This window comes from Pectinophora gossypiella, unplaced genomic scaffold, assembly GCF_024362695.1.
Source record: "Pectinophora gossypiella unplaced genomic scaffold, ilPecGoss1.1 Pgos_45, whole genome shotgun sequence".
Lineage (NCBI taxonomy): Eukaryota > Metazoa > Arthropoda > Insecta > Lepidoptera > Gelechiidae > Pectinophora > Pectinophora gossypiella.
In genome coordinates, this window is record NW_026063255.1 from 138,319 (window position 1) to 210,407 (window position 72,089).

The 72,089-nt window shown below is 40.8% G+C and overlaps 1 protein-coding gene across 1 annotated transcript; it reads right to left on the minus strand.

Annotated features, from left to right (window-relative positions):
- Positions 1-21,004: 21,004 nt before the first annotated feature.
- LOC126381322 (uncharacterized) lies at positions 21,005-22,441 on the minus strand. The gene is made up of 2 exons (XM_050030821.1): positions 22,199-22,441; positions 21,005-21,396 (listed from the first exon to the last, which is right to left on the minus strand). Exons 1-2 carry the CDS (start codon positions 22,356-22,358, stop codon positions 21,227-21,229), a joined length of 330 nt encoding a protein of 109 aa, XP_049886778.1. The 5' UTR covers positions 22,359-22,441; the 3' UTR covers positions 21,005-21,226.
- Positions 22,442-72,089: the final 49,648 nt, after the last annotated feature.

Sequence of the window (72,089 nt, forward strand, 5' to 3'; positions counted from 1 at the left end):
CAAAAGACCACAAAATAAAACGCTATATTAAAAGTATACTTGAAGACCACAACGTCTTTAATTGGCTCTACTAAGGGATTTTATAAGACTGTGTATACCTCTACTTCAGAAGACGAAGATGACCAGCCTCTTCTTAATTTGAGAAAATCTGTAGATACAAAACCAGGTACATCACACGATCTACTAGTGGATAAGATCCATCCATCTATACTTATAATAAATCTGTAGAGAGGTCAATTCTGTACATTAAATATTTTTTCAAAATAACTATCAGGGGGTGATAAGTGGTCGATACTGATGCCAAAAATGCAATCAGTAAAATTTTTGTCTGTCTGTCTGTCTGTCTGTCTGTATGTTCCTTATAGAAACAAAAACTACTGGACGGATTTTAATGAAACTTGGTACAATTATTCTTCACACTCCTGGACAGGTTATAGTATACTTTTCATCACGCTACAATCCTTTTGTATGAAATTCTTTTGTATGAAAAATCTAAACCACTCAAGTTAGACGTTTGAAATTTGGCATGCAGGTACCTTAGATACCGTAGAGGTGCACTAAGAAAGGAATTCCCGAAAATCTTACGGGAACGGGAATTAGCGGGAAAATCCTTTTGTATGAAAAATCTAAACCACTCAAGTTAGACGTTTGAAATTTGGCATGCAGGTACCTTAGATACCGTAGAGGTGTACTAAGAAAGGAATTCCCGAAATTCTTACGGGAACGGGAATTAGCGGGAAAATCCTTTTGTATGAAAAATCTAAACCACTCAAGTTAGACGTTTGAAATTTGGCATGCAGGTACCTTAGATACCGTAGAGGTGTACTAAGAAAGGAATTTCCGAAATTCTTACGAGAACGGGAATTAGCGGGAAAATCCTTTTGTATGAAAAATCTAAACCACTCAAGTTAGACGTTTGAAATTTGGCATGCAGATACCTTAAGTACCGTAGAGGTGCATTAAGAAAGGAATTCCCGAAATTCCCACGAGAACGGGAATTAGCAAGAAAATCCTTTTGTATGAAAAATCTAAACCACTCAAGTTAGACGTTTGAAATTTGTCATGCAGGTACCTTAGGTACCGTAGAGGTGCATTAAGAAAGGAATTCCCGAAATTCCCACGAGAACGGGAATTAGCGGGAAAATCCTTTTGTATGAAAAATCTAAACCATTCAAGTTAGATGTTTGAAATTTGTCATGCAGGTACCTTAGATACCGTAGAGGTGTACTAAGAAAGGAATTCCCGAAAATCCTACGGGAACGGGAATTAGCGGGAAAATCCTTTTGTATGAAAAATCTAAACCACTCAAGTTAGACGTTTGAAATTTGGCATGCAGGTACCTTAGATACCGTAGAGGTGTACTAAGAAAGGAATTTCCGAAATTCCTACGGGAACGGGAATTAGCGGGAAAATCCTTTTGTATGAAAAATCTAAACCACTCAAATTAGACGTTTGAAATTTGGCATGCAGATACCTTAAGTACCGTAGAGGTGCACTAAGAAAGGAATTCCCGAAATTCCTACGAGAACGGGAATTAGCAAGAAAATCCTTTTGTATGAAAAATCAAAACCACTCAAGTTAGACGTTTGAAATTTGGCATGCAGGTACCATAGGTACCGTAGAGGTGCACTAAGAAAGGAATTCCCAAAATTCTCACGGGAACGGGAATTAGCGGGAAAATCCTTTTGTATGAAAAATCTAAACCATTCAAGTTAGTTGTTTGAAATTTATCATGCAGGTACCTTAGATACTGTAGAGGTGTACTAAGAAAGGAATTCCCGAAATTCCCACGGGAACGGGAATTAGCGGGAAAATCCTTTTGTATGAAAAATCTAAACCACTCAAGTTAGACAATTGAAATTTGGCATGCAGGTACCTTAGATACCGTAGAGGTGCACTAAGAAAGGAATTCCCGAAAATCCTTTTGTATGAAAAATCTAAACCACTCAAGTTAGACGTTTGAAATTTGGCATGCAGGTACTTTAGTAAACTTAAAGCTTAGTTGCAACAGGATATTACAAAATTCCCACGGGAACGGTAGTTAGCGGGAAAAAACATTTGTATGAAAAAATCAAATCTAAATAAAAGGAGAAACTGACTGACTCAGTGACTGACATATCAACGCATAGCCTGAACGGCTAAACGTCGGCATTTGAAATTTGGAAGGGACATAGCTTAGGTACCGTAGAGGTGCACTAAGAAAGGAATTCCCGGAATTCCCACGGGAACGGAAATTAGCGGGAAAATCTTTTTGTATGAAAAATCTTAACCGCTTAAGTTAGACGCTTGAAATTTGGCATGCAGGTACCTTAGTTAACTTAAAGCTTAGTTGCAACAGGATATTGCAAAATTCCCACGGAAACGGGAGTTAGTGGGAAAAAAACATTTGTATGAAAAAATCGAAACCGCGTAAGATAGATATTTTCAATTCAATTCAATTAAATTATTTATTGCATTCCATGTAGTACAATGGGGTGTTACATAGGCATAGGAACTAAAACATGGACCCTGTAGGGCACAGCAACGTTGAAGGGAAGAGAGGAAGTGTGTATTAAAATTAAAACTCAATGAACAATCAATTAAAAAAATCAATTCAATCAATTGATTCAATCTAGCATGCATGCATACCTTAGTAAATATAAAGTTTATTTTTGGCTGTATTTTGAAAAATGGGAGTTATTGGGAAAAAAAAAATGTACTTATGAAAAAATCTAAACTGCATAAGTATGCACTCCCACACACACAAACATCTCTCTCTTATATAACACGCCACGCGGACGAAGTCGCGGGCAAAAGCTAGTTATTAATAAAAAATGGAACACATCTTTTAGTCAAAGTACTAAGTGAAAGAAAAATTGAGTACACTTACTTAGGAGTAGCAAAAAGTGGAGTGGATGAAGATGGTGATGTTCGAGTGATGTTTTATAAATCTGTTGATGATACTGGGAAATTGTTTAAATTGGTAGAGACTGATGTGTCAGACGTGATGTATGAAAATTTGTTACAAATTATTCCACCTCCTAAGATAATTAAAAGAGGAAAACGCGTGTTTCACGAATATGATCAACCAATAGAAGTTTTTGAAAAGTAGAGTTAGTGAAAAGATATTGTAAGACTAAATTAATATCTACCAAAGAATGGACACCAATCATAAGTATATACTTTGTTTGTTATTGTTTTCTAAAATTAAAAAAAAATATAAGGTTAGTATTGTTCGGCGGACGTAAACATTGTTTACCACTCCGTCACTTCGTTAACCACTCTGTCACAATTTTGTCCCCCTTAAAATTTTAGTACAAAGTAAGTTATGAACCACTTTATTGTTAGTATTTACAAAAATAACGTTTTTTAGTATTATATGCTAAATAATAAAGGTGTTCACTAGATTTTTAAGCGACTTTATTGGGCGACTTCCATAATATTAAAAAAAATTATGTCTTATGAAGCAAAAATGTGACAGAGTGGTATTGGATAATTAATAAAAATGATTATTTAAAAAATTCCGTCCAATGGAGCTAGATAATAATAAATGTTTATATTCTTGATAAGAAAGTAATAAGAAACTGAAGTTTTGATTTAAAATGAGACATAAAAAAAATAATTATTTTTGTGACTGAGGTGTTATTTTTTTCATACCATTCCTACGAAATATGAAATAAAACGAAAATTACATGTAATACTTCGCTGCATTATATGTTTTTGTAATCTACAATAATGAGGCAATAATTTAAATCACATTTCACTAAGTAAATCACAAGTTTCTTTTTTTATCAAATGTAAAAAGGAGATGTTTCAAATCCGGCCTGCACTGTGTACACTTTATGAAAAATAGAAAAAAAAAACCAAGGATTACATAAAAAATACTAAAATAAGAATTATTATAGTATTTTTTTTGTACATGAGCAAAATCTTATTTGAATAAAAGACACAATTGGCAACACGGCAACACAAATCAACACTACAAGTTCGTTCAGAAGTATGTAACTGAACGTCAAGTTCAGTTTTGTAATAAATATATTGTAATATCAAAATAAACAAATAACCATAAAATCAAAAGTGTTAAACCCTTCTACCAACTGCTTTTACTATTATTATTGAACTTTTATTATTCCGTTATCTAAAACTGTTAAAATCATCCTTGGAAAATGGTGTGGAGTTATAGTTTCTAATAAACGTACCTACTTTGTGTCATGTCATTGTCAATCAACAGCGCGCGCCGCGCTTTAAGTTTGTTTTCGCCGTTTTGAACTTAAACCTAATATAATAAATACTTTTAACTAACAATACAAATACTTAGAATTGCAGCTGTATTTGTAACCGGTCAAAGATAACGGTCTTTCATTAACAAAGAAAGTGCATCACACACACTTACTAACAGGTCCAGAGAGGGATGAAGTGGCTGCAAGGATTTATCCCAGTGAGGTAAATAATATATGTATTAACTTTTTTTAGTATGACAGTTCCTCTATTAGGTACAGATTGCCACAATAGGCACTGTTAGCCAGTGGAAAATATTGTCCGCCTCGAGATCGCAGTACATTGCTTACTCCTTCATAGAGAGGTCATTAAAGACATTTAGGGAGCACTCACTTTGAATTTATCTCTCTTTCATAATACAATACAAATATACTTTTAAAAAAGAATCAAATATTTCATAGGTAGCTATATAATAATGGATGTAACATAAAAAAATTAACAAAAAATTGACATTTGTTACAGTTGCCACAGCGAGCCCTGGTCTGCACAAACTGTTTGGCTCAAGCACGAGAAGATCTTCAAATAGAACAAGGCCATAGTAACATAGGTCAAGTGACATCATATTATGCAACAATGACCTGGACAACTTCCAGCATACTACAAATTCCAGTGGCCGTTGTTTTGTACCGGGGTGTCAAAATCCAGAATGTTTTATAGTTCCTGACTATTTAAACGCAAGAATATTAAAAAGCCAAAAAAAATACTTGTTATGGAAAATTCAAGAATTTGTGCGGAGCATAAATCTGTATATAATTGGGAATTTCTGGACCAGTACTAATTTTCAAAAACATTCACTAATCCATACTAATATTATAAATGCGAAAGTAACTCTGTCTGTCTGTCTGTCTGTCTGTCTGTTACTCTTTCACGCCTAAACGGCTCAACGGATTTTGATGAAATTTGGTATGGTGATAGATGATAACCTAGAAATGGTCATAGGCTATAAATAATCACGCCATCGTTCTTAGGGGGTAGGCAGTTGGCAGATAACTAAATTGATTTAGTGATTTGTAGTCGTTTTTGTTGGGACTTTTGCTCTTTCACGTCTAAACGGCTGAACGGATTTTAATGAAATTTATTAAGGTAATAGTTGGTTATCTACAAACGGTTGTACGATCAAATTGATCACGTCATCGTACTTAGGGGGTAGGAAGTAGGCAGAAAACTGAATTGAGTTAGTGATTTTTTTATGGTTTTTGCTGGGAGTTTTGTCTATCATGCCTAAACGGCTCAACGGATTTTGATGAAATTTAGTTAGCTGATAGATAGTAATCTAGAAAAGGATATGGCCTATTAATATTTATGCTATCGTACTTAAGGCGTAGGCAGTAGACAGAAAACTAGGTTAGTGATTTTTAATTGTTTGTTTTAAAAGTTTGCCTCATTCACGCCTTAACGTCTGAACGGAATTTTATAAGACTTGGTTAATTTAAAGATAGGATCTTAGACACGGACACAGGCTACTTTTTATGGCGGGAAAATACCTCATTCCCGCGGAAATCTAGATTTCGTGATCGTGTCAAGAAGCGCATGACGCCATAGCTACTGGAATGATTTCGATGTTTTTTTTTAAACTGAGTGACTTCAAGTTAGTATTTGATCACTTTTCTAACTTAGAGGGTAGGTAGGCGCCATAATTTAGGGAATTTATGATAAAATTTTGATGCAACTGTCTTTATTAAACAGTTATATCTCATTCCTACAGGAACCTACACATAGCTATAGCTAGCTATCTATTAACATTAAAACTCTTTCTAGAATCACATTACGCCAATTAATTGATCTGATTTGTATAAGTTTTTTTATTCAACTGACTGTTACATTACATACAGATAAAATCTAATTACTTACACCACATAATTAATATAGTACTACATGACTAGCTACGCTTTAAACTTGAGGAGGTAATTCGATAGACATTTATACGAACTTTAAGCCCAGTAATCAATCATAGTAATAAGGTAATACTCATTTTAGACAAAGAAACGGATAGGTAATCAGTTCGTCCACGAAATTATAACACCTACACTTAGTTTGTTTACTATTTAACGAGGGAAAATAATCCTTACTAATATTATAAATGCGAAAGTAACTCTGTCTGTCTGTCTGTCTGTTACGCTTTCCCGCTTAAACCTCTCAACCGATTTTGATTAAATTTGGCACAGACAATCTTTAGACCCTGAGAAAGAAAATAGGATACCTTTTATTGCGAAAAGAAGGGACGAAGAGATTGAAATAGGGGTTGAAAGTTTGTATGGGATATTTTAATTTTAAAATATAAATCCATGAAACTTTATATTTAAGCACTTGATAAAAAAAAATTAAACATTTGTTCTAGCGTTGCTGAAATTTCGACCAGTGAGGGGGTGAAATGAGGGTTGAAAGTTTGTATGGGAGTTCGTCATTTTTGGGGATAAAACCACGAAACTTTATATTTAGGAACTTGATAAGAAATAAAAAAACAATTTGTTAAAGCGTTTTTGAAAATTCGATCTTTGAGGGGATGAAATAGGTGTTGAAATTTTTTATGAGGTTCGTCATTTTTCAAGATAAAAATATTAAATTTTGTGTTTAGGCACTAAATAACAAACAAAAAATCGTTTGTTCAAGCATTTTGAAATTTTTACCAGTATGGGGGTGAAATACGGGTTGAATGTTTGTATGGGTATTCGTCATTTTTGAAGATAAAACCATGAAACTTGGTACGTAGGTCTCTTAGGATGTGCAGAGTTTTTCAACAAACGGATTTTCCGAAATTCGAACGGAATGGAACGGATTCGGAACGGGAACTACAAAGCCAAACTTTTTGTATACAAAATATTAACCACTCAAATTCAAATTCAAATTCAAAAATATCTTTATTCAGTAGGTAACATAGTTACACTTTGAATCGTCAATTTTACATAACGAACGTCTCATCCGCCTAAAACTACTGCAGCTTCTCACAACCTGTATAGCCGGGGAAAAGAAGCTGCAAGAAAAACCTCGGCACAGGGCCCTAGACGTTCTTTAAAAAAATAAAAATAAACATAAAACATAAAATATTGGTATACAATTGAGTAATTTAGCTGCCTAATATCAGTTCTCAGACAGTTAATCCCATGCATTCATATCTTCTAAATAATCACTAACTTTATAATAACCTTTTTTGTAAAGTTTTTGTTTAACTACTGTCTTAAAACAGTTGAAAGGCAAATTCTGAATGTCAATGGGAATCTTATTGTAAAAACGTATACATTGCCCCTTAAAAGATTTAGTAATCTTATGTAATCGACTGACTTGTAAAGCAAGTTTATTTTTATTCCTGGTATTAACAATGTGCCGATCGCTATTTTTTGCAAATAATCCTATATGCACTGAACCTAGGAACATGATATTTAGTAGTTTTGGGTGTATCAAGTTAAAAAAATTTGGCTTTTGTAGATAAAGTTCCTTTTAACGAATACTCTGCATCGCCGCCACTGCCGTCGGTCGTCGTTCGTCGTCGCGCACATTCGCCGAAGTGTGGCGGCAGTCAACGGCGCTGTCTTGTGGTGGGGGAGCGCACGTGGTGTATACGTGGCCTGCTCGCGAGTGTCGAGTCCAAACAATTTCTACATTTTAACAAATAATAACAAAATAGCAAACGTTGTGTACAAAAAAGTTTTAAATTAGGTCATTTTAAAATATTTTTGTACACAACGTGACGCTGACCCCTATAAGTGTCTTGGACATAAGGGACCGATAAATATTCCTAGGTAATTTCTGCCACTCAATGGAATACATAGGTACTTTATAACGACTGTAAACAGATATTTTTTATTTTTTTTAAATATACCTACTTACTCTCTTTTAATCACATGCTATACCGTTCCTTTTATATAATCCTTAATATTCAAATTAAAAGTACGCAGACGAAGTCGCGGGTACCAGCTAGTTTAGAAATATATTGTTGATGAGACAAGGTGTGACCTGGAATGAAATTTTAATTATAGTAGGATACTACTGTAATTGTGTTTGTAGTCTCCGCGCTGTTGGTTGCTGTGCTCATGTGATGGCATTGTACGGTATTTAAGTTGGGCTCGGCACCAAGAAAGTATAGAAGCACCGGCCCTTTGTTGGATGGTATTTTAATAAGAGAGGATGTGGAAAACTAATAAATAATTAAATAAAGAGTATTATTGTTTTATTTTTACAAGTCAGAATCCCATATTATCATTAATATTGAACGAGAGGTGTAAGTAGTTCTAGCAATCACAATCATCTTGCATCTTAGATGTTGGTTAGATGTACCTACAAGAGCACCTGCTAGGTATCTTCACAGATGTTTGTCCTGACTGCAACATCTTGGACTGTAGCGGCGTCTAGCTACAGTTTAAAAAGCAGTTGGAAATTGATCTGTTTCCAATTAGTCACTGATTTAACTAATCACAAATTCCCCGTTATACACACGTCCAATACGAGGCATCCAGCAGTCCAATGAGGCCGGGCACGCTGTGTGGCCGACAGCCGTGTTAGTACGTCGCCAAGTCCACGTTGCGTCGGGAGTCGTGGAGACTGGTGATGACCAGGAAGCGCAGCATCCATTACGTGGTAACTGCGATGTTTAGGCCGCCGATGACGTAGTTGCGCGTTGTCATCCTTTCTAGATTTTAGCGCAAAACTAGGTACTCCGCGAACTTCCAAGCATTGGTTTATTCTATTGGTAAGTTTTTTGCATCGAAATAGAAAATGCTGTATTTATTGTTATTTTTGTACTAACAAAAACATATGAAATGTCACTGTCACAAATGACAGCTGACTGACGCTAGAGTTATTTTTTTTTTAGTTATGACTGTCATTACTTGTATTTTATAATTTGGTACAAAAAAACTAGGCCAAAATATGGCAAAATAACAATTAAAACACTTATAGATAATAATGACGTATTTAAATTATAAGTGTACACAGTCCAGGCCTGGGCGCCATACATTCTTGAAACGTCTCCTTTCTTATCCATACTAATATTATAAATGCGAAAGAAACTCTGTCTGTCTGTCTGTTACTCTTTCACGCCTAAACGGCTCAACGCATTTTGATGAAATTTGGTATGGTGATAGATGATAACCTAGAAATGGTCATAGGCTATAAATAATCACGCCATCGTTCTTAGGGGGTAGGCAGTTGGCAGATAACTAAATTGATTTAGTGATTTGTAGTCGTTTTTGTTGGGACTTTTGCTCTTTCACGTCTAAACGGCTGAACGGATTTTAATGAAATTTAGTAAGGTAATAGTTGGTTATTTAAAAACGGTTGTACGATCAAATTGATCACGTCATCGTACTTAGGGGGTAGGAAGTAGGCAGAAAACTGAATTGAGTTAGTGATTTTTTTATGGTTTTTGCTGGGAGTTTTGTCTATCATGCCTAAACGGCTCAACGGATTTTGATGAAATTTAGTAAGCTGATAGATAGTAATCTAGAAAAGGATATGGCCTATTAATATTTATGCTATCGTACTTAAGGCGTAGGCAGTAGACAGAAAACTAATTAGGTTAGTGATTTTTATTGTTTGTTTTAAAAGTTTGCCTCATTCACGCCTTAACGTCTGAACGGAATTTTATAAGACTTGGTTAATTTAAAGATAGGATCTTAGGCACGGACACATGCTACTTTTTATGGCGGGAAAATACCTCATTCCCGCGGAAATCTAGATTTCGTGATCGTGTCAAGAAGCGCATGACGCCATAGCTACTGGAATGATTTCGATGTTTTTTTTAAACTGAGTGACTTCAAGTTAGTATTTGATCACTTTTCTAACTTAGAGGGTAGGTAGGCGCCATAATTTAGGGAATTTATGATAAAATTTTTATGCAACTGTCTTTATTAAACAGTTATATCTCATTCCTACAGGAACCTACACATAGCTATAGCTAGCTATCTATTAACATTAAAACTCTTTCTAGAATCACATTACGCCAATTAATTGATCTGATTTGTATACGTTTTTTTATTCAACTGACTGTTACATTACATACAGATAAAATCTAATTACTTACACCACATAATTAATATAGTACTACATGACTAGCTACGCTTTAAACTTGAGGAGGTAATTCGATAGACATTTATACGAACTTTAAGCCCAGTAATCAATCATAGTAATAAGGTAATACTCATTTTAGACAAAGAAACGGATAGGTAATCAGTTCGTCAACGAAATTATAACACCTACACTTAGTTTGTTTACTATTTAACGAGGGAAAATAATCCTTACTAATATTATAAATGCGAAAGTAACTCTGTCTGTCTGTCTGTCTGTTACGCTTTCCCGCTTAAACCTCTCAACCGATTTTGATTAAATTTGGCACAGACAATCTTTAGACCCTGAGAAAGAAAATAGGATACCTTTTATTGCGAAAAGAAGGGACGAAGAGATTGAAATAGGGGTTGAAAGTTTGTATGGGATATTTTAATTTTAAAATATAAATCCATGAAACTTTATATTTAAGCACTTGATAAAAAATAATTAAACATTTGTTCTAGCGTTGCTGAAATTTCGACCAGTGAGGGGGTGAAATGAGGGTTGAAAGTTTGTATGGGAGTTCGTCATTTTTGGGGATAAAACCACGAAACTTTATATTTAGGAACTTGATAAGAAATAAAAAAAACAATTTGTTAAACCGTTTTTGAAAATTCGATCTTTGAGGGGATGAAATAGGTGTTGAAATTTTTTATGAGGTTCGTCATTTTTCAAGATAAAAATATTAAATTTTGTGTTTAGGCACTAAATAACAAACAAAAAATCGTTTGTTCAAGCATTTTGAAATTTTTACCAGTATGGGGGTGAAATACGGGTTGAAAGTTTGTATGGGTATTCATCATTTTTGAAGATAAAACCATGAAACTTGGTACGTAGGTCTCTTAGGATGTGCAGAGTTTTTCAACAAACGGATTTTCCGAAATTCGAACGGAACGGAACGGATTCGGAACGGGAACTACGAAGCCAAACTTTTTGTATACAAAATATTAACCACTGAACCTAGGAACATGATATTTAGTAGTTTTGGGTGTATCAAGTTAAAAAAATTTGGCTTTTGTAGATAAAGTTCCTTTTAACGAATACTCTGCATCGCCGCCACTGCCGTCGGTCGTCGTTCGTCGTCGCGCACATTCGCCGAAGTGTGGCGGCAGTCAACGGCGCTGTCTTGTGGTGGGGGAGCGCACGTGGTGTATACGTGGCCTGCTCGCGAGTGTCGAGTCCAAACAATTTCTACATTTTAACAAATAATAACAAAATAGCAAACGTTGTGTACAAAAAAGTTTTAAATTAGGTCATTTTAAAATATTTTTGTACACAACGTGACGCTGACCCCTATAAGTGTCTTGGACATAAGGGACCGATAAATATTCCTAGGTAATTTCTGCCACTCAATGGAATACATAGGTACTTTATAACGACTGTAAACAGATATTTTTTATTTTTTTTAAATATACCTACTTACTTTCTTTTAATCACATGCTATACCGTTCCTTTTATACAGGGTGTTAGTGACATCGTAACGAATACTCAGGGGGAAGATTCAGACCATGATTCTGAGTTAATATCAAGTGGAACTTTTCGTCGCAAAATTCATAACTTTTTTTTTAGTTTTTTTAAATTATTGTCAGTTCTATACTTTTGCGATGGAAAATTCCACTTGATATTAACTCAGAATAATCAGCTGAATCATCCCCTTCAGTATTCGTTACGATGTCACTTACACCCCGCACAAGTACATACGGTAGCCACACAAGTAGGTATGGGTGTTAGTGACACCGTAACGAATACTGAGGGGGATGGATCAGACCATGATTCTGAGTTGATATCAAGTGGAATTTTCAGTCTGAATATTCATGAAAATTTTTGTGTTTTTTTTTAATTATTTTCAGTTCCATATTTTTGCGACGGAAAATTCCACTTGATATCAACTCAGAATCATGGCCTCCATCACCCCTCAAAGTTTTCGTTACGATGTCACTAACACCCTGTATAATCCTTAATATTCAAATTAAAAGTACGCAGACGCAGTCGCGGGTACCAGCTAGTGATAAAATAAAAAAAACATTCATATTGAATATAATATTTTATTGTATAAAAAAAATAATCACAGAAATTATAAAACATTAAATAAGTATAGTAAATTTTGTTAGTAAACTTAAACTATGTTAGGAAATAAGTACAATTTACAATTATTCGTAACCAATTTTATACAAATTTAAGTTAATATTAAGTAATTTATTATATTACTACTTATGATTATTTGAGATGGTCTTTAGGTTTTACTCATTATCTAGGTTTTTAAAAGTTAAAGCGTTTCCCCAAGCTCGGGTGCTGATTTTATCGGAACATATCGATCGTTTGTCATCGCTGTTAGATAATGCAACTTTATTTACGCTTTGTGTGAATATTTGATGTTTTATCGACTTGAACAAAATATTTTTTCTTTTAATTATTTCATTATCAAAGAGAACTTTTTCATAGTCCGTAATGGTTAAGTCACGTACTACTGAGGACTTTACGCCTTTAGCCTTTTTGATAACTTGATCACAATTTTTCACGCAATAAATTTTTGAGCGTAAACCGACAAAGTCAGTAATGATCTTTCCTCCCATCTCATCTTTAAAAAGACCAGGAACTTTTTTGTTTTTAATAGGAAGGCACCATTGGTTTTGCTCGTCGTAATTACTTGTATCGAAATAACTATGAAAAGTACTTTTTATGTCCAGATAAAAATCTTTTGTATGTATTAAATACAAAAACGAGTCGGTATCCATATAGCACAATTGTACTCTATCTTTGTAAAAGGGCTTGATGACATTAAAGTGAAAGTGAAACATATGGGATTTTGATAACTCTAACACTGTAAACCCTATGTATATTGGTTTATCTAAAACAATCTGGTCGGGCTTCATTTGTATAGCAACTAAGTTCTCCGTGAACACTGAAACACTATGAAAATAAGGACTAGCTATCAATCGCTCCGCTTGGGTAGACTTTTTTGTTATATTGTTTTCATCCTTCCACCTATTAACTAATTGGACATTCATTTTCGGTATTTTCTAACGTTTTTCCAAATGTACTATTATTAAATAATTTAAATAGGTCCTGCTCAAATACGCTTGTTGCTTTTTTGCGTAACTCGGTATTTAAATCAATATATTGTTTTAAGTATGCGCTCTGTCTAAAGGTACCTCGATGGATTTTACGTAATATTAAACCATGCTCTATACACTTTTTTAGGTTTACGTAATGAATCACATATTTGTATTTATTATATAAGTTTGGGACGAGTTTTTTAGTTTTACCACCAGGAGGAATGCACTTTTCTGCACAAAATGGAAGATCGTTGTGGTATTGATATAAATGGTCAGGATATAACAGATCTACTTCAAGTATGTAACCCCGGGCATTGTTGTCGGGTATACTTGAAACGTTAAAATCATTTAATTTGCTTTCAAGCAAAAAATCTGAAATTCGCGTATGGTAAATAAATATTGTCACATACTGAAACCATAAAGATTATTACAATCCACATAAACGATATAAGACTCGGGTTGTGATTCATCGTATTCATTAATATATTTATTGTTAGCTTTAGCATAGCGATGCGAACACATACATAATCCACCTCGAATTCCGTCTTGAATCATTCGGGTAATTTCTATGTCAGATATAAGTTCAATTTTGATTCCTGTTATTAATAACATGGCGTCAAACGATAGGCTTGGCGCTGAGATGTAAAAGGCAGGGTCGAGAGTGTAATGTCGCTTACAGGTCTTACGGAAATTCTGAAATATATCAGTTTACAGAAGAACATCCGATTTGAGATACAAGTCAGTTTACTCTCCTAAACTAGTCAAACTAAATCGCGACCATACAGACATCACCTGATTGTAATCATCATCGGAAATTGGATCATTTATTTAATGAATTAAAAAAACAAGACTTCGATGGCAGTGCGGTTTCTTCGTAATTATCCCAACTTGACATATAATCATACGGATACACTCCCTTACTAGTCAATAATTTGAATTTTTCCGCTTCAGGAAAATGACGCCGAAGATAAACAAAATCCTCAGTTTTCATTGTTTTTGTTAGTTTGTCTAAACTCGTTCCTAAGAAATTAAAAGAATTTACGAAACGTAAATGTATGTACTCTTTTTCGTTGATAGGAACAAATTTAGAAAACGAGGTGTACTTTTCCGTCGTTTTAGGTATTATTGATATTTTTCCAGGAACATCTCCTAACTCCTTAATAAATAAATGGCAATCGTAGCCAGATAAATTATGGAAAAAGATCGGGATACATTTAAGAACTTTAAATTGTAAATTACAATGACGATGGGCTGCTCCGCGATACTTTCCAGTAATATGACAATGATCTCTAACTTTTTTCCCCCATAAAAAAATATTAAAAATGTGACAATATAAAGATTTTTCGAAATCACGAGCATCACTTTCAGTAAATTTCATTCCTCGATTCGTATTCAATAAAGTATTAATTTCCTTAGCATCATCCAAAAGCATATTTATGAATTTATTAACACAATCTCTACCACGATAAATTCTAAATTGGTTAAAATTAGGATCAATGGAAGACACAATATTATACGCAAACGCCGCGGGCACGTGACATTGCAATTTTGTTGTGTTAGCAGTATCACAGTCATTGTCTTGAATAGGTCGCAGAATTGTTTCGAAATCGGCATAGATAACAAACGGAATGTCTTGTTTTCTGTTGTAGTTTTTAAATGTAATAAATGAACCCTCTTCTGGTAAAACAGTAACAGTTCCTTCGCATAAATGACTATTGATGCGTTCAACTGAGTGGAAAAACAACAAACAGTTTTCACAGTAATAAACTTTTTCGTGATGTTTAGTTATTTGGTTTCTAACAAGACGAGTCAAGTCTTTGATTAGAAAAAAATGAGATGATGTATCGTTTTCTAGGAACAATAGATGTACAACTTTACGTTTATAGCTCTTTATGGTCGACTCTGATTTGTATAACGGACTTGTTATTTCTTTACCATTTTTTAATCCATAAACAAAAATACTCAAACTAGGGTTATTTTTTTCAAATATAGAAATATCTGAGAAATTGATCGGAAAATTTAAGTCTTTAATGTTTAGTACTTGTTGAAAATGGGGATACGATGATACCCGCTCTGGGTGCTTTTTTGAAGGATACAGAGCAGCGGATACACACCATAAGAAACAAAAGTCATCCTTGTTTTGTATATTGAGGCATGCTTTTTTGTTTCTTATATATTTAGGCAATGAGATAAAACTGGAACCGCTTAAAGGCTGATATTTATTTATATTTATTTCAAGGTGTGAATTGCTTAAAAATGTCCAACCACTGTCTCTTTTTTCAAATTCCCCTACTTTATTCAACAGAAAAGAAACAACTTCGTTATAAAGATTATCAAAGTCAAAATTTAAATGAATTGTAAAGTTCTTTGTAGCAAACGACTTTACTTCTTGTACGTCAGTTTTAGGCAAAAGAAAAGATAAAAAAAATCGAAGTTAATTTTAACAGAAGTGTGGACTTGTAAGGCGTGATTTACAAGAGATCTAATTTGTTTACGAATGTTGTTTAAAAATAAAGAAGGTAAGTTTTTTGCTTCTTCATTAGATGCAATAATTCGATAACTTACTATACGTCCTTTAAAAGCGGATGTTATGATCTCTACGTTATCATAAAGCGGAGCAGTACAATTATTTTTGTGCTTACTGCTACGGAAATGTCCAGTCCACTGTCTTCCATTAACATTAACATTACACACAGAGCAGTAACTCATTTTAAATCAGTTTAAAGGCCCCTGCTGTTCCTGCTGTTTATGGCCTCCGTGGTCCAGTGGTTGAGCGTTGGGCTCACGATCCGGAGGCCCCGGGTTCGAATCCCGGTGGGGACGTATCACAAGAATAACTTTGTTTTTATTTATGTTATCGTTATCTCTCGAACAAGTATACATTCCATACATTCACCAATTTTTAACTATTTATATTTATTATCGAACTAGCTGGTACCCGCGACTTCGTCTGCGTACTTTTAATTTGAATATTAAGGATTATATAAAAGGAACGATATAGCATTTGATTAAAAGAGAATAAGTAGGTATATTTAAAAAAAAAAAAAAAATATCTGTTTACAGTAGGTATAAAGTACCTATGTATTCCATTGAGTGGCAGAAATTACCTAGGAACATTTATCGGTCCCTTATGTCCAAGAGACACTTACAGGGGTCAGCGTCACGTTGTGTACAAAAATATTTTAAAATGACCCAATTTAAAACTTTTTTGTACACAACGTTGACAAGTATTATTGATTGATTGATTGAACGTTTGCTATTTTGTTATTATTTGTTAAAATGTGGAGATTGTTTGGACGCGACACTCGCGAGCAGGCCACGTATACACCACGTGCGCTCCCCCACCACACGACAGCGCCGTTGACTGCCGCCACACTTCGGCGAATGTGCGCGACGACGAACGACGACCGACGGCAGTGGCGGCGATGCAGAGTATTCGTTAAAAGGAACTTTATCTACAAAAGCCAAATTTTTTTTAACTGTATTTCAGGAGCCAGTGTCTTCCCAAATTGACATACTTCATTAATATTTTGAGGTACGCGTGCGTGCGTGCGTGCGTGCGTGCGTGCGTGCGTGCGTGTGTGTGTGTGTGTGTGTGTGTGTGTGTGTGTGTGTGTGTGTGTGTGTGTGTTTGTGTGTGCGTGTGTGTGTGTGTATTATAGGAACCAAAATTGTGGGAGAAAATCCTTTAGAACTAGAAATAAAATGAGTTTGAAATACCATCTAACATACTGGTAGAAGAAAGTTCTCCACCTTTTCAGTATTGTTTTCCAAGAGATAATAATAGTTCCGCAAAATATTTTAGAGGTTACAATGAAGAATGGAATGAAGAATAAGCCCTTGGTCTTGGTTCCATACAAGACCATTAACCCGGCCCCAAGGGGGACAGAGTCATCTTCTCTGCCCTCCACTGGGGCAATTCCTGTTCGGCGCGTCCTTGCCGCGGGGGTGGGCGCCTCTTACTTCAGTAGGCCGGAGTGAGATGGTGGCTGAGTTCGAATAGGGACCCAGACCTACGGGGTATAACGTAGAACCCTTGCCCAGGGATACGGGTGAAGACCTCAACGGCTGCAGAGGCGGAGATGGGAGCCATCGGTACGGCAATGCAGGACGGAAGGGGCATGTCACAGGGACTGTAACCTGGAACCTGACAGAGGGCAGCAGTAACTGTCAGTACTATTCAGAGGCAGAGGACAGGGGTCCTAGTATGGCTTTGTAATAGACTACTCTGGGCGCCATCCCACTCGCGTCAGACAGAGTACTGCGGGGCGGAAGGCAAGAGGGAAACCACTGCCCTATTTTTCCCTAAAAAAGTAGCATGGAGAGTATTTTACAGAAAAGAAACGTTCTTGACAACGGGCTTCCACGATGTCACATCCCGTGGCGGTCTGAGTCCGGCAGGGGTAGTAATAGCAAGGCTACCTCGGTCGTCAGCATGCGAAACCCTTGCTCTATTGGCACATGGAATGTGCGAACAATGTTAGAAGATGAAAAGATGGAGGAAGTGAAGTTGGAAATGGAAAGAATGAGAATTGATATTTTGGGACTTAGTGAAATGAGGTGGGAAGGTAGCGGTGACTACTGGAGTGATAACTTTAGAATAATTTACACAGGTGATATAAAACAGGGAAGTAATGGAACAGCAATAATCCTGAACAAAAAATGGGGAAATAAAGTGGAAAATACTATTCATCACAGTGATAGAATTACAGCGATTAAAATCAAAGCAGAACCTAAAGATCTTGTTATAATTCAAGTGTACATGCCAACAGGAGATCGTAAATATGACGAAGAAGTTGAAATTATGTATGAACAGCTCGACTCAATAATAGATGCTGTAAAGAAAAATGATAATTTAATTATAATAGGCGATTTTAATGCTGTAGTGGGGGAAGGAAAGGATGAAAATATTGTGGGTAGGTTTGGCCTAGGAAAAAGAAATGACAGAGGAGATAGATTGGTACAGTTCTGCAAAGAAAATAACATGACTATTTGCAATTCGCAATTTCAGCTGCCAAAAAGAAGGCTCTATACCTGGAAAATGCCAGGAGACATTGGACGATACCAATTAGACTACATAATAGTTAGAATGGAAAATAGGAACCTAGTCACTTCATGCAAAGCCTACCCAGGAGCTGATCTAAATACGGATCACAATCTTCTCCTGAGCAAGTTTAATTTAGGATTAAAAAGGACCAAAAAGACACACAAATATAAGAATATTGATCTCAATAAATTAAAGTATACCAAATATCAAGTGCAATATAGTAATAAATTGAAAGATAAATATTTAGAATATAAGAAAAATTGTGATTTAGAGGTAAATAGTATAGAAGAGAAGTATAATAAGGTTAGAGATATAATTAAAAGTACCGCAGAAGAATGCTTAGAAAGCGAAAAGTTAGTCCCAAGGAAGAAATGGCTAAGCCAAGATATTATTGATATTATGATAAAAAGGAGAACGTTAAGAAATAAGTCGGATGACGCCAGTATTGTAGAATATAGAAAACTCACTAACAGAATAACAACACAATGTAGGAACCGTAAAGAAAAAGACTTAGAAAAGGATTGTGATCTCGTTGAGCATTATATGAAAGCAGGGAAAATGGATCTAGCATATAACATAAGAAAAAGTTTAAATAGGAAGAAAAAGACAAGAAGTACAGCAATACTAGATGAAGATGGAAAGATTCTGATTGATAATGAGGATATAGCTAACAGATGGAAGAGATACATAGAAGGATTATATCAGGGAGATGGTCTAACCGAGGACGATATAGAGGATGAACAAGAGGTGGAAGAGGATGATCGTGGCCCGGACATCTTGAGAGAGGAATTTGATAAAGCTTTAAACAGTTTAAAAAATAAAAAAGCTGCCGGAGACGACGGGTTGTTTATAGAATTGCTAAAATCTGCAAACCCCTTAGTTTTGAACGAAATTTACGAATTAATCAATCTAATGTATACAATTGAAAAAATACCAACAGACTTTCGAGTTAGTAAAACTTTGGCATTACCAAAAAAACCAAATACTTTGAAATGCGAAGAACACCGGACACTGAGCATAATATCACAGGCTTCAAAAATTTTACTTAAAATCATTCAAAACCGACTGAGACCTAAAGCTGAAGGATGTCTGGGAGATGACTAGTATGGGTTCAGGGAAAAGAAAGGTACAAGAGAAGCAATATTAGCTTTAAGACTGATAATTGACAGGAGATTGGATTTAAGCATGGATACCAGCGTGGCTTTTATAGACCTTGAAAAGGCTTTTGACAAGGTAAACTGGAGGAAAATGATGAGGGGGTTGAAGGAAGTAGGAATGGATTATAGAGACCGAAGGATAATATACGAACTATATAAACACCAGGAAACTGTCGTAGAAATAGGAGAAGTGAAGAGAAAAGCTAGAGTACGGCAAGGTGTAAGACAGGGCTGTTCCTTATCTCCACTAATATTTAACATTTTCATAGAGGGTGCCATGAAGGAAATAGCTAAAATCAGTAACGGAATAACAATAAATGGACAGAATATAATTAGTATCAGATTTGCAGACGATATTGCTGCACTGGCCAGTAATAAAGAAGACCTAGAAACCCTACTTAATACAATGAATACAGTTTTTGAAAAATACGACCTTAAAATTAATATATGTAAAACCAAAATTCTAACAATTTCCAAAACTCCAAAAATAGACAGCCAAATAAATAAGTTAAATAATATCCCGATTGAAAATGTACAGAACTTTAAGTATCTGGGCAGCATAATAACGAATGACTCAAGATGTACTTTAGACGTTAAAACCAGAATAGCAATGGCAAAACAAGCTTTCCATAACAAAGGGTGCATATTCAAGGCTAAGATAGCCAAAATTATCAGAAAAAGATGTGTCAAAACCTTCGTATGGAGTATAGCCCTCTATGGATGTGAAACTTGGACACTGACACAGAAGGACAGAGAGAGACTCGAGGCCTTTGAAATGTGGTGTTGGAGGAGGATGGAAAGAATAAGTTGGACAGAAAAGGTTACAAATGAGGAAGTGCTAGTAAGAGTAAGGGAAAAGAGACAAATACTGAGAATTATTGAGGACAGAAGAGGCAAGATGATAGGACACCTAATAAGACACGACGAATTCATTAAAAACATCATAGAAGGAAAGCTAGAAGGAAAGAGAGGAAGGGGAAGACCAAGAAGAGCTTACATGGAACAGATTAAAGAAAAGGTTAACGTCGTGTCTTATAGGGAAGTCAAGGAATTGGCCTTTGATAGACTGGAATGGAAAATGCTACACCGACAAGAGCGTGGCTCTTAAATTGATGATGAATGAAGAATGAAGAATGAATGAATGAAGTTACAATGTTAAGTTTTTTATTAATAATGTTGTACAGCCTGGGTGCCATAGATTTATAGAACCTACGTGCGAATGCGGACTTAAAGGTAGGTATCGGGCAAAGAAAGACTCTTTTGTTGGAAGGCAGCAGGGGTGGTACATCTATGCGATGGTACCTTCGAACACACTGGTAGACAAATAGCTTCCTCACTGTAAGCACCTTATAATAATAATAATATAATTTTAGGGTCAGAAGTGGTAATAATTTAAAAAAAACAAAACTAACAATCACACTTTTTATTTGAATTTAAATTTTAACAATCACTTAAATACAGAAAAAAAGAAACAAAAACAAAATAACCTCGCTTGAAAATGCAACAGAAAAACAGGAAAATATCGAACAAAAATGGCTCACGTGACCTGGAACGTAGTCCTCTACCGATCCGTAGGCTTCGACGTCTCTCGAGCAAATGTCCGCCAAACTGGCGCGCGATGCTTTTTATAGAAGTCGGAGGTGCTACGATCGATCAGTGGGGGGTTACGCTTATACGGCCTCTCCTGATGATAGGTCGTCCTCGACCTGGTCATTAACTAGGGGAGTTCTGGATGAGGGTCCGGCAATCGCAGCTTGTTCAGTCTCCCTATCGCAGTCCAGTAGTGGCATCGATGGTAGTGCGTTGGGTAGCGCTATTTCGGTGTCCACAACTCCGTCGTCTGAAACGAGTCGAACATTAGAGATTGTTTCCTGAAATATCACACTCCTTTCGCGCTCCTTTCACATATCATTCACTTAATTCAGACAGTCTTTCATTCTTCACATCTTAAGCTCCTTGCATAATACTCGCATACGCACACACATTTTGGAATTAGAACATGTACGCCTTGACAGGTGACTGCCAATGCCCAGGGACGACTTGGTCAATCAATATCTGTCAACCGTAGAACGACTTGACAGACATTGCCAACGTCCGAGCCTGCCTAGTAACAAGGCTACAGGCAACAAGCGACAACATGACTGACACGTCCGCTTAAAAGCGACTTGACGATTAACGTCAACGCCAAGGACGACTTGGTCACTCAATATTTGCCAATGACCATGATGACTTGACGAGATGACGTCAACGCCAAGACGGCTTAACAAATATTGCCAACGTCCACGGACGACTTGGTCACTCAATGTTTATCAGCGTCAATAGTGGCATGACGATCAAACGCCATCACTTAGACAGCTTGAAAAACATTGCCAACGTCCACGCCCGACTAGCAACAAGGCTACAGGCAACAAGATCTACTTTATTCTAAGCCCACAGAACATTGCTCACCACTACTCAGAAAGGGGCCTAAGTTCAGGGTTATGAGAGGATTTGGATATATTCGCGTGCCGGCTTTTAAGTAAAATTTGGAAGTCGTCAGTTAGTCAGGTCAAAGAGAAAGAACACAGGGGTTTCAAGAGGGGTATATGTGGTAAACAATGTAACGCTAGCCCCGAACAAAGCTGTCTCTTATTTCAACTCACTCTCGAAGAAAGCAGCGCACGACTCCGGACACCATTCGCCGCGCCAAGCAACCATATGCTGCGCAGCTGCCTGCGTGAGCTTCCCACGGCCTCCGCTCAGAAGTTTCAATTCGTAGCGGCCGCCCGGTAAGGTCTTCACCACTTTGTACGGCCCACGCATACCAGGGTCAAGTTTCCCGGTTACCTGTGAGAACTTAATCACAAATACCAAATCGTTAACATGAAACAAACGCGGTGGGCGTCTGTGGCGATTCACATGCTCGTCTTGTTTAAACTGGTTGTTCAGAAGTCGTTGTCGAACATTGGCCCTGGTTATCTCGCGTACAGCCTCTCGGTTAGGTGATGTTCCCTCGAGAGCCACGTCCCTCACCAAGTTACGGATGACGGGTGTCGTCCCTTCCGTTCCAATCAGAATGTTCAGTGGCGATGCCTGTGTGGTCTTCTGCTTCGTGATGTTCAAAACGAGCTGCATCTTCCACAAGACATCCGACCATGATGCATTTTTGTGATTGACTTCGATGCGTATCATGTTTAAGACAGTGCGTACGTACCGCTCGACTTGGCCATTAGAGTGGTGCATGTCCGGAGTGATGAAATGCAACTCGCACCCTAAGCCGTCCATCCAGGTCTTGAACTCGTTAGACTCGAACATCCGCCCTTTGTCTGTGACCATTAGTTTGGGGACACCGAATAAAGAGATAGCCTGCGATATGACACGTTTGAGTTCACCTACATCTTGGCGATATATCGGCTGTAACATGGAGTACTTCGAAAATGAGTCGACTAAGATAAGTACGAACCTATATACCCTTCGGACTCTGGGAGAGGACCTAAGGCATCTACGTGCACAACGTGGAAAGGCTCAGCAGGTTTTTCCCATGATGTAATGTGCTGCAGTGGTGCCCGAGGTACTCGTTTCTTTGAAATGCACACTAAGCAATGAGAAATATATTTCCTGACGAACTGCCTTAGACCAGGGAACCAGAAGTGTCGCAGAATCAGGTCTTGAGTCTTCTCGTGTCCAATATGTTCGTGCTCGTCATGAAATATCCGTAAAAGGCTTAGACGGTAACCTTTCGGGATGTAGCAGAGCAGTCGTGGCTCCTCGCCTACAGTGGAGTACTTGTAATAAAGGAGTTCATTTTGTACTACATACCTGTTGGTGTCAAGAGTACCGTCTTGAAGTTTCTGGATGAGGTCTTGACTCTCCTGGTCGGCTGACTGTGCTATTTGGGCCCAGCTGCGGGGTCTGGAAATCTGGTTAACTCTAGCTGGGTTCCGGCTCAAGTAGTCGGCATGTTGCATTAGAACTCCTTTGCGATACTCGATATTGAAGTGGAAGTCCTGGAGGTAGATCCACCACCGAGCGACACGAGGTAGCAGGTCTTTTTTCCTTTCAGTTGATTTCAGAGCATTGCAGTCTGTGACCACAACGAATTGCATCCCCACGAGGTAGTGTCGAAAATGCTGGAGTGCCTTGACTACGGCCAGAGTCTCGAGCTCGTAGGAGTGGTATTTGTTTTCGGCTCCTTGGGTAACTTTACTAAAATAGGATACCACGTGCTTCTTACCATCTGGATGAGTCTGTAGTAGCACCGCTCCATAGCCCGCACTGCTCGCATCCGTGTGGACCTCAGTAGGTAGCTCGGGATCAAAAATGGCGAGTACCGGTTCGCTAGTAAGATGTTTTATTAGGTCTTGTCGTATGGCTTCACATTCAGGACTCCAGTTGAACGCGACACCCTTTCTAGTTAGAAGCGTGATGGGCGCGGTTTTAGTCGCATATCCTTTGATATACCGGCGAAAATACCCGGCCAGGCCAAGTAACTGTCGCACCTGTTTAACATTTTCAGGTGGCGTCGTGTTAACAAGTGCCTCTACTTTCCTTGGGCTCGGTCGAACCTGACCTTTACTTATAACTCGCCCAAGGTATTCAATTTCGGTCGTAAGGAAGGAACACTTTTGGAGATTAATTGAAAATCCTGCCTGAGTGAGCGTCGACAACACCCTTCGCAGCAATTCAATGCCTTCGGTTATAGTGTTACTCATAAGGAGCACATCGTCTACGTAGACCAAGACACTACCCTCGTCGATGAAACTTCGTAACGCGTCATTAATTATGCGCTGATATACAATAGGGGAATTAGCAAGACCGAAGGGCATTTTGACATACTCGAAATGGTCCTCTGGTGTCACAAACCCCGTCAGAGGGATGCATTCCTCTTTAATCGGGATCTGGTGAAAACCAGTGGCCATGTCGAGGCTTGAGAAGTACTTGTAGCCTCCAAGTCTATCGATGTGGTCGTCGATGAGGGGGAGTGGGTATCGGTCTTTGACAGTGATGCGGTTCAACGCCCTGACGTCAACGCAAAGTCTATCCGTGCCGTCACGTTTCTTAACTAAAATGATTGGACTGGCATATTCGGACTTTGACCGCCTAATAATGCCTTTATCTAGAAGATCTTTTATGATTTCTCGTACTTTAATTTTCTCTTGATACGACAACTTATAGGGGCGATATACTATCGGCGAGGAACTCGTCAGTTTTATGTCCATCTACCCTGTCTTTACCGTCGTCGTGGCAGTGCCGGAAATAAGGAAATCAGAGAACTGATTGATGACGGAAAATAGAGTCTTACGATCTTCGCCCATTAGAGGTGTGTTCACCTCGAAAGATTCGATGGGAACGGCTGAGTGCGGATGAAAGTGTAAGCAGTCGTCTGATCGTGTTAAATATTGCCTATCCTTTGTCCTAACATACGTTACTCCTTCCCGATTCAGGACGTCCGTTCCGATTATGATGGGTGCGTTCATACACTCAGACGGTACAACAACTAAGTCCGCTTCAAGGCTAATTTCACTAATTTCTAGCGTGACTGTAACGTAAGATGTGGCGTTGATTTCCTTCTCGGATATTCCCTTAAGAACGCATTTCCTAGGTTTGGGCTGACATGGGAGATATTTAAGTACGTCTGATGAAATGAGAGACACGTTCAGAGCACCGCTGTCTATCAAAACGTCAACTGGGATACCTTCGATTACCGCTGCAGTGATATCACTGTTTCGTGGGGCGCTAGCATCTCCATCCGATGAAACACTCGATTTTGACTACCTTATAGGAAGGTAGGTGAAATGGAAAATGGTGTTATGATAATACTGATATGTTTCAGAAAATTTATAAAGTGGTGTTTACCTGAAGGGCACAGCTAGATGTTATAGACCGGTGAGCATGAGACAAAGAAAACTCCCTTTGAATTTGTACAATGTATAATTTTGAATATACAAATTTATTTAGTTAACCATAGGTAGGTCAAAAACCCTATGGAGGGAGACAGGTCGCGCTTTGGTCCGTCAGGTTAATTGTCACTCCGTAACAACCATGGGATATCACTATGTTTAAAACACTGTCCGTACACCTGTAGGCACCTCACTTACTCGAGGACCTCCGACTATCAGGCCTACCTGAGGCGTTCCGGAATACCGTACAGGTGATGAGTTGAGGCCGGCTCAGGCCAGGGCGTGCTGGACGATGGCGGCGCAGCGGGCCAACTGTTACGCAGCTGGCGGGCTGCACGTCCACCGGTCAACCTCGCAGACCTTCACCGGGCCTTATCCGGTGTGTTGACAAAAGGAGAGGCGCGGCACATCCACATGCGCGCCGCACAAAGGAAAGCTTTGAAATGCAAACAACCAAGGCAAGCTCCGCCGTAATGAAGCTTGAAATAACTTGCAAACGCAGAAGAAAACAGTAGGAATCTTCATTCACAAAACCATTGTTGAAATCATCTGATCCAACCATAAACTTCTTCTTAGATTAAAACTTGCAAAAACGTTAAAACTTTAAAACGTTAAAACAATTAGAAACTCAAAACTTTAAAACTCTAAAAAAAACTTTAAAACCCCATCTGCAACAAGGAATGGCAATGATTAGCATGTGGTTCAGCTGACAGCGTGGCAAGGCAACTCACGAGTGTAAAACAAAGAAAATAACTTACAGGTTCATCCGGGATAGTTGGGCATCGCTCGGATGAAACCTAATCCCACCCACTGGACCTTCGGCGATGGGATTTCAGTGATGTTGCTGAAAACAAGGACCTCGAGGTTATCACAAAGTTGGTGCAAAAATATGCACGAAGAATTGCGAGGACTCACCATCTCGGTTAAGTTGTTTATTTAAATCGAGACATCGGCTCTTGATGTCGCCGATAAATCGTGGCTTTTAATTTGCCCACATTATAGTTACGGCAGTGGAGTCTCCGGCGCTCTCGCGACGTCCCCACTTTCCATAACCTGTCTCTCAGCTCAGCCAGCTGTCAGTCTGACACAAGAACCACGAACAAAGTTGCCAAACTAGAAAAAATCTACCAAACCATAAATTCGCCGAATCAACGACAACAATCGATCGACTTGTTTGATCCCAAGATTTAAACAATATAATTATAATATATCAAAATAAATGTTGCAGATAATTTAATATACCAAATTTTGAAGAAAATAAAATAATTAAAAATATTCGGGCCCATCGATAACCCTGCAGCGCCATCTGTGATTTCCTGCGGGTAACATATAAAAACGACGTTATATCGCAAGAAACCACTAGATGTCGCTACAAGGCTCGTTGGTCCGAAATGCTTCGTTACAATACCCCCCTACCCACGAGAGGTTTCGAACTGGGTGAGAAACACGGCTGCCCTCAGCCATAGAGCCTGGAGCGCACAACCAGTCTAAATTTAAAAAAAAAAAAACTGTCTCTAAAGACGAGACGACAAAACAAATCATAAAAAAAAACGTAACGAAGCACAAACACCAACATCTAAACAGCACAACCCTAAGCACAACAATTACCCCGACCTGTTATTCATCACCATTCATTGATCACCTTTCACTTCTTTCATATAGTAGCACCCAGTATCCATTTCACTGGGTGTCACCCACATTCATAACCCTGTTGAGCTGACGACTCTCATAGTGTCACTCGATACCCCAATTCTAAAAACAAAGACAAAAAAACAAAACAACAGTTGCTAGAGGCTTATTTAAGGAGTCACTACCCGCTCCGTCGAAAAACAAAGAAAAATAGTCAACCTAATGAGGTTTCCTATTTAAATGAATTTCTAATAAATGGCTACTATAAAGCCTAAAAAAAATGTTGTCACGAGCAACATAAAAAACTATATTAAATAGTTGGCTATAACCGCCCATAAAATCATAAAAATATGAAACGCTAAGTTGAGCGTTCATAAAAACGCTGCGTTGCAGACGCTAGTGTGTATGGGCCTTATTAGCGCACCATAAACACACTAAAAAAAAAAAACATTAAACATAAACAACATAAAACATTTAATGGTAAATGTAGTTATTTTAAAATCAAAAGATTTAATTAATATTCTTTAACTACATAAAAAAACGTGTTTGTCATAAACAGGCTGTTACTAGGCCACTTACGACACAAGTAAACACACCAAAATTTTTTCTAAATGTTATTGAATGCTAACCATGAAAAGGAAAAATTCTCCAATGAGTGACGGCAAGCTTTAAGATTCCCAATCTGCTTCGATTGGATGTCCCTATCGACATACTACACGCTCAAGACGGTGATGAAGATGATTATACAAAGCCCTAACACGCATAAGGTGATGACGTTCCCTAGACTTCACTGCAGTATCAATCTTTGCCTGCAGCTCCTTCAGCTTTTCGGTGATAACTGGGAATTCGGCCTGTGGCTTCCGCTCAACGTCCAGTATTTCATCCGGAGAGAAACCAGTGATCAACTCCCTAAGCTGTTTCTTCATTTTGAGAACAGTATCAGCTGGTGCTTCAGCACGAATACTCACTCCATAAACCAACTCATCACGGAGCAGTGATTGCAAACAAACAGTTTGGATATCCATGGTTGTGTCTTAGTTATAATTTCAAGTTTGAAAAGAGTTCTGAAGTTAACTAAGTAAATTTATATCAAAATGTACCCGTCTGCCTCCAAAACTTATTTTCTAGAATATGAACAATATTTTCATTAAATATAGACCAAACAACTGTAATTATCACACAACATCAATTTTTAGTTTATTCCTGTAATTAACTTTCTATATAATAAAAGAAACAACAGTGTTTTTAATTAAGTTTTGCTTGTTGAAGGTTATGTTTACTTTTAATTATTATTGTCAAGCTGTAATATGTTGTAAATATATAAAGATTGTAAAGCAAGTTGACTACTAAATATTACTCAATAAAATTGTTATTGACAGACAGTTCTATAAAATTATTTCCAAAAAACAAATAAGCAAAATGTTTGCCAAGCAGCGGCACAACTGTCAGTAAGTATGATGATGAAACTAAGTCACAAAATTCCAATTGCAAACCAATGTCCTGTTATAAATGTAATTAAAAAAACCAGAAAGTAATTTATTATTGTTTTTTAATAGTGATATTGTTTGTTTTTTAAATCAATATGTTTTCAAAATTCAATTGTTGGGAAATCTCAAAATGCAGTACTATATGGATATTATTTGTCCAAATTGTAACAAAAAAATAACTCAACACTGATAAAAAATATTTGCTAGTTAGCATCAAATTATGTTAATAATTGTTTTTAACCTGTTATTCATACTAAATGGTCTATTTTTATAAAATGATAACAAAACACAAATGTAGTAATAAAAATTGACAATAAGCCCTAGAATTGGGTTAAACTTATTGCAATAAAATAAGTATTTAGGTTAGGTCTCTGTAGGAGGCCTAGAACCTTACTTATACTAAGAAACAGACACAACTTAACCTAAGATGCAAACAAAACACAAACAATTCACACAAAATCCCATCACTTTTAATTAAAAAATACACTGTTTTCACAAAAAAAATTTCTTAAAGTTTATGCCAACACCACTTATATTCTAAATGGTTGTACAGAGCGACAATTTCACCAAGAAGGGCGCCACTGAAACAAAAGATTTTTTGCTTATTCCAATAGAATGGACTTCAATAAAAGAGAAGTGGGCCGTTAGGTTAATTGTCACTCCGTAACAACCATGGGATATCACTATGTTTAAAACACTGTCCGTACACCTGTAGGCACCTCACTTACTCGAGGACCTCCGACTATCAGGCCTACCTGAGGCGTTCCGGAATACCGTACAGGTGATGAGTTGAGGCCGGCTCAGGCCAGGGCGTGCTGGACGATGGCGGCGCAGCGGGCCAACTGTTACGCAGCTGGCGGGCTGCACGTCCACCGGTCAACCTCGCAGACCTTCACCGGGCCTTATCCGGTGTGTTGACAAAAGGAGAGGCGCGGCACATCCACATGCGCGCCGCACAAAGGAAAGCTTCGAAATGCAAACAACCAAGGCAAGCTCCGCCGTAATGAAGCTTGAAATAACTTGCAAACGCAGAAGAAAACAGTAGGAATCTTCATTCACAAAACCATTGTTGAAATCATCTGATCCAACCATAAACTTCTTCTTAGATTAAAACTTGCAAAAACGTTAAAACTTTAAAACGTTAAAACAATTAGAAACTCAAAACTTTAAAACTCTAAAAAAAACTTTAAAACCCCATCTGCAACAAGGAATGGCAATGATTAGCATGTGGTTCAGCTGACAGCGTGGCAAGGCAACTCACGAGTGTAAAACAAAGAAAATAACTTACAGGTTCATCCGGGATAGTTGGGCATCGCTCGGATGAAACCTAATCCCACCCACTGGACCTTCGGCGATGGGATTTCAGTGATGTTGCTGAAAACAAGGACCTCGAGGTTATCACAAAGTTGGTGCAAAAATATGCACGAAGAATTGCGAGGACTCACCATCTCGGTTAAGTTGTTTATTTAAATCGAGACATCGGCTCTTGATGTCGCCGATAAATCGTGGCTTTTAATTTGCCCACATTATAGTTACGGCAGTGGAGTCTCCGGCGCTCTCGCGACGTCCCCACTTTCCATAACCTGTCTCTCAGCTCAGCCAGCTGTCAGTCTGACACAAGAACCACGAACAAAGTTGCCAAACTAGAAAAAATCTACCAAACCATAAATTCGCCGAATCAACGACAACAATCGATCGACTTGTTTGATCCCAAGATTTAAACAATATAATTATAATATATCAAAATAAATGTTGCAGATAATTTAATATACCAAATTTTGAAGAAAATAAAATAATTAAAAATATTCGGGCCCATCGATAACCCTGCAGCGCCATCTGTGATTTCCTGCGGGTAACATAATAAAAACGACGTTATATCGCAAGAAACCACTAGATGTCGCTACAAGGCTCGTTGGTCCGAAATGCTTCGTTACACCGAGCAAAGATTAACATTATGCTGGTTTCGGGGTTCTGAACGTGCCTTTGCGAAACATTTGCTTACGTCATGTCCCGGTTTTTTACAGAAGGTACAGGCACTATTTGTAGGCGGCTTCAGTGTGCCCACTGACGGTGCGAGGTTCGGTGGATTCCCGCTTGAACCGCGTCTAATTTTCTTGGGGCAATTACGACCTATGTGACCTCGTTGATTGCAATGGAAACATTTAATATCCGGACGTTCATTTTGTTTACTCGGCTGATTTGTCTTAGGATGTAAATTATTGGGGTGGCTACTAAGTTTCCCTCGGTTGGGTTTGACGTATATTGACAGAAATGACACAATGTTATCAGAAGTCAAGTCCGCATTAGCTGCAGCGGCCCGGACCTGCGGATCGTCTATTCCACGAATTACTATAAGGGTCCGCAACTCGTCGGAAAGACCCCGTACAATCCGTAGACGTAACAGCGTTCGACGTGCGTACTCAGCGTAGGTAGTATACGAGTTTGACGTAGTATTCATGGCCGTAAAGAGAATGTTCGCATAGTCTAACTTCGTGGGGCAAAGTGGGATGAACTCGCGTTTAAAATTCGACCAAGTCCGGTCGTTTGTAACCCATTCACCTAGCCACACCTTAGCATCCCCCTTAAGACAGGAAGCGACACGGGATAAGCATTCCTGATCGCCCCAGCCGTTAGAAGTTTTAGCGCGATCAACTTCCTCACACCATGCTTCTATGTTGTGTACGGTGGGATCGAAATTCGAGATATAGTAACTGTTTGATCTAACGGGTTGGTTTGATTTTAGAACTTCTAACAAGGCCTGTGCAAGGGTAGACGCCTCGGAGGAACGACACTCCGACTCACAAAGGCGGCGCCCCGTACCATAAGGTCGGTGAGTGGTGTCAGTCCCTTTATCCCGACTACCATCGTTTACGGGTAAAGGACTAGGCGTTCGAGTGGACGACGGGCGTATATCGCGGGTGCGGCGCTTGGTACTCCGGGAACGTCTCGCGGACCTACTACGTCTTTCATCGCGGGATGGACTTCGCGTATACAACTTTGGGTGGGAGCGCGTTATAACCCTATCGCGTGACGAAGTGCGCGACCGATAACGGCGGTGTCGATTATCAGCACGACGGCGGTCCCTACAGCGTGAAGAACGCGGGGGGGGCGATCTTGATCTAGCCAGGGTTCGAGAACTACTGCGAGACCTACTACGCGTCATGCTTCGAACACGAGAATGTACGCGGACACGCGAGCCACTTCGTGTACGACGTCGCGATTTACGGCAACGCTTGCTACGTTCCATCACTACAACACTCGCGGTAATACGTACTTATTCACGGGACGCACTGATACACAACACAATTGACACGTTAACAAAATTTCAAATAAACGGTTATCGCTACGAAAAAAAAATCAAGCGGGCTACTCTGCTTTGTACGTCGTAACTATAGTGGGCAAATGAAGTTCTTTATCCCACTTCTGATTTTAGGGTCAGAAGTGGTAATAATTTAAAAAAAAAAACAAAACTAACAATCACACTTTTTATTTGAATTTAAATTTTAACAATCACTTAAATACAGAAAAAAAGAAACAAAAACAAAATAACCTCGCTTGAAAATGCAACAGAAAAACAGGAAAATATCGAACAAAAATGGCTCACGTGACCTGGAACGTAGTCCTCTACCGATCCGTAGGCTTCGACGTCTCTCGAGCAAATGTCCGCCAATCGGCTTCTTCTTCACGTCGCGGGCGAAGCCCGCGGCGGGGAGACGCCCTCGGGGCTATGCCCCCTTGGCGTGGTCGCACTCGCCGCCCGCGAAAGCGGGCGTGGCACGGGGGTGGGACACGGCGGGCGAGATCGCCCCTCCGTGAGCCCGATGGTGTGTCAGTCCGTGGAGCCGCTAGCGAGGTCGAGCCCACCGGGTGATTCCCCGTTGGGGGAGGCCCAGTGAGCGCCCGTCAGCTAGCGGTGGTGTCAGGTCCGGTGAGCTGCTCCGTTGCCGGGGCAGCTGGTGTCGAGTCGGCTGGAGGGGGGGAGAGGACTGCGTCAACTCATCCCCCGGGGGGTGGCCACGCGGAAGAGAATGGGCTGCTGGTGGATGGTTAGATGGGAAATGAAAAGACAAACGTCGGGATTGAATGCGCTCGTTGATTGATTATTGTGAAAAGAGTAGTAAAACATTCAAGCCATGTAAAGTAAATGAGGACATTTGTTTTGTTCTGTGACGGATGGCCGAATAGTTTCAGATTATGGATCGTCAGGGATCGCATTATATCTGAAGCTTGAAGCTTATTGTTTTTCAAGTATTGATTGTTGAAGATAAATACATGTTAATTCCTGAGTTTTTCATAAATTGTTACTGTATATTACGAAGAAACGGTTTTCCGTTAACATTCTCCTGATATTTAAAAAAAAAAAAAAAAAAAAACTAGGAAGAGTTAGCATTGTTATGTCTATAGGTATTAAGTTTTCCTAGTTTCCAGAAGGGTAATTAATGACTGGTTTCGTATCCAACTTAAGAAGTAACTGATTATAGATTTTCGTGCTAATTCCTTTTAATTTGGTTTATATAGTGCGATAACTAATAGAGAAATGGTTTTGTATGGTTGTTACTCTAATTATTAAACACTTATTGATACGGTTAGACTCCAAATTGCGTAATGATGTCAGCAATATTGACTTAGTCGTCCGAAATTCAGTAGCATATATAGTGTATCTCATTTCTTGTCTGCGTCAGACAATTCAAATGTTGAAGGATAGTTGAATTTCGAATTGTACAAATGTTAGTTTACATAGTGTGAAGCAATCTTGTATTGCGGACATTGCGGTTACCATAACTATTAGGTATTCTTTGATACAGTTGTGTTTCAAATTGTATAATAATGTTAACAGAATTATTATTGCAATCGTTACATGTTCATTAATACAGTAGCGCATCGTACTCTTGTCTGGGTCAGACAAGGGGTCAGAATGGCCGAATGTTAGAAATTATAAATAATTAATATTTAATAATATAATTTTGACAAGTTACTAGTAGAAAATTATTCGGTTTCTGAACGCAGGTGGCCCAGCGCCACCTGCAGTTTTTGGACGAAAAATTATTTTGACAGCGCGCGCTTGGTGGTTCGGTGAATGAACGCGAAGAGAAACGAGAGCAAAAACAATCCTGTAAATAGTTGTTGTAATGCAGGGATCCTTGTTATTGTGGAGACAAAAATAAAAGTATCATAGCAGGAAGGCTTTAATTCTTATACTCTTGTTCTGGATGCTACTGCGGTAAATGGCGTCTCTAGATTCCACGGCAAGAGGGTGGAGGGCTTCGGGGTTCACGACTGTGTGGAGGGCTGCCATAGAGTCGCTATATATGGCACAGCTGGTCTCTCTACGTTTCAGGGCCTCCCGAGTGGCTTCGCAGAGAGCGAGAAGCTCGGCCTGGTAGGCGGTGCAGTAGGATGGCAGAGCAAGCTTTCGGGTTTTCGTCTCCGCCGCACCAGTCCATATGGATAGTGCGGCTCCGACCTTTCCCTCAATCTTGCTGCCATCCGTGAAAATGCGGACTTCGAAGTCGCAGCTTTCGCGATAATGTTCCTCGTCTACCAGGTGGCGCAGCTCTATCGCTCTCCGTTCCGCCGGGTGCGACATCTGGAGTGCCGATGCAACACGCTCGATATCCCCACCCGCCAGCGCTGGGTGGCCTACTCCCCTTCGGGCCTCATACAATGATGCAGCCTCCTGTATACGCAGGTCTAAGGGGAGTATCCCAGCCAGCACCAGTGCCGAGTTTAGGGATACCGTGCGATATGCACGACACATCTTCTGGGCGAAGCTTCGCTGAACCCTGTTCAGCTTAGACCTCACTCCCAGTTTGTTGGACGCCGGCGCCCATGCGCTTGCCGCGTACATGACGATAGGCTCTACCACCGCGGTGTATATGCTGCGTATCACTTCCGGATGCAGACCCCAACTCACCCTTGCGGCCCTAGATAATTGTTTGTAAACTGCTACAGCTTTGGAGCAGACGTTGGCGACGTGTGTGTTAAATGTGAGTGTATCGTCAATAGTGAGACCAAGCAACTTAATTTGTTTCGACATGTCGATGTCGACCCCGCCCATGGTCAGGCGCGGAGTGTCATGTCATGCTTCAGCTTCCGCGTCACCAGCATTGCGTTGGTCTTCTGCGGTGCGCATCTGAGCTTGTTCATGACCCCCCACGCCCGAACATACTCGAGGGCGGCATTGGCCTGTCCCTCGATCTCCCGTGCTGTGCAGCCGTCAAACGTCAGTACCACGTCATCGGCGAAGGCCTGGCAGTAGTATCCTCTATCCTCTAACCCTTTTAATAGTGGGTCTAACAGCAGGTTCCAAAGTATGGGGCCACCGATTGATACTCGATACATTGCAAGTAGGCATCTATTGCCTCCTAGATAGGGTCGATGTTGCGTCGACAATGCTTATTAAATTATTGTATTAACGCCTGGGGGGCAGCATCCTCAACATACTTAATACAGCTTGAAAGAGCGCAACGCGCTGTTCTCAAAGTTCTTATGCTCTTACCAAAACTTAATCCATACTAATATTATAAATGCGAAAGTAACTCTGTCTGTCTGTCTGTCTGTCTGTCTGTCTGTCTGTCTGTTACTCTTTCACGCCTAAACGGCTCAACGGATTTTGATGAAATTTGGTATGGTGATAGATGATAACCTAGAAATGGTCATAGGCTATAAATAATCACGCCATCGTTCTTAGGGGGTAGGCAGTTGGCAGATAACTAAATTGATTTAGTGATTTGTAGTCGTTTTTGTTGGGACTTTTGCTCTTTCACGTCTAAACGGCTGAACGGATTTTAATGAAATTTATTAAGGTAATAGTTGGTTATCTACAAACGGTTGTACGATCAAATTGATCACGTCATCGTACTTAGGGGGTAGGAAGTAGGCAGAAAACTGAATTGAGTTAGTGATTTTTTTATGGTTTTTGCTGGGAGTTTTGTCTATCATGCCTAAACGGCTCAACGGATTTTGATGAAATTTAGTTAGCTGATAGATAGTAATCTAGAAAAGGATATGGCCTATTAATATGTATGCTATCGTACTTAAGGCGTAGGCAGTAGACAGAAAACTAGGTTAGTGATTTTTAATTGTTTGTTTTAAAAGTTTGCCTCATTCACGCCTTAACGTCTGAACGGAATTTCATAAGACTTGGTTAATTTAAAGATAGGATCTTAGACACGGACACAGGCTACTTTTTATGGCGGGAAAATACCTCATTCCCGCGGAAATCTAGATTTCGTGATCGTGTCAAGAAGCGCATGACGCCATAGCTACTGGAATGATTTCGATGTTTTTTTTTAAACTGAGTGACTTCAAGTTAGTATTTGATCACTTTTCTAACTTAGAGGGTAGGTAGGCGCCATAATTTAGGGAATTTATGATAAAATTTTGATGCAACTGTCTTTATTAAACAGTTATATCTCATTCCTACAGGAACCTACACATAGCTATAGCTAGCTATCTATTAACATTAAAACTCTTTCTAGAATCACATTACGCCAATTAATTGATCTGATTTGTATAAGTTTTTTTATTCAACTGACTGTTACATTACATACAGATAAAATCTAATTACTTACACCACATAATTAATATAGTACTACATGACTAGCTACGCTTTAAACTTGAGGAGGTAATTCGATAGACATTTATACGAACTTTAAGCCCAGTAATCAATCATAGTAATAAGGTAATACTCATTTTAGACAAAGAAACGGATAGGTAATCAGTTCGTCAACGAAATTATAACACCTACACTTAGTTTGTTTACTATTTAACGAGGGAAAATAATCCTTACTAATATTATAAATGCGAAAGTAACTCTGTCTGTCTGTCTGTCTGTTACGCTTTCCCGCTTAAACCTCTCAACCGATTTTGATTAAATTTGGCACAGACAATCTTTAGACCCTGAGAAAGAAAATAGGATACCTTTTATTGCGAAAAGAAGGGACGAAGAGATTGAAATAGGGGTTGAAAGTTTGTATGGGATATTTTAATTTTAAAATATAAATCCATGAAACTTTATATTTAAGCACTTGATAAAAAAAAAATTAAACATTTGTTCTAGCGTTGCTGAAATTTCGACCAGTGAGGGGGTGAAATGAGGGTTGAAAGTTTGTATGGGAGTTCGTCATTTTTGGGGATAAAACCACGAAACTTTATATTTAGGAACTTGATAAGAAATAAAAAAACAATTTGTTAAAGCGTTTTTGAAAATTCGATCTTTGAGGGGATGAAATAGGTGTTGAAATTTTTTATGAGGTTCGTCATTTTTCAAGATAAAAATATTAAATTTTGTGTTTAGGCACTAAATAACAAACAAAAAATCGTTTGTTCAAGCATTTTGAAATTTTTACCAGTATGGGGGTGAAATACGGGTTGAATGTTTGTATGGGTATTCGTCATTTTTGAAGATAAAACCATGAAACTTGGTACGTAGGTCTCTTAGGATGTGCAGAGTTTTTCAACAAACGGATTTTCCGAAATTCGAACGGAATGGAACGGATTCGGAACGGGAACTACAAAGCCAAACTTTTTGTATACAAAATATTAACCACTGAACCTAGGAACATGATATTTAGTAGTTTTGGGTGTATCAAGTTAAAAAAATTTGGCTTTTGTAGATAAAGTTCCTTTTAACGAATACTCTGCATCGCCGCCACTGCCGTCGGTCGTCGTTCGTCGTCGCGCACATTCACCGAAGTGTGGCGGCAGTCAACGGCGCTGTCTTGTGGTGGGGGAGCGCACGTGGTGTATACGTGGCCTGCTCGCGAGTGTCGAGTCCAAACAATTTCTACATTTTAACAAATAATAACAAAATAGCAAACGTTGTGTACAAAAAAGTTTTAAATTAGGTCATTTTAAAATATTTTTGTACACAACGTGACGCTGACCCCTGTAAGTGTCTTGGACATAAGGGACCGATAAATATTCCTAGGTAATTTCTGCCACTCAATGGAATACATAGGTACTTTATAACGACTGTAAACAGATATTTTTTATTTTTTTTTAAATATACCTACTTACTCTCTTTTAATCACATGCTATACCGTTCCTTTTATATAATCCTTAATATTCAAATTAAAAGTACGCAGACGAAGTCGCGGGTACCAGCTAGTTGTAAAATAAATACTGATATCTTTTAGATATAGACTTACTCAGTGATCTCTGTTCAGGCCTCTGCATTAACTTCTGTATCTCTAACCAGTAGCTCAGCTCGCTCTGGGTCTACTCTTATCAACCAGCAGCTCGTCTCGCTCTGGGATCTATTAGATTCAGTGATCTCTGTTCAGGCCTCTGCCTTCTAAGTTCTGTATCTCTAACCAGTAGCTCAGCTCGCTCTGGGTCTACTCTTATCAACCAGCAGCTCATCTCGCTCTGGGATCTATTAGATTCAGTGATCTCTGTTCAGGCCTCTGCCTTCTAAGTTCTGTATCTCTAACCAGTAGCTCAGCTCGCTCTGGGTCTACTCTTATCAACCAGCAGCTCGTCTCGCTCTGGGGTCTATTAGATTCAGTGATCTCTGTTCAGGCCTCTGCCTTCTAACTTCTGTATCTCTAACCAGTAGCTCAGCTCGCTCTGGTGTCTACTCTTATCAACCAGCAGCTCGTCTCGCTCTGGGGTCTATTCGATCTGAAATAAGAAGATTAATTTGAGAGCAGTACACATCCTTGTGATGAAATTGTAAAATAAACAAATACTGATATCTGTTAGATATAGACTTACTCAGTGATCTCTGTTCAGGCCTCTGCATTAACTTCTGTACCTCTAACCAGTAGCTCAGCTCGCTCTGGGTCTACTTTCATTAACCAGCAGCTCGTCTCGCTCTGGGGTCTAATTTTATTAATTAGCAGCTAGTCTCGTCTGGTGTACTTGTCTGCATACTACCCCTTCACAGCATTCGTCTTGCTTCACCTTGAACAGTAATGAGAACCAGAGACAGTAATAGTTCAGGTAATAAACATTTGTTTCTCTAGCTAATTATACAAACAAATCACCTTCGATTTTTGTTCTTTTTTTTTATATATATATATATATATCTAATGTAGTCAACCACTTTTAAAAGACCAAATAAAAGATAAATATTTCTTAAATCAATATTGTTTTATTATCTTATTGTAATTTAGCCACATTTAGGAAAATATTATATTTGCAAAAATAGGACAATACTATATTTCAATCCTACATAAATGTAATAATGAATCATTAATATATCTACTTCTATCATAACACAAGTTTCTGATTCAACTGTAATGTATAATTATTCAGCCTACCTACCTATTCATAAATGCAAGTAAGTTTGGTTTACTAATATGCACACATTTCCTCATCAACAGTTTATTACCCACGCACACATAGCCCAAGCTATCTAATAACACATTTAAGTTAACACAGAATTCGAAACTTGAGTAATCTAATTCTAATTAAATACTAATTATCGTCATCACTTTTGCCAGAATCACCTCCGTCGGTCTGCATAGTAAATTTCACCCACGGTTTCATCTTTTCTGCAGCAATAACATTTTTATATTTTCTTCTAGAGTGCCCTTCTATACTACTCACTTCATACCGATCCAGTCCTAGTACCTTCGTGACCTTATATGGGCCACTGTAGTGAGGGAGAAGCTTATTACTCTCTCCTGGATTATTCAGTTGTTTTTGGATCAGAACTAGATCTCCCTCGTTGTATGTTTTAGCCTGGCACCTTTTTTTGTTAAATCTTTTTTCCATGTCTGACTGTCTTTCGTTTATAGTCTGAGTTGTCTGTTTTCTTATCTCTGTTATTATAGCGTCATTTATTTCAGTGTTATTATTGGTTATATCGTGCAGGTGAGACTCAGATATGTTAACTGTTTGTTTGCAGAATATTACTTCGGCAGGGGATTTTCCAATTCCTTTATTCAGTGTGTTATTTAGACTCCACTGTACAGTATTAAGATGTTTATCCCAATCTCTATCATCTTCTCCATGAGTCAGTGCAGCTAGTGAGGCAAGTATAGTACGGTTGTATCGTTCAATTTGCCCGTTAGCTCTCGGCATCGCTACGGCATTCTTGATATGTTTAACTTCCAGTTCTTGAGCGAATTCTTCAAATTTGTTAGACGTAAAACTGGTCCCACGATCAGAGATAAGTAACTTTGGTGCTCCAAATATTCCAAAAACATCCCTCAAAACCGCAATGCTTGTCTTGCTTTTAGTGTTTCGTACAGCTTTTAGAATTATAAACTTTGTAAAACTGTCTATTATTCCCAATATATATGTATGGCCTGCTTTGCTCTTTATAAATGGACCTAGGTGATCGATATGTACGCAGTGAAACGGTATGGGAGTCTTTGGTATTGGATGAAGAAATCCCTCCTTGCGCCCCGCCGGCTGTTTAGCATACGCACACGGAATACAGGCCATTACATATTTTTTTACAAACGACGCCATATTTGGAAACCAGTAGGTTTGCTTCATTTTATCTAAGGTTTTCTCAAGTGCCATATGTCCACATTCATCATGCGACATGTGGCATACCTTCCAACGTGCATCTTGTGGTACAACCCATTTTAAAGCTTCCCCAATCTTCTTGTAAATCTTTCCATTTTTCAGTACATAATTATTCAGCACATCTTTAGCCTCAGTACAGTTATTATCCAAAATGCATTTAATATGGCACAAATTTGGGTCTGTAAGTTGTACATCGACTTAGAAGGGTTAGAGCACTGGTACCGTTGGTGGTCTGGTTCTCAGCACTTACAGGGTTCCGGCTTAAGGCATCAGCGTGCGCCATTCTTGTGCCGGGACGATACTCAATGGTGAAATTAAATTCCTGAGCTTGTAACCACCATCGGGCAATTCTGGGTACAAGATCTCTCTTCGTCCAGGTAAGTCGAACTGCATTACAGTCTGTGACAATTTTAAATTCCACGCCAATTAAGTAATTACGAAACCGGTTTAATGACATGACTACTGCTAGTGTTTCTAGCTCAAATGAATGATAAAACTGTTCCTCAGCTGAAGTCTGTCGACTAAAATAAGCTACTGCACGGAGAGGGGATTTCTCGTCTTCACGCTGCAACAATATTCCACCTATGCCGATTTGACATGCATCCGTATGTAGTTCTGTTAAGTGTGCGGGATCATAAATAGCAAGTACTGGACGTGATATCAGGATCTGTTTGATCTTATTGAATGCTAGCTCTTGTGATGGACCCCACGTCCATTTTTCATTGGCTTTCGTGAGACTCGTCAGGGGCTTTGCTATAGTAGCAAAACCAGGAACGAATCGACGGAAGAAGCTAGCTAGTCCGATAAATTGTCTGACTTGATGAGGGTCTTTAGGTTGATTAAAAGCAGCTACAGCATCATTTTTTCTTTGACCCGGTTGTACTCCTTCTGCTGAAATTTCGTACCCCAAGTACTCTATTTTAGTTTCGAAGAAATGGCATTTCTTTAAATTCAAAGTCAAATTTGCTTCTTTTAGAGCTTCCAGCACTTGGCGTAACTTCAGCATTCCTTCTTGCACACTTTTTGAAGCAATAATAATGTCGTCCATGTACGCAAGGACGCCAGGTACTTTTTTTTTATTCAATACCTTATGAATCAAACGTTGAAATACAGCAGGAGCATTACAAAGGCCAAACGGCATCCTATTATATTCAAAATGTCCGTCTGGTGTTATAAACGCCGTTATGTGCTTCGAGTTTTCGCTTATAGGGACTTGATGGTATCCTGAAGACAGGTCGAGTGTCGTAAAGATCTTCTGACCACTTAAACTGTCTATCTGATCTTCGATAAGTGGCATGGGGTATTTGTCTTTTACAGTTTTCTTATTAATAGCTCTGTAATCGACACACAGCCTCAGTTCCCCATTTTTCTTTGGTACGACAATTATGGGACTCGCATATTCAGACTCTGATTCGCGAATAATGCCATTAGACAACAGATCATCAATCATACTCTTAACCTTCTGTCTCTCTGAAATAGATAAACGATAGGGACGGTACGTTACAGGATCTTCATTCTTCAATCTAATGTTCATTTCAGCAATAGTGGTCTTGCCTAAATCTGCTGTTGAGAATGCAAAGTTTTCTTTGAATTCATTCAATAGTTGATTAAGCTCCTCCTTCTGTAAAATCGTTAATTCTTTGTTGCAATTTATCTCATCAATACTAATCACTTCATCTTCTTGGGAGGTATCAACCATAACCCTACAGACATTGAGGGTGCGGTCAGTTGTTTTAGTCTTGTCTGGTTGGACAGGGTTATCCAAGGTTCGAAGTATAAAATCTGGTATCACCGTACCTCTAGCGATAATCTGCCCTTTGGAAAATGTAAATCTTGAATGTGATAGAGACAAAATAAACATATTCGACCGGCCACTTTGAAAAGAGTAAATACCTGGTAAGATAACATATTCCATTCCGGGTCTTAAACATGCTTCTGATGAGATGTAGATATTGTTGTGAGGTTCACTTGAGGTGACTGGGACGGTTCTAACTCCGTTAATCTCAACGTCATCATCAATATAAATTTTTATGGGTTTGTCCTGTGCTTCAAAAAAAATTAGCTCTGTATCCGTTTTGTACAATCTGAGATTTGGTAATTCTGTAAGATTTTGTCCTATTAGAATATCCGTACCCTCAGGAAGTGAAGCATGAGGAACAATGTAGGCTTCTATGTTCTTTTTGATGCTGTCTACCTGTAGCTCTATATTTACCCGTGCATTAGGTTTGAGTGAGCCGTTTCCAAAGCCCTTGAGCAGCGGAAGCTCTCCTTGGTTTTGAGACTTTGGTATGTGTAGTATTTTGTCACTAAGCAATGTACACTCACTGCCAAGGTCAATAAACGCATACACTTCTTGATCATTAACCATTACCAATTTATAGTATTTCTTTCCAGCCTTGTTCTCTGTCTGAATATTCAATACCTTTTTTCTTAAAGTTTTATCTGGCATTGACTTGTTACGGCAATTTTGTACATTGTGTCCAACATACTTACAACCTTCACACTGCACCAGCTCTTTGGGACAATCTCTAAATTGGTGGCCTCTTTCTGAGCAGTTAAAGCACTTTTGCTGGTTTGGAATGTCTTTATTAAATGTTGGTTTTCTGTACTCATGAGAAGTTAGTCCTCGAGACAGTTCAGGTTTCTTTAGCACTCTGTCTTTCCCTGTAGAAATTCTTCTAAAGTATGTTAATATATCTTCTGGTTCTGTAAAAGACAAACCTTGTGTGTTCATACGAATGTTATAATCGAATATGCCTTGAGTAAGACAATCCACTGCTTTCGACCCACTTATCTCACATCTATTTATTAATCTTATTTTGTCGTAATAGTATTCTTCTAAACTTTCATTACTCTGACTGCGCCGTGCTAACATTTCTGTTAACAGGTCACCATAATTTTCTTGGCATGGAAAAGCTTTTAACAATTTCTCCTGCCACATCTCCCATGAATATTTCACACTGGTTAATCCATCGAACCAGCGTTTTGCCAAGCCTGTTAGTCGTGGTAGTGCATAGTATATAGTCTGACGTTCTGACCAACCATAGATATCTGCAGCTTCATTTATTTTCCACAACCAATCTTTCATGGATTGTGTCTTAGCCTGGGGATCAAAATCTGGTATAATATTCTGAGCATTAAGCCCCTGAGGAGTCCTGCTTCTGTGTCTAATTGCAGTTACAAGTTGTGTCAAAAGATCGGAATCCTTATTAGATTGTTTGCGTTTCGATGATGCAGAACTCCAAGACAATTCTCTAAAACACTCAGTAGAACTTGAATTTCTCCTCTTTCTACGATGATGGTGCACTGAGGATGCGGTGCTAGAACTTGAGGTACTTCTAGTTCTTTTCCTCTTCCTACTACGGGATTTCCTTCTTTGCTTTGAAGTCATTGATGTTGAGGAAACATCACGGGTAACAAAGTGTCTTCTAGCGTTGTCACAGTGACGGTGTAAAGGCGGCGTCTCAGGTTCAGACATGCTTACCAATGACTGTAAACCAAACAATGATATGCTGCAATATTTAAAATTTTCCTGAGCAAAAACCTTCTAAATAATTACATACTCAACTTTATGAAGGACATATTAGTTGTAACTAAAAGAAAATAGTCTTTGTATAACTCACGGTATCAATTGTGTCATAATTGTTTGTAAACGTACCTACACAGAAATCAAGGTAGCATTCGTCAGTAATACTAGTATTCTAAGTCATGGGCTAAATTTCATGTTATTCAGGTTTATTTGTCAGCTAAACATACCTACGCTTGAGTAGCAGACTCAGGGATAAAAGATTTAATTTCCAAGCCGACTCAAATTCAAATTCAAAAATATCTTTATTCTCACTCACCAAGAAACCGTGAACCAAAAGCCGGTCGGTACTTCGTGGCGCGCAGAAATTTGCACTTCCGAAATATAAGAATTAAAGCCTTCCTGCTATGATACTTTTATTTTTGTCTCCACAATAACAAGGATCCCTGCATTACAACAACTATTTACAGGATTGTTTTTGCTCTCGTTTCTCTTCGCGTTCATTCACCGAACCACCAAGCGCGCGCTGTCAAAATAATTTTTCGTCCAAAAACTGCAGGTGGCGCTGGGCCACCTGCGTTCAGAAACCGAATAATTTTCTACTAGTAACTTGTCAAAATTATATTATTAAATATTAATTACTAGCTGGTACCCGCGACTTCGTCTGCGTACTTTTAATTTGAATATTAAGGATTATATAAAAGGAACGGTATAGCATGTGATTAAAAGAGAGTAAGTAGGTATATTTAAAAAAAATAAAAAATATCTGTTTACAGTCGTTATAAAGTACCTATGTATTCCATTGAGTGGCAGAAATTACCTAGGAATATTTATCGGTCCCTTATGTCCAAGACACTTACAGGGGTCAGCGTCACGTTGTGTACAAAAATATTTTAAAATGACCTAATTTAAAACTTTTTTGTACACAACGTTTGCTATTTTTTTTTTTTTTTTTTTTGACGTGACTTATTGTAGATTTGCCGCAGATGGCATTAACTACTTGGCCGGACAAATGGGGAGCGCTGAAGGCTCTCACCCGGTACAACGTTTAAGACAACAGGCCTGAGGGTGCCCAGTTGGGCGCGAACCTCGGCTCAGGGCGTCGTCTGAGAGGAAAAATATTTGAAAGAATTAATCGACCCTAGTGGGTCGATAGCGATAAGCGCTGAATGAGGGAAATCGTCGACCACGCCGGCGGGGTCGGTATCGGGGTCCTGAAGTGTTTGGTGTCGCGAGCTGATTGGCTGCCTCTATGGCTAGAGTAATCGGGTCGTCGGGATCGTATATTACGTCCTTCGGACGCCGATACTTTTCAGTACCGTCCCTAAGCGGGATGTATTCGGAAGCCGCAACTACCAGGGGATTTGGGTGGTGCGGAGCAGAATCGAAAAAACGTTTGGAAGCTAATTTGAGCCATTGGGCAATGGTTGGCAGACCTAGGTCAATGTGCAGATTTTCATTGCGAAGGAACCACGGAGCTCCCGTGGCTTTCCGCATGAAACGATTTTGTATTACCTGTAGACGGTGGATTTGAGAGGGACTCGCATGAGCGAAAACTACCCCTGCATAGGTCATGATCGGACGGATGCAAGTCGTGTAGATTTTCACCTTATTCCTAAGGGACAATTTACTTCGCTTGTTAAGAAGACAGTGAAGACGGCCCATTGCAAACGCGGCGCGATCGCGCACACGTTTGATATGGGCCTTGAAAGTAAGACGTCTATCTAAGACTACGCCGAGATATTTGACTTGCTCCTCCCAAGGGATCGGCTTGCCAAACATCTTAATGATTTTAAGTTGACGGCGTGACCGTGGTGTGTTATAATAGCCCTTTGAAAAGTACACCGCTGCACTTTTCTCCGGGTTTACCTCGATTCTCCATTTGCGAAACCACTTGCCCAAGGCATTGGCCGCGCGTTGGAGGATTCCGGTCATCATAACTCGACCACGGCACGAAGAATAGATGGCTGTATCATCCGCAAATAAAGCTAATTCGGTATTAGGGGATTTGGGAATGTCACTAGTATACAATGAAAATAGTAAAGGGGAGAGGACGGAGCCTTGTGGGACTCCGGCATGTATCGGGTGCGGTGACGAGAGCGTCCCCTCCACGCGGTAGCGAAAGGTTCGATTTGAGAGGAAGTCTCGTATGATGTGCACGAGACGGTCTGGCACTCCCAGTGAATAAAGCTTGTAGATCAAGCCGTTGTGCCAGACTTTGTCGAACGCTTTCGCCACATCGAAGAAGAGCGCTCCCGTAGCGACAGGTTTTTTTAAGTTTAATCTACTGGAGATATGTTCAACAATACGGTGCACTTGTTGAACGCAGGAGTGTTTGGTTCTAAAACCAAACTGCTCTGGTGGAATAAGACTATTGGATTCGGCGTAGTCCCGTAATCTAGCAAATATGAGCCGCTCATAAATCTTCCCCATGGTATTGAGGAGACTTATAGGGCGGTAACTGGAAGGTTCGTTTTTAGGTTTCCCAGGCTTTGGTATACCAATTACAATTGCTTCTTTCCACTGCTGTGGAAAGACGCAGTTGCTCATGGCGACGTTGAATATTGCCGTTAGTAAGCAGATGAGGGGAGCACCGAAGTTTTTAAGGACACGATTCGTGATACCGTCTGAGCCAGGGGCTTTTCGGGTATGAAATCTTTTGATGATACCTAGTACCTCTTCCTCAGTAACCTGTGGAAGAGGAGGATCGGTGGGAGGTACAGAAGCCCTACGCTGAACTTCAGAGTTCACCGTCGAGAGGTGCCTACGATCGATAGGGAGAGTACTTGGCGAACATTGGGCTTCGAGACTGTCGGCAAGGCATTCGGCTTTTTCGTCATCGTCAAAAGCGGGGGGTTGGTTAGGCCTATTGAGAGGAGGAGTAGGAACAACCGTATCCTTTTGAAGAGACCTAGACAGCTGCCAGATGGCCTGGTGATGGGGCTCAATGCCGCTCAAAAGATTATCCCACCGATTCTGTCGCATGTCATTAATACGTTTTCTTACAGTATGCTGCAAGAGACGCAAATGACGGCGACATTCCTCGGTGCGATTGGAATCATATGCGCGGGTGGCTGCGTTTTTCTCCGTTAGCAGATCACGGATATCGGTAGGCAGTTTCCAGCGATGGTCTTCCATCTCCGGAACCTGTTTTGAACTTTCGTTCAAAACCGACCTCACGTGATCCGTGAGGGAGTTAATAGCTGTCGAGGCCTCCTCTAAGGAGGCTATTTCTACTGGGATACTATCTAAGTATACTGAACTAGAAGACTGGAGGCCTTCGGCCACCTTCTCCCAGTCCAGTACTGTCTTAGGGGTTGCTGGATTATCAGGGGCGTCTAAACGGGAGCCTAGTTTTAATATAACAGGTCGGTGGTCGGATTGTAACTCGTGTAGTACTTCTATAGAACATAAACGTAAGTTTATGTTCTTTAGAAGCGCCAAGTCGAGTATTTCTGGTCTGTGGTTCAAGTCAGGGGGATATCTAGTGGGCTGCAATGGTGTTATTATATCATAATAGAGGGGCTCGGCTAGAGTTTCTAATACCCTGCCTCTTGTGTTTGTTGTTAAGCAACTCCAAGAAAGATGTTTAGCGTTAAGATCGCCAGCAATTATGACTGAATTACTGAGATTAAAGAGGGCTTCGAGGTCACTTCTAAGTAACCTCTTAGAGTTATTAGGAGATAGATAAGCCGACACTAGTGTGATTGGCTGATGTCCTGTCATGCCCACTCGACAGATCGAAGCCTCAATGTCAGTGAGGGCAGGCGGGTCTATAGGTATACAGTGAAGTGACTTTCTATAATAAATGAGAGTGCCCCCTTTGGGCGCAAAGATCCTGTCGTTTCGCACTAAATTATAATTCGCCATCTTGGGGTCGCGATTAGAGGGTTTGAGGAAAGATTCCTGCACTAATAAAATATCTACCTGATGATGTTTTACAAACTCGTGAATCTCTGCACGTTGACCTAAGATGCCATCAGCATTGAAAAAACCTATTGTAAGGGAACGCGGTTTGACTCTACTTTTATTCGTACAATCCATTATTAGGCTTTAAATTGGGACAGGGAGTCTAATAAACTGTCAAGTTGACTAAGGGCCGACTTAAAGAGAATACTAAATTCCCTAAACTGGTTGACAGGAAACGCAGAGGCCTGAGGGGCCATCGCAGGAACCGGATGAGGCGCAAGAGTGGCTGCAGGAATACCTAAGTTGCTACTAGGTTGGGCGCGGAGCGGATTTGTGGGTCGGACGATTGCCGGGGGACGAATCCATGCGGATGGACGCTGTGGCGCGAGTTTGGTTTGCGTGAGTGGCAGAGCCGGGAAATCGCGAGTAGAGTGCGAGGAAGGGGCCATATGGGCCTTAGTGGGACCGGGTTGGGAAGCTGCAGCGCGGGCTGCCCTTCGTTGAGCTACCTTATGGTGGGTGCGTGGAGCCTTGGTGCATCCACGATAGTTCGCAGGATGACCTTGCTGACCACACAGCACACAGCTAGGGGGTTCCACCTCGTTTTTGCCTCTAAGGCAATCCGAGGTAGCGTGATCACCTAGGCACTTTACACACCTAGGCTTGGCATGACAATGCCTACTAGAATGCCCGTAAAGTTGGCATCTATGACATTGCGTTGGGGGGCCTCCCTTATGGGGAGTTTCAACTTTAAGGCCAGATAGACCGCAACAAGTCTTCAGGTTGAAGATCTTCTTGCCCTCATCTGTCCTTTCTAATATAACGGTGACCATGTCGTACGGGACTTGGCCACGACCGCGGTGCATACGGTGCACCTCGAGAGCCGGAAAACCGTTTTTAATAAGGTCCTCCTTAACAAGAGTGGTTTCCCACTCCTTAGGGATTCCCTTTAGAATAATACGGAGGATACGTTCCTCCGGGAGGGCGTAGGTATGGAATTGTATTCCTCTACCTTTCAGAATCGAAGTGAGCTTTCTATGCTCAGAAGATGACGGGACCTGGATTTTGATCCCATCTTGGGTCGTGCGGGCGCTGGTGATTACGATGTTCTCCTCTTTCGCCCGAAGGGAGACTTCATTCCACCTATTTTTGTCCCTCATGTACAAGGGCGGAGGGGTGGGACCTTTTTGTACTTCAGTGACAGCCTTAGAAGGGCTGGAAGGGACCTTACGGACCTCGGGGATGGAAGAGGGGATCGACGTTCCCGAGGACGTTTTCTGAACCTTAGCAGGCTCAGATTCACGGTGACGGCGGGCTCGTTTTCCCTTACGGCCCTCCACGAGCGTGAATATGTCCTCCGAAGAGGACGACTCCACACACTCCGACGACGAATCGGACTCGGCAACGTCCATACGAACATCGCACGATACCTCATCGTCACCGGCGAGGAGGGAAGCAGGGGAAGGAGATGACGCGCGCGATTGGGACAAAGCAAGAGACGCGGTGGGGCGGGCAGGGCCGGGAAACGACGCGAAGGACGCGGTGGGGCAGGGGGTCGCGGGGAGACTGGGTGACGAAGCGCGGTCGGCACGAGGGCTATCAACGCGGGGCGCGGAAGGCAAAGTTAACGCCGCAACTTGCGGTACTAAACGGCATATCTCAGCGTAAAGCGCGCTGCTTTTATCCGCTAGGATATGCGTCAAAATGAGTTTACCGATTTCGGCCCACAGCTCGGAGCTGTCGGCCATTTTTAAGGGACGGCCAATCTGCTATAGAATAATTACTACCGCTTCGCAAAAGCGTTCCTCAGAGAATAAGCGGCGCAAGAAACTCTGAGGCGATCGCTCGCTAACTTTCGCAACTCGAGTGGGATTGCTCGAGGGTGTGTGAGAGTGAGTTTTGCCTCTTTGGTTGGGGTTAACAAAGAGGATGTGTGCTTATGGTGTGCCCTAAGCTGGTATCCCTTTGCCGATCTTATTGTGCAAGAGGGTTCCTATGCTCTAAGTGCGGAGGGTTTTTACACCCCGAAACACGAAGAGAAAAGAATAAGGGGTAGAGATTGGTCACTCTACCCCGGGTGACAGCTAGAGTCGACTAGGGTAGACCCCAAGGCCGGTGGTTCTAGCCCCGTCCGGGTAATATGCCTGCCTCAAAGTGAGGCAAGCGGACGCCCCAGGGCCACGTCCCACTCAGCTTAGTTAACACCGCAAGGTATCCACTGAGGACCACGAAACTGTGGTTTTAAATTAAGATCGATGCAACTGTAAAATAACAGTCGTTATTTTAACCTTGAAACTTAGATAAGCCAGCAAGTTCTGAGAAGAACTATTGTTGGCTCAATGTATGGCGGCAGGGTCACGCCAGCAGGTAGCCGGCAGACAATGGCGGCACGGGGCGCGGGGCGCGCGGCGGGGGGCTGCGGGGCGCAGCGCGGGGAGCTGCGGGGCGCAGCTCGGGACCTCTGAACAAACGACCGTTCGGGACGGCCGTATTATTTGTTAAAATGTAGAAATTGTTTGGACTCGACACTCGCGAGCAGGCCACGTATACACCACGTGCGCTCCCCCACCACAAGACAGCGCCGTTGACTGCCGCCACACTTCGGCGAATGTGCGCGACGACGAACGACGACCGACGGCAGTGGCGGCGATGCAGAGTATTCGTTAAAAGGAACTTTATCTACAAAAGCCAAATTTTTTTAACTTGATACACCCAAAACTACTAAATATCATGTTCCTAGGTTCAGTGGTTAATATTTTGTATACAAAAAGTTTGGCTTTGTAGTTCCCGTTCCGAATCCGTTCCATTCCGTTCGAATTTCGGAAAATCCGTTTGTTGAAAAACTCTGCACATCCTAAGAGACCTACGTACCAAGTTTCATGGTTTTATCTTCAAAAATGACGAATACCCATACAAACATTCAACCCGTATTTCACCCCCATACTGGTAAAAATTTCAAAATGCTTGAACAAACGATTTTTTGTTTGTTATTTAGTGCCTAAACACAAAATTTAATATTTTTATCTTGAAAAATGACGAACCTCATAAAAAATTTCAACACCTATTTCATCCCCTCAAAGATCGAATTTTCAAAAACGCTTTAACAAATTGTTTTTTTATTTCTTATCAAGTTCCTAAATATAAAGTTTCGTGGTTTTATCCCCAAAAATGACGAACTCCCATACAAACTTTCAACCCTCATTTCACCCCCTCACTGGTCGAAATTTCAGCAACGCTAGAACAAATGTTTAATTTTTTTTTTATCAAGTGCTTAAATATAAAGTTTCATGGATTTATATTTTAAAATTAAAATATCCCATACAAACTTTCAACCCCTATTTCAATCTCTTCGTCCCTTCTTTTCGCAATAAAAGGTATCCTATTTTCTTTCTCAGGGTCTAAAGATTGTCTGTGCCAAATTTAATCAAAATCGGTTGAGAGGTTTAAGCGGGAAAGCGTAACAGACAGACAGACAGACAGAGTTACTTTCGCATTTATAATATTAGTAAGGATTATTTTCCCTCGTTAAATAGTAAACAAACTAAGTGTAGGTGTTATAATTTCGTTGACGAACTGATTACCTATCCGTTTCTTTGTCTAAAATGAGTATTACCTTATTACTATGATTGATTACTGGGCTTAAAGTTCGTATAAATGTCTATCGAATTACCTCCTCAAGTTTAAAGCGTAGCTAGTCATGTAGTACTATATTAATTATGTGGTGTAAGTAATTAGATTTTATCTGTATGTAATGTAACAGTCAGTTGAATAAAAAAACTTATACAAATCAGATCAATTAATTGGCGTAATGTGATTCTAGAAAGAGTTTTAATGTTAATAGATAGCTAGCTATAGCTATGTGTAGGTTCCTGTAGGAATGAGATATAACTGTTTAATAAAGACAGTTGCATCAAAATTTTATCATAAATTCCCTAAATTATGGCGCCTACCTACCCTCTAAGTTAGAAAAGTGATCAAATACTAACTTAAAGTCACTCAGTTTAAAAAAAAACATCGAAATCATTCCAGTAGCTATGGCGTCATGCGCTTCTTGACACGATCACGAAATCTAGATTTCCGCGGGAATGAGGTATTTTCCCGCCATAAAAAGTAGCCTGTGTCCGTGTCTAAGATCCTATCTTTAAATTAACCAAGTCTTATAAAATTCCGTTCAGACGTTAAGGCGTGAATGAGGCAAACTTTTAAAACAAACAATTAAAAATCACTAACCTAGTTTTCTGTCTACTGCCTACGCCTTAAGTACGATAGCATAAATATTAATAGGCCATATCCTTTTGTAGATTACTATCTATCAGCTAACTAAATTTCATCAAAATCCGTTGAGCCGTTTAGGCATGATAGACAAAACTCCCAGCAAAAACCATAAAAAAATCACTAACTCAATTCAGTTTTCTGCCTACTTCCTACCCCCTAAGTACGATGACGTGATCAATTTGATCGTACAACCGTTTGTAGATAACCAACTATTACCTTAATAAATTTCATTAAAATCCGTTCAGCCGTTTAGACGTGAAAGAGCAAAAGTCCCAACAAAAACGACTACAAATCACTAAATCAATTTAGTTATCTGCCAACTGCCTACCCCCTAAGAACGATGGCGTGATTATTTATAGCCTACTAGCTGGTACCCGCGACTTCGTCTGCGTACTTTTAATTTGAATATTAAGGATTATATAAAAGGAACGGTATAGCATGTGATTAAAAGAGAGTAAGTAGGTATATTTAAAAAAAATAAAAAATATCTGTTTACAGTAGTTATAAAGTACCTATGTATTCCATTGAGTGGCAGAAATTACCTAGGAATATTTATCGGTCCCTTATGTCCAAGACACTTACAGGGGTCAGCGTCACGTTGTGTACAAAAATATTTTAAAATGACCTAATTTAAAACTTTTTTGTACACAACGTTTGCTATTTTGTTATTATTTGTTAAAATGTGGAGATTGTTTGGACTCGACACTCGCGAGCAGGCCACGTATACACCACGTGCGCTCCCCCACCACAAGACAGCGCCGTTGACTGCCGCCACACTTCGGCGAATGTGCGCGACGACGAACGACGACCGACGGCAGTGGCGGCGATGCAGAGTATTCGTTAAAAGGAACTTTATCTACAAAAGCCAAATTTTTTTTTAACTTGATACACCCAAAACTACTAAATATCATGTTCCTAGGTTCAGTGGTTAATATTTTGTATACAAAAAGTTTGGCTTCGTAGTTCCCGTTCCGAATCCGTTCCGTTCCGTTCGAATTTCGGAAAATCCGTTTGTTGAAAAACTCTGCACATCCTAAGAGACCTACGTACCAAGTTTCATGGTTTTATCTTCAAAAATGACGAATATCCATACAAACTTTCAACCCGTATTTCACCCCCATACTGGTAAAAATTTCAAAATGCTTGAACAAACGATTTTTTGTTTGTTATTTAGTGCCTAAACACAAAATTTAATATTTTTATCTTGAAAAATGACGAACCTCATAAAAAATTTCAACACCTATTTCATCCCCTCAAAGATCGAATTTTCAAAAACGGTTTAACAAATTGTTTTTTTATTTCTTATCAAGTTCCTAAATATAAAGTTTCGTGGTTTTATCCCCAAACATGACGAACTCCCATACAAACTTTCAACCCTCATTTCACCCCCTCACTGGTCGAAATTTCAGCAACGCTAGAACAAATGTTTAATTATTTTTTATCAAGTGCTTAAATATAAAGTTTCATGGATTTATATTTTAAAATTAAAATATCCCATACAAACTTTCAACCCCTATTTCAATCTCTTCGTCCCTTCTTTTCGCAATAAAAGGTATCCTATTTTCTTTCTCAGGGTCTAAAGATTGTCTGTGCCAAATTTAATCAAAATCGGTTGAGAGGTTTAAGCGGGAAAGCGTAACAGACAGACAGACAGACAGAGTTACTTTCGCATTTATAATATTAGTAAGGATTATTTTCCCTCGTTAAATAGTAAACAAACTAAGTGTAGGTATTATAATTTCGTTGACGAACTGATTACCTATCCGTTTCTTTGTCTAAAATGAGTATTACCTTATTACTATGATTGATTACTGGGCTTAAAGTTCGTATAAATGTCTATCGAATTACCTCCTCAAGTTTAAAGCGTAGCTAGTCATGTAGTACTATATTAATTATGTGGTGTAAGTAATTAGATTTTATCTGTATGTAATGTAACAGTCAGTTGAATAAAAAAACTTATACAAATCAGATCAATTAATTGGCGTAATGTGATTCTAGAAAGAGTTTTAATGTTAATAGATAGCTAGCTATAGCTATGTGTAGGTTCCTGTAGGAATGAGATATAACTGTTTAATAAAGACAGTTGCATCAAAATTTTATCATAAATTCCCTAAATTATGGCGCCTACCTACCCTCTAAGTTAGAAAAGTGATCAAATACTAACTTGAGGTCACTCAGTTTAAAAAAAAACATCGAAATCATTCCAGTAGCTATGGCGTCATGCGCTTCTTGACACGATCACGAAATCTAGATTTCCGCGGGAATGAGGTATTTTCCCGCCATAAAAAGTAGCCTGTGTCCGTGCCTAAGATCCTATCTTTAAATTAACCAAGTCTTATAAAATTCCGTTCAGACGTTAAGACGTGAATGAGGCAAACTTTTAAAACAAACAATTAAAAATCACTAACCTAATTAGTTTTCTGTCTACTTCCTACGCCTTAAGTACGATAGCATAAATATTAATAGCCCATATCCTTTTCTAGATTACTATCTATCAGCTAACTAAATTTCATCAAAATCCGTTGAGCCGTTTAGGCATGATAGACAAAACTCCCAGCAAAAACCATAAAAAAATCACTAACTCAATTCAGTTTTCTGCCTACTTCCTACCCCCTAAGTACGATGACGTGATCAATTTGATCGTACAACCGTTTTTAGATAACCAACTATTACCTTACTAAATTTTATTAAAATCCGTTCAGCCGTTTAGACGTGAAAGAGCAAAAGTCCCAACAAAAACGACTACAAATCACTAAATCAATTTAGTTATCTGCCTACTTCCTACCCCCTAAGAACGATGGCGTGATTATTTATAGCCTATGACCATTTCTAGGTTATCATCTATCACCATACCAAATTTCATCAAAATCCGTTGAGCCGTTTAGGCGTGAAAGAGTAACAGACAGACAGACAGACAGACAGACAGACAGACAGACAGACAGACAGACAGACAGACAGAGTTACTTTCGCATTTATAATATTAGTATGGATTTATAATTTCTAACAAGAGCGTCTCCTTGTTCTGGATTAAAGCTCACGCGGGGTTGGAGGGTAACGAGAGAGCCGACTCGCTCGCAAAGGAGGCTGCCCTAAAGTCGAAACGCAAGCCGGACTACGATATGTACCCGGTATCATTCGTCAAGCGCTTTATCCGAATGGATACGCTTTACGAATGGAACCGGAGATACAGCACGGGGCACACAGCATCTACCACCAAGCTGTTCTTCCCGAGTGCTGTTGAGGCGTACAGGACGGTACGCAAGCTGAGTATCACCAAGGAGTTGACCCAGGCTCTAACGGGGCACGGTGGGTTCTCCGAGTATTTGACTCGCTTCAAATGCAAGGACAACCCAGCGTGCGCCTGCGACCCTAGCGTAGCTGAAACAGTTTCTCATATATTGTTGGACTGTCCTATTCACGGCTAAGACCGATTTAATGTAGAGCAGCGTACCGGACTCAAACTAGAAGTCGGTAACCTAGAAACACTATTAAGTAGTAAGAAACACCGTGACATACATATTTGTTAATTATATTATCAAAATTGTAAGACATGTTAATAGTAGAAACAGTTGAAGTAAAATGATTACATTGTATATTTATAGATGTATATCAATAGTAGTCATAACAATACAGTAGATATAAGAAATTAGACTTAAGAGTAGCATAAGGTACAAATTGTTAGAATTAAGATCTTGCTTGTTAATTGTACTTGTAAAATAAAATTATACTGTGTAACTTTTTAAATAAAGAAACCCCACTGTGTACGACTCCTAGTAGATAAGAAGTAGAATAGGGCCGTAGGTATGCAAAGAATGAAAGATGACGAATAAAAGTACGAGAGGGATAAATGATAGAACTGGAATGTTAATAGAGGCTCGGAATGAATGTGTGCAGAGCGTAGGGCCCTATTGCGGGCAGATTTTGGTAATAGTAACGAGTAAGACATATATGTCGTATATATAAGGACCCTGCCTATCTTGTGCGGCAGGGGCATGAGAAAAAAAAAATGTATCGAGTCATACACTTGCATCATACACGTCACATACCACGTCATACACGCGAACCAATCGCAGTCACACACGATACACTCTACACACATTCAACTCACCGCACTCAACGTACATCCATCTCGCATTGTATAGAAAATATCAATAATTGCAAATTAAACCCATAATTCAAATCAAGAAGACTATTTAATACTTCCCTTGTTCGTACTGAACAAGATTTGGCGATCGTGACAACACCTGAAATCAAAGGATTACGAAGATTACCTTTTCCTTTGTTCCCGCGGACAAGGCCATCCGAAGGACACCGCCACGATCACTCCACTTCTACCTGCTCTGCCTGCTGGAGTACAAAGACTGGGTGGACTACTGTCTGGATCGTGCAGCGCAAATAGCCTTCGCCGAGTTATCCCGGGAATACCTACTACTACTACCTACTATTGGAACAACAGGACTTCAACGCCGCTGCTATCCAGGAGTGTCTACGACGTGCTGCTTCTCACCAAGGCTTCTGGATCGCGAGACTGCCAATCTAAAGTGAGCCCGTTCCATCTATTTATCCCTATTTCTATTCCCTTCAATCTGTGCGAATAGTGAGTTGGTGTCTCGAAGTCGAGTGAAGCTTAGTGTTCTAGTAATTCTATTTGTGCCTAGTGTACTTAGCCCCTATATCTTTCGAGTCTACTTTGGATAGGTAAAGCGCAAATAGCCAAATTCATATCACTAAGTTGTCGAGTCATTGTATACCTACCGTCATATCGCTCGCTCGACTAGGTATATAATAAACCTTCACAGTTTGTCCAATCCTTGCATAATTAAACATTAGTTACTCAATTTCACTTGTACACTATATTATTTAACACCAGTACTATCCATTTTTCACTACCTTTCACATAAGGATATAACATTCCTCCTATATTGATAAGTTTTCGTTATCAGTCTATTTATCCGTTTGTAAATATCTATTCCAGTGATTCACGCTGATAACAATAACATCATTGCATCGCTGCCGCCGCGCCACCCGCAGCCGTCCTCCTCCGAGCTGATCAGCTGGTCGACAAAGCGAGGAGCGTACCGTATGCTATTGTTTGTTATTTACCGTTAGATTGTTTACGATAGTTTATTGAGAGTCTACTTTATAACGATGGACAACGCTAAACTAAAGGATTTAATAAGCAAACGCTGTTCTATTAAGGGACGTGTAACTAGATTTAAAAACAGCTTAGATGTTTTAGTGACATTAGAACTCATTTCGGAACTTGAAGTTAGTAAACTCTCGATGAAATTATCAAAAGTGGAAGCTTTATTTGTTGATTTTGATGACGTGCAGAATCAAATAGAGATATTTAATTCAGAAAATCAAGTAACTGAGCTAGCTACGAAAGATTTGATAGAACAGGATTTCTTTCATTGCATTGCTTTAGCTCAAGACTTAATTAAAAAGAATACTAAGGATCAACATGATGCTGACGCCTCTGCCAGCAGGACAGCTTCTACTTGTCATCATAAGGATCAATGTAACATGTTGGGTTTCAAACTTCCGGTTATTAAAATTCCTAATTTTGATGGCACGTACTTCAAATGGTTAGAGTTTAAGGAAACATTTGAGTCACTGATTCATAAAAATGATAGGATCGAAAGCATCCACCATTATTTGAATTCATACTTGGAGGATGAAGCCGCTCGGGTTATTTCGAATTTAGAGGTTTCACATAAAAATTATACGGAGGCTTGGGAACTATTGTGTGAGCGTTACGATAACAAACGCCAATTAATTAATAATCATCTAAAGTCGTTATTTAGTATCGAGAACGTGCAAGAAAGTGACAAATCGTTACGGTTCATCATTGACCATGTCACAAAAAACTTGCGTGCGCTAAGTTCGCTCGGGCTTCCAACGGATAAATGGGATGTTTTAATTGTATTATATTGTAGCGGGAAAGCTACACAGTAGTACTTATTTCAAGTAGGAAGAGCATAGAAATGATTTAAGCGACATACCTACGCTTAAAGAGTTTTTTGATTTCTTGAAGAGCCGCGCGGATGTATTAGAAACGGTACACCGTCATAAGCAGGATAGACAGGATAAGCCTAAACAATTCAATAGTTTTCAGCATAAACCTAATACCACAAAGGCTTTACTAGTGTCCTCTGGAGAAGGTAAATCTTCCACTTTCAATGGATTTGAGTGTTTCTTTTGTAAACAGGCTCACCGTTTGTATGAGTGTCCAACATTCAAGACAAGGTCTGTGGAGGACAGGTTACCTTTCGTGTCTTCTAATAATTTATGTGAAAACTGTTTGAGGCATGGTCATGCTGCCAAGCGTTGCCGTCTAGCCGGCACTTGTCGTCATTGTAAACAACAACGTAATTCCCTCCTCCATAAAACAAGTGAGTGTAACACTCTAAGTATGAACTTAGTTTCTTCTTCAGAAATTATTTTATGCACTGCAAGAGTTAAACTCACCAACCCTGTAACCAACGAGTCTATGATAGTGCGAGCGTTGCTCGACAGTGGGAGTCAGTCGACGATTATTACTGAAGCTGTAAAGCGCCAACTTAACCTGATTCCTCAGCCATCGAACACTAACATAGTGGGAATTGGTGACACTAAATTAAATATAAATACAGAGCGCTGTACTATACGCCTTCATTCTCAAAATTCCCCATTCAATGTGTATGTCACATGCCTAGTTTTGCCTAAGATTTCAGGCCCTTTACCTAAAGTTCATTTTTATATTAAAAAGCTTAAGATAAGCGATTTTCAATTAGCAGACCCCTCATTTAATGAACCATCTCCCATTAGCATGCTCATCGGTGCGGACTTGTTTTGGGACATCATAAGCGCCCAACAGCTCTCTTTGGGTTGTGGCAACCCTAAGCTTCAAGCTTCTAAATTGGGATGGCTCGTAGCGGGTCACATGCCTAGTGATCCTATCGTAAAAACACACTCATCTGTTATATGCAACCTTCTTCTAGAGGACAATGCGTTAAGCAGTTTACATGATGAGTTGTCTAGATTCTGGGAACTTGAGAGTTTTCCCCAAACGAAGCCGCTTAGTAACGAGGAAAGACTCTGTGAACAACACTTTCTTTCGAATACTTCGCGCACTAGTGATGGTAGATTTTGCGTTGGGCTACCTCTCCGTGACGATGTAGATTGTTTAGGTGACTCCTACAATCTAGCTATGAAAAGGTTTCACAACTTAGAGTCACGCTTTAGGAGACAGCCTCTATTAAAAGCGCAATATTGCGACTTCATAAATGAATATGAAGCGCTAGGTCACCTATCTGAATCGCCCGAGCCTAAACCACATAATGCCTATTTCTTGCCACACCACCCAGTTCTTAAAGAACAGAGCGAGTCGACTAAATTACGCGTAGTGTTCGACGCGTCGGCCCGCACTACATCTGGTGTGTCAGTCAACGATTTACAACTGGTAGGACCAGTAGTACAAGATCCCCTATTCAATATACTAATTAGATTTAGACAGCACAAGTATGTGTTGACAGGGGACGTAGAGAAGATGTTCCGACAAGTCTCGTTAGGGATGTTGTATAGGGACGGACGTCGAGGAGGCAAGTAAAACCAGGGAATGCATGATTAATACTGATTATATTGAAAGATCATTACATAGATTATTTGTCATACTTAATAGTTATACTTACTACACTACACCTTCCCCGGAGGGAAAAAAATAAAATAAAATAAACATGTAATTTTATTAAATAAACATGTAATTTTATTTTATAATATGCATCTAAATATGTTTTAAATTTAATTTATCAAATCATACTGATAATAACTTTTAAGTTAATATCTTACACTATTTATAAACATTGTTTTTCTTCATATTTCATCTTAAAATAATTACGTTTGAAATAAAAGACGAAAAAAAATAAAAATTACATCTTAAAATCCATACTAATATTATAAATGCGAAAGTAACTCTGTCTGTCTGTCTGTCTGTCTGTCTGTCTGTCTGTTACTCTTTCACGCCTAAACGGCTCAACGGATTTTGATGAAATTTGGTATGGTGATAGATGATAACCTAGAAATGGTCATAGGCTATAAATAATCACGCCATCGTTCTTAGGGGGTAGGCAGTTGGCAGATAACTAAATTGATTTAGTGATTTGTAGTCGTTTTTGTTGGGACTTTTGCTCTTTCACGTCTAAACGGCTGAACGGATTTTAATGAAATTTATTAAGGTAATAGTTGGTTATCTACAAACGGTTGTACGATCAAATTGATCACGTCATCGTACTTAGGGGGTAGGAAGTAGGCAGAAAACTGAATTGAGTTAGTGATTTTTTTATGGTTTTTGCTGGGAGTTTTGTCTATCATGCCTAAACGGCTCAACGGATTTTGATGAAATTTAGTTAGCTGATAGATAGTAATCTAGAAAAGGATATGGCCTATTAATATTTATGCTATCGTACTTAAGGCGTAGGCAGTAGACAGAAAACTAGGTTAGTGATTTTTAATTGTTTGTTTTAAAAGTTTGCCTCATTCACGCCTTAACGTCTGAACGGAATTTTATAAGACTTGGTTAATTTAAAGATAGGATCTTAGACACGGACACAGGCTACTTTTTATGGCGGGAAAATACCTCATTCCCGCGGAAATCTAGATTTCGTGATCGTGTCAAGAAGCGCATGACGCCATAGCTACTGGAATGATTTCGATGTTTTTTTTTTAAACTGAGTGACTTCAAGTTAGTATTTGATCACTTTTCTAACTTAGAGGGTAGGTAGGCGCCATAATTTAGGGAATTTATGATAAAATTTTGATGCAACTGTCTTTATTAAACAGTTATATCTCATTCCTACAGGAACCTACACATAGCTATAGCTAGCTATCTATTAACATTAAAACTCTTTCTAGAATCACATTACGCCAATTAATTGATCTGATTTGTATAAGTTTTTTTATTCAACTGACTGTTACATTACATACAGATAAAATCTAATTACTTACACCACATAATTAATATAGTACTACATGACTAGCTACGCTTTAAACTTGAGGAGGTAATTCGATAGACATTTATACGAACTTTAAGCCCAGTAATCAATCATAGTAATAAGGTAATACTCATTTTAGACAAAGAAACGGATAGGTAATCAGTTCGTCAACGAAATTATAACACCTACACTTAGTTTGTTTACTATTTAACGAGGGAAAATAATCCTTACTAATATTATAAATGCGAAAGTAACTCTGTCTGTCTGTCTGTCTGTTACGCTTTCCCGCTTAAACCTCTCAACCGATTTTGATTAAATTTGGCACAGACAATCTTTAGACCCTGAGAAAGAAAATAGGATACCTTTTATTGCGAAAAGAAGGGACGAAGAGATTGAAATAGGGGTTGAAAGTTTGTATGGGATATTTTAATTTTAAAATATAAATCCATGAAACTTTATATTTAAGCACTTGATAAAAAAAAAATTAAACATTTGTTCTAGCGTTGCTGAAATTTCGACCAGTGAGGGGGTGAAATGAGGGTTGAAAGTTTGTATGGGAGTTCGTCATTTTTGGGGATAAAACCACGAAACTTTATATTTAGGAACTTGATAAGAAATAAAAAAACAATTTGTTAAAGCGTTTTTGAAAATTCGATCTTTGAGGGGATGAAATAGGTGTTGAAATTTTTTATGAGGTTCGTCATTTTTCAAGATAAAAATATTAAATTTTGTGTTTAGGCAATAAATAACAAACAAAAAATCGTTTGTTCAAGCATTTTGAAATTTTTACCAGTATGGGGGTGAAATACGGGTTGAATGTTTGTATGGGTATTCGTCATTTTTGAAGATAAAACCATGAAACTTGGTACGTAGGTCTCTTAGGATGTGCAGAGTTTTTCAACAAACGGATTTTCCGAAATTCGAACGGAATGGAACGGATTCGGAACGGGAACTACAAAGCCAAACTTTTTGTATACAAAATATTAACCACTGAACCTAGGAACATGATATTTAGTAGTTTTGGGTGTATCAAGTTAAAAAAATTTGGCTTTTGTAGATAAAGTTCCTTTTAACGAATACTCTGCATCGCCGCCACTGCCGTCGGTCGTCGTTCGTCGTCGCGCACATTCGCCGAAGTGTGGCGGCAGTCAACGGCGCTGTCTTGTGGTGGGGGAGCGCACGTGGTGTATACGTGGCCTGCTCGCGAGTGTCGAGTCCAAACAATTTCTACATTTTAACAAATAATAACAAAATAGCAAACGTTGTGTACAAAAAAGTTTTAAATTAGGTCATCTATACTTATAATAAATCTGTAGAGAGGTCAATTCTGTACATTAAATATTTTTTCAAAATAACTATCAGGGGGTGATAAGTGATCGATACTGATGCCAAAAATGCAATCAGTAAAATTTTTGTCTGTCTGTCTGTCTGTCTGTCTATCTGTCTGTCTGTCTGTCTGTCTGTATGTTCCTTATAGAAACAAAAACTACTGGACGGATTTTAATGAAACTTGGTACAATTATTCTTCACACTCCTGGACAGGTCATAGTATACTTTTCATCACGCTACAATCAATAGGAGCAGAGTAGTGAAGGGAAATCCTTTTGTATGAAAAACCTAAACCACTCAAGTTAGACGTTTGAAATTTGGCATGAAGGTACCTTAGATACCGTAGAGGTGCACTAAGAAAGGAATTCCCGAAATTCCTACGGGAACGGGAATTAGCGGGAAAATCCTTTTGTATGAAAAATCTAAACCACTCAAGTTAGACTTTTGAAATTTGGCATGCAGGTACCTTAGATAACGTAAAGGTGCACTAAGAAAGGAATTCCCGAAATTCCCACGGGAACGGGAATTAGCGGAAAAATATTTTTGTATGAAAAATCTAAACCATTCAAGTTAGATGTTTGAAATTTGTCATGCAGGTACCTTAGATACCGTAGAGGTGTACTAAGAAAGGAATTCCCGAAATTCCCACGGGAACGGGAATTAGCGGGAAAATCCTTTTGTATGAAAAATCTAAACCACTCAAGTTAGACGTTTGAAATTTGGCATGCAGGTACCATAGGTACCGTAGAGGTGCACTAAGAAAGGAATTCCCAAAATTCTCACGGGAACGGGAATTAGCGGGAAATACCTTTTGTATGAAAAATCTAAACCACTCAAGTTAGACATTTGAAATTTAGCATGCAGATACCTTAGGTACCGTGGAGGTGCACTAAGAAAGGAATTCCCGAAATTCTCACGAGAACGGGAATTAGCGGGAAAATCCTTTTGTATGAAAAATCTAAACCATTCAAGTTAGACGTTTGAAATTTGTCATGCAGGTACCTTAGGTACCGTGGAGGTGCACTAAGAAAGGAATTCCCGAAATTCCCACGGAAACGGGAATTAACGGGAAAATCCTTTTGTATGAAAAATCTAAACCACTCAAGTTAGACGTTTGAAATTTGGCATGCAGGTACTTTAGTAAACTTAAAGCTTAGTTGCAACAGGATATTACAAAATTCCCACGGGAACGGTAGTTAGCGGGAAAAAACATTTGTATGAAAAAATCAAATCTAAATAAAAGGAGAAACTGACTGACTCAGTGACTGACATATCAACGCATAGCCTGAACGGCTAAATGTAGGCATTTGAAATTTGGAAGGGACATAGCTTATGTACCGTAGAGGTGCACTAAGAAAGGAATTCCCGGAATTCCCACGGGAACGGAAATTAGCGGGAAAATCCTTTTGTATGAAAAATCTAAACCGCTTAAGTTAGACGCTTGAAATTTGGCATGCAGGTACCTTAGTTAACTTAAACCTTAGTTGCAACAGGATATTGCAAAATTCCCACGGAAACGGGAGTTAGCGGGAAAAAAACATTTGTATGAAAAAATCGAAACCGCGTAAGATAGATGTTTTCAATTCAATTCAATTAAATTATTTATTGCATTCCATGTAGTACAATGGGGTGTTACATAGGCATAGGAACTAAAACATGGACCCTGTAGGGCACAGCAACGTTGAAGGGAAGAGAGGAAGTGTGTATTAAAATTAAAACTCAATGAACAATCAATTAAAAAAAAATCAATTCAATCAATTGATTCAATCTAGCATGCATGCATACCTTAGTAAATATAAAGTTTATTTTTGGCTGTATTTTGAAAAATGGGAGTTATTGGGAAAAAAATTGTATGAAAAAATCTAAACTGCATAAGTTAGATGCTTGAAATTTGATATGCACTCCCACACACACAAAGATCTCTCTCTTATATAACACGCCACGCGGACGAAGTCGCGGGCAAAAGCTAGTAATTGTTATATTTTAAGTAAGTATGTTAATAAGGAATTTAGTTACACACATGTCATGTTGAATTACAATTTTACAATACATAATCAAATTCTGAAGGGTTTTGTGCGATTTTTGTGGACGATTTCCTCCTTACCATTTTTAAGAATTTTTACGTTTGGGCCTAAGTCATCGGATCGCTCTGTCTTGCCGTGTGCTCGGAGGTAGCTCTGACGTCTACCCACATTGCAGCCATCGACGTAGAGGCAGGGGGGGGTATTTTATTAAAATACCCTCCTACCGCGGCTCCAAACGGTATCACCGTTATCACCCTATCCACCCCCGGCCTCCCACCAGCGGGTCTCACCGGGGAGGGTGTGATAACGCGTGCTCTGCCAGGCGGACCGCCAAACCTCGCACGCAAGCAGCCCCAACGTTGCTTCATCGCGCCTCGGCCGTAACGGGGTGAGCATGGCTCCCCCAACAGCTGGAGTCGCGAAACGCAGGACGCGCGTATTCGTGCGTTCCTGCCTCTCCACCGCGTCGCTGCCACCACTGCAGCAGCGTCTAGAAGACCGCTTTCGCCCCCGCCATGCCTAGCTGGCGCAACCCGCCGACCGCCCTCTTTTCCGCTGCCCCTGCCCAAACTTCCGGGAGCAGGAGCCGCGGTAAATAGGACCACGACGCCACCGGAACGTCGTGCTCCTATTGGACATGGAGACGACACCGCCGCGCTCGTACGCGGCCGTTCTGAATACGAACCCGGAGTCTCCACCGCATGCGCCTCCACGTCCGTCTCTCCGGACGACGCCCACGCTGAAGCCCGTTCACCACCAGCCGCCGCTCGCACCCGCGAGCAAGAAAATTCCGCCGATCGTGGCCGACCAGCTGCCCGACTGGCCCCATCACTTTCGCAAGCTGCGGGAGTTGCTGGGCCACGTACCCAACGCGCGCCCGTACGGGAAGGGCGTCCGCTTCCTGGCGAGGACCGAGGAAGAGTTCCGGCTCTACCAGCGGTACCTCACCACCCTGGAGAGAGCCACGGGACTCTCCTGGTTCGCCTACGCCCCACCGGCGGAGCGCTCGTTGAAGCTGGCCATCCGTGGCCTACCCCTGGACACCGACATCGCCGAGTTGGAGGAGGAGCTGCGGACTCGCGGTTTCGAACCCCACTACATCCGCCCCATCCAGGCCAGAGAGGGAAGTTCCGGCTGCATTTACTTCGTGGAGATCCGTAGGACGCTGAGCTTCCAGCGGGTCTACGAGATCTCCGACCTTCTCTGTATGCCCGGCGTCAAAGTCGAGGCGTGGAGAGGGCGAAGAGGTGCAGCTCAATGCCACCGCTGCCAGCAATTTAGGCACAGCAGCCATAATTGCCATCGTCCTGCTGCCTGTGTTCGCTGTGGCGGGAGCCACGCGGCCAAAGACTGTCTGCGCCCCCGGGAGGTCCCGGCAACCTGCGCCAACTGCGGGGGGACGCACCCGGCGAACAGCTCTTCTTGCCCCATCAAACTGCGCTAGCTGCGCAATACGAGGGCGGGTACTGCGCCCCTGACCAGGACAAGAAGAGCCGACCGCGCAAAACTCGCTTATGGCCGCGGCGAACGGCCCAGACGAGCCTAAGCCGGAAAGGCCGAAGCGGGTCCGCAAGAGGACGAAGTCCGCCCCCACTGATACCACCATCGACGAGCCGAAACCAATACCGACTCCGACGCCGAACCAAGCGGTCGCCGCCCCTACGAAGAAGAAGGCGAAGCCCCGCGCGGAGATCCCACCGGCTTCCTGCAACGAGGATGAGAAGTTGGAAGTGTTGGAGCAGTCTATTCAGCTGCTCCACGACATTCTAGCGGCCATCCGCACTCGGACTGACCCAGTGACCATCATCGTGGGAGGTCTGGCATCGTTGCTGGGCCAACTCACCGGTGGGCACTGACTACCAACACTGGACTGGACTGGGGCTGCCCACATCCACTACTCCCCGTCGAGTAGTCAGGATCGTGGCCACCCCCTGGGGGATGAGTTGACGCTTCCAGTGGCAGTGGAAGCAGTCCCCTCCCCCCCCTCCAGCCCAACTGACACCAGCTGCCCCGGCGACGGAGCACCTCCACCGGGCCTGACACCACCGCTAGCTAACGGGCGCTCACTGGGCCTCCCCCAATGGGGAACCACCCGGTGGGCTCGACCTCGCTAGCGGCACCACGGATTGACTCACCATCGGGCTCACGTAGGGGCGACCATCGCCCGCCGTGTCCCACTCCCGTGCCACGCCTGTTTCTGCGGGCGGCGAGCGCCACCACATTAAAGGGGCTATGCCCCGAAAACTCACTCTGCGTCGAGCGGCCGTCCCGAACGGTTTGTTCAGAGGTCCCGAGCTGCGCCCCGCAGCCCCCCGCCGCGCGTCCCGCGCCCCGTGCCGGCTACCTGCTGGAGTGACCCTGCCGCCATTCATTGAGTCAACAATAGTTCTTCTCAGAACTTGCTGGCTTATCTAAGTTTCAAGGATAAAATAACGACTGTTATTTTACAGTTGCATCGATTTTAATTTTAAAACCACAGTTTCGTGGTCCTCAGTGGATACCTTGCGGTGTTAACTAAGCTGAGTGGGACGTGGCCCTGGGGCGTCCGCTTGCCTCACTTTGAGGGGTATTACCCGGACGGGGCTAGAACCACCGGCCTTGGGGTCTACCCTAGTCGACCCTAGCTGTCACCCGGGGTAGAGTGACCAATCTCTACCCCTTATATTTTTCTCTTCGTGTTTCGGGGTGTAAAAACCCTCCGCACTTAGAGCATAGGAACCCTCTTGCACAATAAGATCGGCAAAGGGATACCAGCTTAGGGTACACCATAAGCACACATCTTCTTTGTTAACACCAAGCAAAGAGGCAAAACTCACTCTTACACACCCTCGAGCAATCCCACTCGAGTTGCGAAAGTTAGCGAGCGATCGCCTCAGAGTTTCTTGCGCCGCTTATTCTCTGAGGAACGCTTTTGCGAAGCGGTAGTAATTATTATATAGCAGATTGGCCGTCCCTTAAAAATGGCCGACAGCTCCGAGCTGTGGGCCGAAATCGTTAAAATCATTGTGACGCATATCCTAGCGGATAAAAGCAGCGCGCTTTACGCTGAGATATGCCGATTAGTACCGCAAGTTGCGGCGTTAACCTTGCCTTCCGCGCCCCGCGTTGATAGTGCTCGTGCCGACCGCGCGTCGTCACCTTGTCTCCCCGCGACCCCCGGCCCCACCGCGTCTCTCGCGTCGCTTCCCGGCACTGCCCGGCCTATTGCGTCTGCCCACCCCGCCGCGTCTCTTGCATTGTCTCAATCGCGCGCGTCTTCCCCTTCCCCTGCTACCCTCCTCGCCGGTGACGATGAGGAATCGTGCGATGTTCTTCTGGACGTTGCCGAGTCCGATTCGTCGTCGGAGCGTGTGGAGTCGTCCTCTTCGGAGGACATATTCACGCTCGTGGAGGGCCGTAAGGGAAAATGAGCCCGCCGTCACCGCGAATCTGAGCCTGCTAAGGTCCAGAAGACGTCCTTGGGAACGTCGATTCCCTCTTCCATCCCCGAGGCCCGTAAGGCCCTTTCCAGCCCTTCTAAGGCTCTCAATTGTAAAAGTGCCATCAGCGGCACTCAAGTACAAAAAGGTCCCACCCCTCCGCCCTTGTATATGAGGGACAAAAATAGGTGGAACGAAGTCTCCCTTCGGGCGAAAGAGGAGAACATCGTAATCACCAGCGCCCGCACGACCCAAGATGGGATCAAAATTCAAGTCCCGTCATCTTCTGAGCATAGAAAGCTCACTACAATTCTGAAAGGTAGAGGAATACAATTCCATACCTACGCCCTCCCGGAGGAACGTATCCTCCGTATCATCATAAAGGGAATCCCTAAGGAGTGGGAAACCACTCTTGTTAAGGAGGACCTTGTTAACAACGGTTTTCCGGTGCTTGAGGTGCACCGTATGCATCGCGGTCGTGGCCAGGTCCCGTATGACATGGTCACAGTCATATTAGAAAGGACGGATGAGGTGTAACGAAGCATTTCGGACCAACGAGCCTTGTAGCGACATCTTGTGGTCTCTGACGATATAACGTTGTTTTTATATTTTACCCGAAGGACATCACAGATGGCGCTGCAGGGTTATCGATGGGCCCGATCTTTTCGATAATTTTCTTTTGTTTCTAAACTAACTATTTAAATTATCTGCAACATTTATTTAAGGAATATTAAGATTTTATTTGGATTTAGTTTTGGATCAAACAAATCGATCGTTTGTTGTCGTTGATTCGGCGAATTTATGGTTGGTAGATTTTTTTAAATTGGCAATATTGTGGGTTCGTGTGTCAGACTGACAGCTGGCTGAGCTGAGAGACAAGTTTTGGAAAGTGGGGACGTCGCGAGAGCGCCGGAGACTCCACTGCCGTAACTATAATGTGGGCAAATTAAAAGCCACGATTTATCGGCGACATCAAGAGCCGATGTCTTAATTTAAATAAACAACTTAACCGAGATGGTGAGTCCTCGCAATTTTTCGTGCATATTTTTGCACCAACGTTGTGATAACCTCGAGGTCCTTGTTTTCAGCAACTTCACTGAAATCCCATCGCCGAAGGTCCAGTGGGTGGGTTTAGGTTTCATCCGAGCGATGCCCAACTATCCCGGATGAACCTGTAAGTTATTTTCTTTGTTTTACACTCGTGAGTTGCCTTGCCACGCTATCAGCTGAACCACATGCTAATCATTGCCATTCCTTGTTGCAGATGGGGTTTTTTTTGAGTTTTTAAAGTTTTCTAACGTTTTTAAGTTCTATTTTAAGAATGAAGAAGTTTCAATGGTCGTGACATGCTATTGTCTAAGAAGAAGTTTCTGATTGGATCAGACTATTTCAACAAAATTTGTGAATGAAGATTGCTACTGTTTTCTTCTGCGTTTGCAAGTTATTTCAAGCTTCTTTACGGCGGAGCTTGCCTTGGTTGTTTGCACGTCGAAGCTTTCCTTTGTGCGGCGCGCATGTGGATGTGCCGCGCCTCTCCTTTTGTCAACACTCCGGATAAGGCCCGGTGAAGGACTGCGAGGTTGACCGGTGGACGTGCAGCCCGCCAGCTGCGTACAGTTGGCCCGCTGTGCCGCCATCGTCCAGCATGCCCTGGCCTGAGCCGGCCTCAACTCATCACCTGTACGGTATTCCGAAACGCCTCAGGTAGGCCTGATAGTCGGAGGTCCTCGAGTAAGTGAGGTGCCTACAGGTGTACGGACAGTGTTTTTAAACATAGTGATATCCCATGGTTGTTACGGCGTGACAATTAACCTGACGGACCAAAGCGCGACATGTCTCCCTCCATAGGGTGTTCACCTACCTATGGTTAATTAAATTTGTATATTTAAAATTATACATTGTACAAATTCAAAGGGAGTTTTCTTTGTCTCATGCTCACCGGTCTATAACATCTAGCTGTGCCCTTCAGGTAAACACCACTTTATAAATTTCTGAAACATATCGGTATTTTCATAACACCTTTCATTTCACCTACCTTTCCTATAGGTAAAGATTTACGTTTCAGAGGGCAAGAAGATCTTCAACCTGAAGACTTGTTGCGGTCTATCTGGCCTTAAAGTAGAAACTCCCCATAAGGGAGGCCCCCCAACGCAGTGTCATAGATGCCAACTTTACGGGCATTCTAGTAGGCATTGCCATGTCAAGCCTAGGTGCGTAAAGTGCCTAGGGGATCACGCTACCTCGGATTGCCTTAGAGGCAAAAACGAGGTAGAACCCCCTAGCTGTGTGCTGTGTGGTCAGCAAGGTCACCCTGCGAACTATCGCGGATGCACCAAGGCTCCACGCACCCACCACAAGGTAGCCCAACGAAGGGCAGCCCGCGCTGCAGCTTCCCAACCCGGTCCCACTAAAGCCCATATGGCCCCTTCCTCGCACTCTATTCGCGATTTCCCGGCTCTGCCACTCACGCAGACCAAACTCGCGCCGCAGCGTCCATCCGCATGGACTCGTCCCCCGGCAATCGTCTGACCCACAAATCCGCCCCGCGCCCAACCTAGTAGCAATTTAGGTATTCCTGCAGCCCCTCTCGCGCCTCGTCCGGTTCCTGCGATGGCCCCTCAGGCCTCTGCATTTCCTGTCAACCAGTTTAGGGAATTTAGTATTCTCTTTAAGTCGGCCCTTAGTCAACTTGACAGTTTATTAGACTCCCTGTCCCAATTTAAACCTAATAATGGATTGTACGAATAAAAGTAGAGTCAAACCGCGTTCCCTTACAATAGGTTTTTTCAATGCTGATGGCATCTTAGGTCAACGTGCAGAGATTCACGAGTTTGTAAAACATCATCAGGTAGATATTTTATTAGTGCAGGAATCTTTCCCCAAACCCTCTAACCGCGACCCCAAGATGGCAAATTATAATCTAGTGCGAAACGACAGGATCTGTGCGCCCAAAGGGGGCACTCTCATTTATTATAGAAAGTCACTTCACTGTATCCCCATAGACCCACCTGACCTCACTGACATTGAGGCTTCGATCTGTCGAGTAGGCATGACAGGACATCAGCCGATCACATTAGTGTCGGCTTATCTATCTCCTAATAACTCTAAGAGGTTACTTAGAAGTGACCTCGAAGCCCTCTTTAATCTCAGTAATTCAGTCATAATTGCAGGCGATCTTAACGCTAAACATCTTTCTTGGAGTTGCTTAACAACAAACACAAGAGGCAGGGTATTAGAAACTCTAGCCGAGCCCCTCTATTATGATTGCACCATTGCAGCCCACTAGATATCCCCCTGATTTGAACCACAGACCAGAAATACTCGACTTGGCGCTTCTGAAGAACATAAACTTACGTTTATGTTCTATAGAAGTACTACACGAGTTACAATCCGACCACCGACCTGTTATATTAAAACTAGGCTCCCGTTTAGACGCCCCTGATAATCCAGCACCCCCTAAGACAGTGCTGGACTGGGAGAAGGTGGCCGAAGGCCTCCAGTCTTCTAGTTCAGTGTACTTAGATAGTATCCCAGTAGAAATAACCTCCTTAGAAGAGGCCTCGACAGCTATTAACTCCCTCACGGATCACGTGAGGTCGGTTTTGAACGAAAGTTCAAAACAGGTTCCGGAGATGGAAGACCATCGCTGGAAACTGCCTACCGACACCCGTGATCTACTAACGGAGAAAAACGCAGCCACCCGCGCATATGATTCCAATCGCACCGAGGAATGTCGCCGTCATTTGCGTCTCTTGCAGCATACTGTAAGAAAACGTATTAATGACATGCGACAGAATCGGTGGGATAATCTTTTGAGCGGCATTGAGCCCCACCACCAGGCCATCTGGCAGCTGTCTAGGTCTCTTCAAAAGGATACGCTTGTTCCTACTCCCCCTCTCAATAGGCCTAACTAACCCCCCGCTTTCGACGATGACGAAAAAGCCGAATACCTTGCCGACAGTCTCGAAGCCCAATGCTCGCCCAGCACTCTCCCTATCGATCGTAGGCACTTCTCGACGGTTAACTCTGAAGTTCAGCGTAGGGCTTCTGTACCTCCCACCGATCCTCCTCTTCCACAGGTAACTGAGGAAGAGGTACTAGGTATTATCAAAAGATTTCATACCCGAAAAGCCCCTGGCTCAGACGGTATCACGAATCGTGTCCTTAAAAACTTCGGTGCTCCACTCATCTGCTTACTAACGGCAATATTCAACGTCGCCTTGAGAAACTGCGTCTTTCCACAGCAGTGGAAAGAAGCAATTGTAATTGGTATACCAAAGCCTGGGAAACCTAAAAACGAACCTTCGAGTTACCGCCCCATAAGTCTCCTCAATTCCATGGGGAAGGTTTATGAGCGGCTCATATTTGCTAGATTACGGGACTACGCCGAATCCAATAGTCTTATTCCACCAGAGCAGTTTGGTTTTAGAACCAAACACTCCTGCGTTCAACAAGTGCACCGTATTGTTGAACATATCTCTATTAGATTTAACTTAAAAAAACCTGTCGCTACGGGAGCGCTCTTCTTCGATGTGGCGAAAGCGTTCGACAAAGTCTGGCACAACGGCTTGATCTACAAGCTTTATTCACTGGGAGT

What these genes read in the sequence shown, in the direction of transcription:
- LOC126381322 (XM_050030821.1), bottom strand. Translation starts at nt 22,358, where the DNA reads ATGCGTGGGCCGTACAAAGTGGTGAAGACCTTACCGGGCGGCCGCTAC. An exon ending in GTGCGCTGCTTTCTTCGAGA is followed by an intron (nt 21,397 to 22,198) that starts GTGAGTTGAAAT and finishes GACTCGTTTCAG; the next exon opens with ACGACGGAGTTGTGGACACC.